Source organism: Triticum urartu, chromosome 7A (genome assembly GCF_056163025.1).
Source record: "Triticum urartu cultivar PI428250 chromosome 7A, HENAU_Tu73, whole genome shotgun sequence".
NCBI lineage: Eukaryota > Viridiplantae > Streptophyta > Magnoliopsida > Poales > Poaceae > Triticum > Triticum urartu.
In genome coordinates, this window is record NC_141879.1 from 739,484,929 (window position 1) to 739,557,017 (window position 72,089).

The 72,089-nt window shown below is 45.2% G+C and overlaps 1 long non-coding RNA gene and 5 pseudogenes across 1 annotated transcript; 5 read left to right on the forward strand and 1 right to left on the reverse strand.

The window, feature by feature from the left end:
- Positions 1–20,685: 20,685 nt before the first annotated feature.
- On the reverse strand, positions 20,686–22,228 carry LOC147962550 (UDP-glycosyltransferase 89B2 pseudogene; annotated as a pseudogene).
- Positions 22,229–24,141: 1,913 nt separating this feature from the next.
- Positions 24,142–27,969, forward strand: LOC147962551 (uncharacterized; annotated as a pseudogene).
- A 3,498-nt stretch (positions 27,970–31,467) lies between these two features.
- On the forward strand, positions 31,468–32,748 carry LOC147962552 (cytosolic sulfotransferase 8 pseudogene; annotated as a pseudogene).
- Positions 32,749–33,658: 910 nt separating this feature from the next.
- On the forward strand, positions 33,659–39,699 carry LOC147962553 (uncharacterized). The gene is made up of 7 exons (XR_015612170.1): positions 33,659–33,880; positions 33,968–34,093; positions 34,195–34,443; positions 35,404–35,507; positions 36,159–36,272; positions 38,422–38,540; positions 39,456–39,699. It is a non-coding gene; the product is annotated as an uncharacterized LOC147962553 (long non-coding RNA).
- Positions 39,700–49,975: 10,276 nt separating this feature from the next.
- On the forward strand, positions 49,976–51,896 carry LOC147962554 (cytosolic sulfotransferase 8 pseudogene; annotated as a pseudogene).
- Positions 51,897–66,438: 14,542 nt separating this feature from the next.
- Positions 66,439–69,957, forward strand: LOC147962555 (cytosolic sulfotransferase 9-like; annotated as a pseudogene).
- Positions 69,958–72,089: the final 2,132 nt, after the last annotated feature.

The window sequence follows — 72,089 nt, forward strand, 5'->3', positions numbered from 1 at the left end:
CGTACATGGTTTTCGGCAGTTCATGGCCCTCAGGCAGGCTGTTAGCCCATACTCCCAGAAATGCTTCGAAGCAACCTCGGCTACAGCCGTACTCAGCCTTGACTGCCATCAGTTGCGAGATGGCATCCAGAACAGACAGCTTGGCACCCTCATAGAGAGGTTTCTTTGACGAGGCCAAGATTTCCAGGAAGGCCTTTGCGATTTCCTCTGGCTCCTCCGGTTCATTCGCTGAATGTGACGGAGGTGTCGGCTGTGCAGCAAAGACATCATCTAGCATGTCTCTAACCCCATAGTCCTCATAACCAGCGACGCGTTGTCGTATCACATCCTCTATACCACGGTCCCGCTGGGCAAAGTTTATCGGCATATTAAAGTTGGGCATAAATCCATGCGTGCGAAGGTGCTTAGTCATCTCACTCTTATCTCTGCGGATACGCCTCTTACATCTGGCACACGGGCATTCTGGCACCATCCTCATTGGACTACGGAATATCTCTTTCAAAAACACATCAGTTTTCTCGACCCACTCTGTTGTTACTTGATTCCGACGGAAAAACCCACTATACATCCACTGATTATCTGCCATCTCTGCTTTATTGGAAGCCACACAACAAAATTAAGGATTCATTTAAATTACTCACATCAATATTTTATTTTTTACAAGGTTGACGAGAAACGACATATAATCCACCTACATCTCTAATAGGTAAAGATGGGTCCTAATCCCACCCGAGAATGTGTAGATTGAGTACGTTGTCCATGCTCTACCCCATTCCGAGACAAAATTTCGGCAGCACCTCCCCGCTGTTCTCCAAATACACGTCTCGGCAAAATGCCGAGAGAATGTGCATCCGGAGAACAACAGGGAGGCGCCGCCGAAATCCTGTCTCAGAACGGGGTAGAGCATGAACAACGTACCCAATCTACGCATCCTCGGGCTGTCCGTGGAAAGCGCTGGACAATCCGAAAGAGCTGCGGTGATAAATATGCAATTGAATGCATATTTATCGATGCAACCCTTTCGGACGGGAGACCTAGGTTACGCGAGTTGATGTGAAAATTTAATCTAGTGACATGGAAAAAAAAGTGGACGAGGTCATGGAATTGTTGCTCACCCTCCGATGTAGTCGATCAAAGGAGACGGACGATCGTGGACCAACACCTCCAACGTCGACAATCACTCCACGAAGATGGAACACCATAAATCCTGTTAATTACACCGAGTGAAAAAAATTTAGGTCATCACCTCACATTAAGCATTGATACTTTTAACTATGAAAAAAATCATGTTTCGTCAAGTGTCAAATTTTGTCCTTCAATTTTTTTAGCAAGATCATCATGATTAAATAACCACTCATCATATCATAATTTTGCAGCACATCTCACATAGCTACTTAACATTAAGCACTGACACTTAAAACTATGAAAAAAATCTTATTTTGTCAAGTGTCAAATTTTGTCCGGTTCAATTTTTTTGACAAGATCATCATGATAAAAATAATCACTCATCTTATACCAATTTTAGAGCACATCTCAAATGACAAGATCATCATGATAAAAATAATGCAAACTAACAATCTAACATCCTAACATCCAACATTCAACTATATATCAACCTAACATCTAACATCTAACCTAACAATCTAACATCCAACATCCATCCATGCATTCATTCATCCATCCAACAGTAGAAAAAAATGCAAAAAAATGAAAAAAAAACGTAGCTCACCGAGAGGGGCGTGGCAGGGGGCGAGGCGGTGGAGGGGATGGTGAGGCAGGGGCGGTCGGGGACGGGAGGGACGGGGCCGGACGGAGCCGCGGCCTACGGGGTCGGGAGAGGCCGGGGCGCCGGCGGGGTCGGGGGAGGCCGGCGCAGTGGCGAGGTCGGGGGAGGCCGGTGCAGCGCGTGGTCGGGGGAGGCCGGGGCGACAGCGGGTGGAGACGGCGGTGAGGGCGGGTGTGGAGGCGGGGGCGGCGACGCGGGTGTGGAGGCGGGGAGGGCAGCGGGCGTGGTGGAGGCGGGGAGGGAGGCGGCGGCAGGGGGAGGTGGGGGGTGCGGCGGCGGCAGGTTGGGGTGGGGGGTGCGGCGGCGGCGGCGGCAGGTCGGGGTGGGGGGTGCGGCGGCGGCGCAGGTCGGGGTCGGGGGGTGCGGCGCCGGCGCAGCTCGGGGTGTGGGGGAGAGAGTGAGTGGATGGGGGAGAGGGTGAGTGGATAAGGTGAACTATGCCGACGGCTAAGCCGTCGGCATAGTTTGGGGCGCCACGTGGCACCTATGCCGACGGCTTAGCCGTAGGCATACTTTTTTTTTCTTTTTTATTAGCCACGTCACCGATCCACATATAAGCTTTCGTATGGCCGCAGCTATGCCGACGGCTTTGCGGTCGGCATATTTTTATTTTTACTTTTCTTATTTTGTATAAATTTTGTAATGTTTTCTTATTTTATATAAATATTTTAATGTTTTCTTATACATATTTTTTACATGCATGAACATTATTTAAAATGTACCATACATTTTCTTTAATGGTTTGAAACATTATTTTTAATGACATGATCTTTTTTTATATTTTACAACAATTTTCTAAAATATCACGTGTATTTTTTTCTATGGTCTTGCGAAAGGTGATACATAGGAGAGCAACTGACTGAGGGGTACCGTTGCCGAGTGCCTGATCCGGTAACTATGCGAGTGCCTGATCCGTCTACTATCGTGTCATCGCCGTCCGTGAGGGGGGCCACGCCCCGGAGACGCGTGCCGCCTCTTCGGACATGCCACCACACCACCCCGCATGTATGAGGGCCCGGTGCGACGCTCCGATGGCATTGCTACCCCCCAGGGCCCCCGTCCCGCCTAACCCTGTAGTGTTTGACCACAGGATCTAGCCCTTTGACTTTGCACGGACGGGATTTGACCAGTGGACCTCTCCATCCGGTTGTGTTAGGTCATCCCATAGGAACACTTTGGAGCAACATCCGGGCCAGACCCACAGCAAGATCCCCTCCGTGTAGACCCGACGCGTCCGTTTCCCCCCTCCAGGTGCCGGCGGTGGCGCCGTCCGTGAGGGGGGCCAAACCCCGGAGACGCGTGCCGCCTCTTCGGACATGCCACCATACCACCCCACATGTATGAGGGCCCGGTGCGACGCTCCGGTGGCATTGCTACCCCCAGGGCCCCCGTCCCGCCTAGCCCTGTAGCGTTTGACCACGGGATCTAGCCCTTTGACTTTGCATGGACGGGCTTTGACCAGCGGACCTCCCCACCCGGTTGTGTTAGGTCAGCCCATAGGAACACTTTGGAGCAACATCCGGGCCAGACCCACAACAAGATCCCCTCCGTGTAGACTCGACGCGTCCGTTTCCCCCCTCCAAGTGCCGGCGGCGGCGCCGTCCGTGAGGGGGGGCACACCCCGGACACGCGTGTCGGGCGTTTGCTGTTGGAAATATGCCCTAGAGGCAATAATAAAAGCATTATTATTATATTTCTTTGTTCATGATAATTGTCTTTATTCATGCTATAATTGTATTATCCGAAAATCATAATACATGTGTGAATAATAGGCACCAACATGTCCCTAGTAAGCCTCTAGTTGACTAGCTCGTTGATCAACAGATAGTCATGGTTTCCTGACTATGGACATTGGATGTCATTGATAACGAGATCACATCATTAGGAGAATGATGTGATGGACAAGACCCAATCCTAAACATAGCAAAAAGATCGTGTAGTTCGTTTGCTAGAGTTTTTCCAATGTCAAGTATCCTTTCCTTAGACCATGAGATCGTGTAACTCCCGGATACCGTAAGAGCGCTTTGGGTGTACCAAACGTCACAACGTAACTGGGTGACTATAAAGGTGCACTGCAGGTATCTCCGAAAGTGTCTGTTGGGTTGACACGGATCGAGACTGGGATTTGTCACTCCGTATGACGGAGAGGTATCACTGGGCCCACTCGGTAATGCATCATCATAATGAGCTCAAAGTGACCAAGTGTCTGGTCACGGGATCATGCATTACGTTACGAGTAAAGTGACTTGCCGGTAACGAGATTGAACGAGGTATTGGGATACCGACGATCGAATCTCGGGCAAGTAACATACCGTTTGACAAAGGGAATTGCATACGGGGTTGCTTGAATCCTCGACATCGTGGTTCATCCGATGAGATCATCGTGGAGTATGTGGGAGCCAACATGGGTATCCAGATCCCGCTGTTGGTTATTGACCGGAGAGTCGTCTTGGTCATGTCTACATATCTCCCGAACCCGTAGGGTCTACACACTTAAGGTTCGGTGACGCTAGGGTTGTAGGGATATGTATATGCAGTAACCCGAATGTTGTTCGGAGTCTCGGATGAGATCCCGGACGTCACGAGGAGTTCCGGAATGATCCGGAGGTAAAGATTTATATATGGGAAGTCCTGTTTCGGCAATCGGGACAAGTTTTGGGGTCATCGGTATTGTACCGGGACCACCGGAAGGGTCCCGGGGGCCCACCGGGTGGGGCCACCTGTCCCGGGGGGCCACATGGGCTGTAGGGGGTGCGCCTTGGCCTACATGGGCCAAGGGCACCAGCCCCAAGAGGCCCATGCGCCTAGGGTTTCAAAGGGGAAGAGTCCTAGGAGGGGAAGGCACCTCCTAGGTGCCTTGGGGGGGAGGGAAACCTCTCTGGCCGCCGCCCCACCCTAGGAGATGGGATCTCCTAGGGCCGGCGCCCCCCCTTGGCCCTCCTATATATAGTGGGGGAAGAAGGGCTTTTCTCCTATGCCTTTGGTTGCCTCCTTCTCCTTCTCCAACACCTCCTCCACCTCCATAGTGCTTAGCGAAGCCCTGCCGGAGTTCTGCAGCTCCATCAACACCACGCCGTCGTGCTGCTGCTGGTGCCATCTCCCTCAACCTCTCCTTCCCCCTTGCTGGATCAAGAAGAAGGAGACGTGGCTGTTCCGTACGTGTGTTGAACGCGGAGGTACCGTCCGTTCGGTGCTAGGATCTTCGGTGATTCGAATCACGTCGAGTACGACTACCTCATCCCCGCTCTTTGAACGCTTCCGCTTGCGATCTACAAGGTACGTAGATGCATCTAATCACTCGTTGCTAGATGAACTCCTAGATGGATCTTGGTGAAACCGTAGGAAAATTTTTGTTTTCTGCTACGTTCCCCAACATTTGCAACCACCACAACACTTCCAAACTTGTGAGAGGCCGCCTACGCAAGATTTGGCGGCATGCTAGCCCCCGGAGGCCGCCGGCCACAGCCGTAGACGCGCGAAGGGCAATCCGCGTAGAGGGAAATTTTCGGATACTTCTCCATCACCAAAAATTATGAAAAAAATATTATCGTTCCTATAGCACATGTGCCCACGTCGTGCAAAAAAACTCATGATTTTATCGCGCTCCGAGTATTTAATAATATTCACGCCGCATCGTTACCGCAGAATGGCTACTACCGTGTCATCGCCGTCCGTTAGGGGGGGCCATGCCCCGGAGATGCGTGCCGCCTCTTCGGACATGCCACCACACCACCCCGCATGTATGAGGGCCTGGTGCGACACTCCGGTGGCATTGCTACCCCAGGGCCCCCGTCCCGCCTAACCCTTTAGCGTTTGACCAAGGGATCTAGCCCTTTGACTTTGCACAGACGGGATTTGACCAGTGGACCTCTCCACCCGGTTGTGTTAGTTCAGCCCATAGGAACACTTTGGAGCAACATCCGGGTCAGACCCACAGCAAGATCCCCTCCGTGTAGACCCGACGCGTCCGTTTCCCCCCTCCAAGTGCCGGCGGTGGCGCCGTCCGTGAGGGGGGCCAAACCCCGGAGACGCGTGCCGCCTCTTCGGACATGCCACCACACCACCCCGCATGTATGAGGGCCCGGTGCGACGCTCCGGTGGCATTGCTACCCCCCCCCCCCCCAGGGCCCCTGTCCTGCCTAACCCTAGAGCGGTTGACCACGAGATCTTGCCCTTTGACTTTCCACGGACAGGCTTTGAACAGTGGACCTCTCCACCCGGTTGTGTTAGGTCAGCTCAGAGGGACACCTGGGAGCAACATCCAGGCCAAACCGACAGCTACATCCCCTCCGTGTAGACCCGATGCGTCCGTTTTCCCCCTCCAGGTGCCGGCGGCGGCGCCGTTCGTTAGGGGGGCCACGCCCCTGAGATGCGTGTCGCCTCTTTGAACATGCCACAACACCACCTCGCATGTATGAGGGTCCGGTACGATGCTCCGGTGGCATTGCTACCCCCCCCCCAGGGCCCCCGTCCCGCCTAACCGTGGAGCGGTTGACCACGAGATCTAGCCTTTTGACTTCCCACGGACGGGCTTTGACCAGTGGACCTCTGCAGCTGGTTGTGTCAGGTCGCCCGTAGGGACACCCGGGAGCAACATCCGGGTCAAACCCACAGCTACATCCACCGTGTAGACCCGACGTGTCCGTTTCCCCCCTCCAGGTGCCGGCGCCGTCCATGAGGGGGGCACACTGCAGACGTGAGGGGGGTCACACTCTAGAGACGGGTGTCGGGCGTTTGCAACCGCCACAAAACTTTTGTCGGCATAGCTGTTTTTGATTTTAATAAAATATAATGATCTATATTCAAAAGAACATGACCGCACATTATTAACGTGCTCGAAAAAATACAAACCATATATATATTCATAATATATGAAAAAAATACAAACTACATATATATTCATATGTATGTTTATATTTAACATGCTACATGTTAGTTTATATAATAAAACATAAAAAAGCTTAAAAAATATCTATGAAAAAAAAGTCTACCTATGCCGACGGCAGCCGTCGGCATAGAGACGGCCAGGTTTTAGGCGGCGGGCGGCGTGCCGCGGATCGCTGACGTGGCTGGTATGCCGACGGCAGCCGTCGGCTTAGCTCGTGGACGGTGCGCCGCGGGTCGGTGACGTGGCATGACGATATATGCCGACGGCCGCCCGTCCAGGCCGTCGGCATAGATTTGACGACGTTAGCCGCTGGTCACGGGCGGGGTCGCCGGGCCCACGGGTATGCCGACGGTTGCTGTCGCCATGTTCGCAGCTGGGCCGACGACATATGTATGCCGACGGGTGCCGTCGGCTTAGCTCGTGGTAGCCCGACGGCCAAGATACGCCGACGGCCAAGACATGGTTGTCGGCATAGCGCAAAGTAGGCCGACGGCAGCCGTCGGCATTGATTTGGCCGTCGGGGTAGGGCCAGTTTCCGGTAGTGTCTCTGTTTTGCTACACGGTTCACAAATAATTAAGCCTTTTCCAGCTCTGGTCGCCGTCGGCGAGCTAAGCATCGCCGTGAAGGCAAGATCCCGGCGTTCACAAGGATCCTACCCCAATGGCAAAGCAGCATCATCATATCATGGGCGATTTGATTATTTGCCACCGGTTACTTTGAACTTCGTCATTTTGCCACTCATTACATTGAAATTGATCTGGTGACACTTCTTAGTTTGCATATTGATTTTTTGCCACTTTTCAACACAAAAACAATCTATGTAAATGATAGACAACATAAGTGCACAAAACAGAGGACAAAACTACCCTTTTACCTGTTTGACTGCAGCCTCCTCCTAAATCGGGATGAACGGCGCCAGCAAGTGCACCGGAGCGACTAGGGAGCACCGGCGAGTGCTTCAGGCTGTCGCCGAGCCGTTCAACAACTTCCATCCGCCGCCCCCTGCTACTCAGTTCGCCGGTGACACCCGCTTGCCCCATGCTGCTCTTCTTCGCCTACGTACTAGTGCTACAGCAGCTGCTGCTGGTCGCCGCCGCCGGATGTAGTGCTGTTGGTGCTGCTCACGTCTCGTGCCTCCGCACTGGCCGGCCGCGTAGACTTTCGTGCTCTGAACCAAATGGCAGCTGATGGGCAGCAGCAACGTGCAGCAGCGGGGAGCAGCAAAAAGATGGCGTCGCTCAGGTTCACGCCAAGGCTGAACACGACGGCGCCCAGATGGAGCTGGGCAGCAGCCAGCGCCTCTACCGCGCCTTCCGTTGACCACAAGTAAGCAGCAGCAACACACAGGGCCACAAACAACAGCAACAGTACGGGGCACAGGTCGGCAAGAAGAAGTATCAGCGGCGTAACAGATAGACGACAGTGCACAAGCACGCGGGACCGGCGGCGGCAAACAACAGCACCTGCATCATGACAGGCGCCGGGCTAAGAGAGAGAGACAGAGAGAGATTCACCTAGCCGCCGTCGTCGAGGACCACCGGGAATCGCCGGAACGAACCGCCGCCGCCTTCCATCGAGCGCCAGACGAGAACCAGATGGGGAACGAGGGAGGAGACGAGCTCGTCTCCTTGGTGAATCGAACATGCAGGGGCAATCTGGTGATTTCCGCTCGGGTCCCACATGACAGGGGCAGGGGCAATCAAAAATCCACATCATAAGCCATCATTTTCTTTGTTTCCTAATAATTCCACATTCACCTGCCACCGAAGGCTGCCTGCTTGGAGTGTCCTAGATGGAATCTGGACTAGATTCATGGCTAGCAATGAAACTTGTTACTTAGCCTCACAAAAAAAACGTGTATGTGAAGTAAGAGCTTAATTTCTGAGAAGGTGAGCTAGTGTTCACGATCGGATCAGAATCAGAAGATGGTATCCGTCCTCATGGTTTCTAGTTTGCTCCAAATAATTGAGCATCGCCATACTGGCAAGGTCTCGACATTCACAAGGATCCAACCCATAGGGTAAAGCAGCAGCATCAGCGATCGTTTTCTTCCTTTTTTCCTAGGATTTCCGCATTCACGTGCCAATGATGTTGGTTTTTGAACTTGCAAAACCAAATCCACCGAAGCAACCTGTACGTGCAAGCTAGCAAGCAAGCTAGCTAGCAGGTTAATTGATGAACAGTGCTTTAGCACATGCACGTATCGCCGTATACTTCCGTACGTGCACCTGGCTTGGGAAGCTAGCTCTCCAGCGATCGGATCGATTCAATCTACGACGGCAACTCGTAACTCAGCGAACAGAAAAAACTGATCGGGATATTGCCAAAGGCTCGTATCGAGCCTTGCTCTTTTCTCTTTATTGCTTTGATCTTTTTCGATGTCAGACTCCGGACAATCCTTTGCAAAGTGACCCATCTCATTGCAGTTATAGCACTTGATCTCAGACATATCCAAGTTCTGTGGCTTCCGCTCTTTAGATCGGTCCGCCTTACCACGACCTTGTGGCTTGCCTTTTTCTTTGCCTTTTCCGGTTTGTCCGCCGCTCTTCGCGTTGCTTGAGCCTTCGCCAACGTTGCGCCTTCCTTTGCTACTTGGGGACTCCCAATCTGCGCGCGAGTACATGAGTTGGTCACCACCTCCTCCTTTGCCTTTCCGACAGCCACGAGCATTCTCTTCCCATGTCCGCAAGCGTCCGATCGCCTCCGTTATGGTCATGTCGTCGATGTCGTAAAGCTGCTCGAGCGTGCCGATGATGTACGTGAATTTATCAGTCACCGAACTGAAAAACTTCTCCACAATCTCGGTCTCCTCGAGCTTTGCACCAAGCGCGCGGATCTCTCCCACCAATGTAGTCAGACGCATGGCATAGTCGTTCACCGATTCAGTTTCCTCCATCTGCAACTTGTGAAATTGGCGCTTCAGCACTTGTGCCCGAGCCTTGGTGACGCGATCTTCTCCGATCCTCATCTCTTTGAGTGCATTCCACACCTCTCTTGCTGTCTAGAACTCCGCCAATGTCATCAGCACGGAATCCGGCACAGACTGGGCTATGGCGGCCATGGCACCTTCGTCGCACTCTTCATCGACGTCGTCGTCCGTGATGGCCTCCCACACTCGAAGGGTTCGGAGAATGATCTTCATCTTCACTGCCCACACGTCGTAGTTGGCGTCGGTGAGCATCGGGTACTGGATGGGGATGTTGCGATGCGCCTGTACGTTGGCGCCGCCCGTTCCGCCACCACTTGTTGCTGACTTGCCGCCCTTCTTCACATTGTCGCCTTTCTTGTTCGCCTTGGAACTGCCGTTGTCGGACTTGATCGACTCAGTGTCGCTGTGCGTCATCATAGATCGTAGATCGTTGAGGCTCTAGATACCAATTGTTGGTTTTTGATCGACGGATCAAATCACCAGGACCTCTGCACACTCACGTACAAAACAACCAAGCAAGCTGCCTAGCAGGTTGATTGATAAACAGTGTACGTGTGTGAATAGCCGCGTACTTCTGTACGTGAGGGTGGCTTGGGCTAGTAACGACGCGATCGATCGATCGATCTAGGCGGATTCTCTCGTAACTTGCGAACGGAAAACTGATCGATTTTGATATAAGGGCTGGGGGTACACGCATATATATATATATATGCATGAGATAGCTGTAGTACGTCAAGTCGGATAGCTACGTACTAGGCTATCTCATGCATATATATATGCGTGTACCCCAAATGATGGCTGCTTGCTTGGAGTGTTCTTGATGGAATCTGGACTAGCTTCATGGCTACCAACAAACTAAAGGTGGTTTACTTAGCCACAAAAATAATATCTTTGGTGGGCCCATGGGTGTATGGCCGTGCGACCGCACAAGGCCCCCAATTTTCAGGGGTCCCAAATTTCCGAGCGCTGCAACTCAAAAAAAAAAAAGAATTCCGAGCACTGCACCTACAGCCCAAGCTCATTAGTTAGGCTTGGCCTGCGCACATCAAGATGCCTCACATAGATCAAGCCCCTTCAAAAAAAGCGAACAAACCTGGTTGAATGGTCAGGAGGATAATGGTATCCCTAACCCACGAGGGTTGATGCTCGCATTTTTCTAAATTTGTTTCAGGCCTTCCAGGAATGTGCCTTTAGTGGGAGGAGATGTTCCCGTCGACTATGAAGGTGCCTGTGGCAATTTCATCAATCTCAAGATGTTGTGCGTCTTCATTTGTAACGTCTTACAAAAATGATGAATCCTACAGCACCCGAGAATCGTGGCGTCAGCTCGTCTTCCTCCAATATACCTCGCGCGACGCTGACCCGGATTGATCCCTAGCCCAACACGCGAGGCCTGAGATGGCACGATCAACCGCGCTAGTAGGGCCTGGAGGTGGAACTGTGGACGATGACTCAATGGACAAGTCCTCTAGACCTCATGCTCGGCTGACAGGTCGTCATCCGCGGGTCCACACAATCTACTATCAGTAGTAGAAGTTGCCAAGGACCTGCATTCCATCAGTGTCAGTTCCACAGTCCTAGTAGCACTATTGATTGTTTGTCGTTTGTTTTTCATCTTCTATCTAGAGTTTAATGTTCCATGATCAAGGCATATCTTCTACAAATTGATCTCGAAAATTAATATAGGTCTACTTTTCAGAGATATAGGCCCGTTTTAGAGTTTGGCACGAGGCCTCAGATTTTGTAGGCCTGGCTCTGCTTTCGTCCAGCCAGGCCGATTGCAATGGGCAGAAAGATAGTGTTGGCTCCTCTGGCTGAGAATTTATATAAAAAACAATAGTTCTATGGTGAAAACATCGCCTTTGTTAGTGAAGTCGATGGTCAGTCCTTTGGTAGTACAATAATTCTAAGACCTCACCATGGAGTTGTGTCACGTTCGTCTCTGGTCTCACTCACTGTCCACCTAATTAATCTCATGTTGGCCAACTTCCTTAGCCTCAATTACAATCACCTTCGTCCCGTTGGCGATTACAACCTTGTTAATATTCGTGTTCTTACTAGCGCTGGGATGGTAGCAGTTAGCCATGATCGTCATTGCATCCAAATTCCCAAAGTGACATACTTGTTGCCTACTCCCATGCCTAGCTGTTTCTCCATAGAACATGGACAATTGCATTATGTTTTACAGAAAGGAGATGCAACTTTTGACCAAGAAGGCCCTGAACGTGAACACATAGATGAAGAAGAACTAGCCACCGACGAATAGGGGGAGCAAGCCCAAGAGCAGCCACAATAAGAAGCCTACACCACCTATTCGGACCTCTACAGTCTCTTGGGCTCTATCAATGATATGGTTAACCTCGCCAAGTCTCTTGAGACACATCCTACATGAGTTCAAGCTTTTCCAACTAGAGCCAACGATGGGATCCTAACCAACCGCCAGAAATGATCCCGTCGATTTGGCCTTCAAAAGCTTAAGCTTGGGGGAGGTCATGAATGACCCAGAAGTATAGGGGATCAATCGTAGTCCTTTCAATAAGTAAGAGTGTCAAATCCAACGAGGAGCATAAGAAAATGATAAGCGATTTTTATTGGGAACATTGCATGGGAAACAAAAATTTCCTACACTCACCAAGATCAACCTAGGAGATGGATATCTATGAGAGCAGAGATTGGATCTACATACCCTTGTAGATCGCTAAGCGGAAACGTATAACACGCGGTTGATGTAGTCGTACCCTTCGCGATCCGATCATGATCCAATCCAATCTAGTGCCGAACGAACGGGACCTCCGCGTTTAGCACACGTACGGTCGATAACGTCTCCTCCTTTTTGATCCAGCAAGTGAGGGAAGAGAAGTACATGGGATCTCAACCAGCACGACGACGTGGTGGAGATATGGTGGAGCAATCCCAGCAGGGCTTCGCCAAGCGCCTCCGGAACTATGAAGAGGAAGAACGGGAGAGAGAGGAGGCCGCAGGTCATGGGAATTGTTGTGTCCAACCCTTGGGCCTCCTTCCCACTATATATATGGGTGTTGGAGGGCTGGGGGCGCAGCCCTAGCCCCTCCTCCAAGGAGTGGAGGCAGCCAAAGGGGGATGAGTGCCCTCCAAGCCAAGTGGAGGGCCCTCCCCCTTAGGGTTTTCCTTCCCCTAGGCGGATGGGCCTTAGGGGATTGGTGCGCCTGGCCCAATAAGGCTAGGACGCCCCCTACAGCCCATGCATGCCCTAGGTACTGGAGGGACCCTTCGGGACTCCTCCGGAACCTTCTAGAACATTCCCAAAGCTTCCCGGTACAATACCGGTAAACCCTGAAACTTTTCCGGTAGCCAAAATATGACTTGCCATGTATAAAAATTTACCTCCGGACCATTTTGGAGCTCCTCGTGACATCTTGGATCTCATCCAGGACTCCGAAGAACATTCAGTCACCAACGTGAACATCCCAGTACTACTCTAGCCAGTACTACTCTAGCGTCACCGAATGTTAAGCGTGCGGACTCTACGGGTTCGAGAATAATGTAGACGTGAACGAGACACCTCTACGGTCATTAACCAATAGCGGGATCTGGATGTCCCTATTGGTTCCCACATATTCTACGAAGATCTTTATCGGTCGAACCTCGATGCCAAGGATTCATCTAATCCCGTATGTAGTTCTCTTTGTCCATCGGTATGTTACTTGCCCGAGATTCGATCGTCAGTATCTCCATACCTAGTTCAATCTCGTTACTGGCAAGTATCTTTACTCGTTCCGTAATACAAGATCTCGTGGCTAACTCCTTAGTCACATTGCTTGCAATCTTATTGTGATGTTGTATTACCGAGTGGGCCCTGAGATACCTCTCTGTCATACGGAGTGACAAATCCCAGTCTTGGTCCATGCCAACTCAAGAGACACCCTCGGAGATAGCTGTAGAGCACCTTTATAGTTACGTTGCGATGTTTGATACACACAAGGTACTCCTCTCAGCGATTTGCATGATCTCATGGTCATAGGAACAGATGCTTGACATGCAGAAAACGATAGCAATAAACTTGATACAATCATATGCTACCTTCATAGTTTGGGTCTTGTCCGTCACATCATTCTCCTAATGATGTGATCCCGTTATCAAATGACAAATCATGTCTATGGCTAGGAAACCATAGCCATTTTTGAACAACGAGCTAGTCCGGTAGAGGCTCACTAGGGACATGTTGTCTATGAACCCACACATGTATTTGAGTTTCCAGTCAATACAATTATAGCATGGATAATACATGATTATCATGAACAAGGAAATATAATTATAACCACTTTATTATTGCCTCTAGGGCATATTTCCAACATTCTCCCACTTGCACTAGAGTTAATAATCTAGTATTACATGGTAATGAATCTAACACCCACAGAGTTCTGGTGTTAATTAGGTTTCCCCCGTGGAAGGGGTTTATTCAATGGATCTGCAACAGTAAGATCCATATGTACTTTGCAAATGTTTATGTCCTCCTCCTTGGTGAGGAGCCAGCTGATCGTTGACCCGAAACTTCTTTGGTGGCGGTCGCGTGGGCCACTGACGGTGTGGAGGCTTTCGTCCCCCGCGGAAGTGGTACGTCACCGTGTCAGCGAGGAGGACGAGCACGTCCATCGCTACATGGTTGTGTTGGAGGGCAGGTTCAAAAATACCTAGCAGGTTCTTCAGGGATCTCAATGGAGCTATGATTCTGTGATGGTTCCTTCTCTTTTGGTGTCCACCGCCCGTGCTCGATACCCGTCGTTCGCTAGGGTTGTAGCTGTATTAGTGATGTTATATGTATGATACTATTCTAGATGTATTAGTGATAATATTAGACGATGTACGGACTCAAGAGATGATTTAGTTTTGCTTATCGAATGCATGCTAATTTGAATACTAATTTATTTCATGATTTAGTTTTGCTTATTGAATGCTCAAATTAGAGAACTACTCCTATTTTGAATGCTCAAATTGGAGAGGACTATGCAAGGCGTATGCATTTGATTAGTTGATAGCTTATAGGGTTACACTAAGTCCTAAGATGAGGATAATAATGTTTTTGTTTATACTTTGTTTTTGCAGAAATCAAGGAGCCCCGGCATCATCCCCGCCGTCGTCCCCGTCACCGACCCCCTCCGACCCCGAGAGGTGAGACCAGCCAAATCTCCAGGTCAATATGAGCCCTATAAGATATTTTGAAATGTTTTTGTTCATATTTTCAACCATTTAATTGCAATGACCCTCAAGTTTGAATGCTCATATGATGTAGATATAAACATGTATATCTTGTGTTGCTCAAATAGGATATGTGCTTGCCCAAGTGGCCGGCCATGTTTGAAGGTAACACCTCTGAGTGGCCTATGTTTTGCCTGAGTGTCGATTAATTTCCGTTTCGGCAAATTTCAGGCGCTCGATATGTCCATTTTTAGCAAAGGTCATGCCGGATTTTTCCGTGAGTTTTGGCATGACTTGTGCTAGAATATGTAGAAAATATCGAGTGGCCTAGATTTTCTAGAAAGATAATTAAATGACATTTAGGGTTCACTTTAAGTCTGTCGAGGCTCCATACATGACAATCAAAAAATGAGTGAGGGAGAAAGTCTGCACCATATATGAGAGAGGAAGAATCCCGACTGTTGTCATGGGGGTTGTTTCTCCTTCTTCTCCTTGTGCTAGACCTTTTTTATGCACTAGGGGAAGGAGAAGTAACGACCATCACCGATGGTCAAAAAATCAGTGAGGGAGTGTGTCCACCATATATGAGAGAGGACGAAGAATCCCGACTGTTGTCGTGGGGCTAGCTTCTCCTTCGTTCCTGTGTGCTAGACAATTTGGTGTAATACACTCGGAAATGAAGGGAGGAGCTACCATCACCGACGGTTCAATATATACACCACGTGAGCTGAGAGTTTTCAATAAAATACTTGATAAAGCGATATTCAAACCGTGATGAATAATAATGATCTAATTTAGTTTTTGTGGTACATATATTAAATTTTAGAAGTTCAATCTTCGAATAGTGAACATAGAAAATGTCGTCGGATGACAAAAGTCTCGCGGAGTACGACTGGCGCGGCGGCGACCGGGGTCTGTGCGACAGGCCTCACCTGGTAGAAGGTCGGCGCTTCAGCATTACGCTCCATGAGACCTTCATTGTTGAAACGGTACGCAACAACGACAAGTTATTTTTTGTAATTAAGCACGACTTCTGCTTCTTCAACGTGTAAGTTTCATCTTTTACAATTCGACTATAGCTTATCCCATGCCATGCAAGACGCTATGTCTCGGAGAGGATGGATTTTGAAGATCATGAAAGTATGGAAACAAAGATAGTTCAGCTAAGGACCCATCATGGATATGATTTTGCTGTAAATCTATAAAATTCTGAGAGCGTATCCATTTTGATTGCTCGAATTGGGAAGCACTTTGCAAGACATATGATTTTCATGAGGGTATGCTTGTCACCATAGATCTTGGTGATCCTGACATCGACAAAGATAATATGGATATTTGGGTCCTTGATGATACGCTTCCAATTCTTCCCCTATGTGAGTTTCTCAAACATAGTTATTAAGTAATTTATATTGTTTATTTCAAAATAGTTGACATCTTATTTCCATTGATAGCTTATTTTAATTCTTCAAAGAATGTGCGAAAAATGGTAGACAGAACCTACTACACCGATGGCGCAGAATTAACTTATCAGGAGAAAAATCATCTGATCTCATTTATTAATGATCTTGAGGATTACAATATCTATTATCAAACTACTGCACATTATGGTCAATACGTGCCACTATTGCACGTGTTGAACTACGGTAACATCCACGGAGATGGCATGGTAAGATTTTTTACTATTACAACATCCGTGCATATTTTGCATATTCTTCTAAAATAAACTACATTGCTAACTACGAAATTATTACTATGTTTTTCAACAGAAAATCCCAAAGGATTGTGTGCCTCATCTAATGTTTCCGAAAGGCCGCCTTGATGTTATGAGCTTACGGCCAGGTCTTCTTATGTATCACTGCTGTTCATACCGGATTTCTAAAACCGATGAAGACATGACAATCAAAGATTGGAAAAAATGTATGGTCAGTCGTAGGGAGCTACTTGGAAGCAACATTGTGCGAAGCGCAAGAATTGGAGATAGGATAATCTCCATTCTCCATAATGGAGAGTCAGGGCCTATCTTATTTTATGCTATTTTACCTAAGAGAGGGTAGTAGGTCCTATTAGAGAGGAGTAGGTCCTATGTACAATGTGTTATTATGTGCCACAGTGTGTTAGAGTTGATGATGATGAGGAGAAGGAGTTGTGATTATGACTAGTGACCAACTTGCTATATGATGTCTCATTGACAAAAATGATGATTATGAGGAGTTGTTATATGACAATGATTTATTATGATGATAAGTTGTTAATGATATGATGATGATGATGATTTATTATATCATTGGGTGAAAGATCCGCGGATTAGTTTCAAGTGAATGGATCCATCCACTTGAAATTAATCCACGTTTTTTCACCTAGTGATGTAATAACTCATTATGATGTAAAAACAATCTCTAAATTTTTACTGTATGAAAACTTGTATAATGGTGTATGAATACGATATAAAATGAAAAAAAGAATACGCAATAATAGTAGTAGCACGGGCACAGAGGCACGCTGCTAGTATTTACCAGGAGTAGTGCCTACGAAACGCGCTACTCCTAAGTGCGTATAGCAGTAGCGTGTCTGGACCAACGCTACTGCTAACCTTTAGCTGTAGCGCCGTAGCAGTAGCACGTCACCCCGCACTACTGATAGGCCAAAAATCAGCGTTACTGCTAGGCTTTTCCCTAATAGTGTGGTTTCAATATGACAAATGATCGGGGGGATTTGTAGAATAATGCGAACATTTTAGTTTTATCGTTTAAAGAAATAATAATTTGACTTGTAATTTATTGACTTGATTTTTATCTTGGCAATTAAGCTTAGAAAAACATGATGACATGACATCATTAGGGTGACATCACTTTAGCATGATTATCGGGGCGTTACATTTCTCTAACCTTCTTATCAGCTTGGGTTCAACTTAACGCGATGTTTGTGCGTGAGTTATCACGTATACAATGCGTAGAGTATCAAACTATTTACACAAAGGTTATCCGGTGTATGTTTTTAAACAACCTCCTCGCCAAAGTTATCGGGACAGAGGCACATAAGTTATTAGGTCTGTGATGTCTGAGTTACCATGCAATTCACACAAAAGTAACCGAGGGGATATTTCGTCACCCCCCCCCCCCCCCCCCCCGCCAAAGTTATCAGGACCGAGCTACATAAGTTATCTGGTCTGCGATGTCTGAGTTACCATGTTAGTCACATTAAAGTTACCAGGGGATATTTCATCAACCACCCTACTCCCTTGGCGCCAAAGTTATCAGGACCGGGGTACATAAGTTATTAGGTCTGTAATGTGTGAGTTACCGTGCTATTTACATTAAAGTTGCCATGGGTATACTTTATCACCCCCCACCGAAGTTATCAGCATCGAGGCACATACGTTATCAGGTATGCGATATGTGAGTTATCATGCTATTCACAGAAAAGTTACAGGAAGAACATTTCATCACACCCCTCGCCAAAGTTATCAGGACGGAGGTATATAAGTTATTAGGTCTGCGATGTGTGAGTTATCATGCTATTCACATAAAAGGGATATTTAATCAATCCTCCCCCATGCCAAAGTTATCAGGACCGAGTTACACAAGTTATCAGGTCTGCGATGTGTGAGTTACCATGCTACTCAGACAAAACTTACCGGGGGATATTTCATCAATGCCTCCCCCATGCCAACGTTATCCGGACCAAGGTACATAGATTATCAGATCTGTGATGTGTGAGTTACTAAGCATAGGATATGTAAGTTATCGGGTATGCGTTGCATAAAGTACTCTGCTATTTTTTTTATCAAAGTTATTGTAGTGTCTATACATAAAAAAATCAGAATTAAATATCATTTAAAAAGGTGTATAAAAAATTGCGTCCCTACGTCTAATCACAAGAGAAAGCAAGTTAACATGTTCGGTAGGGCCTCTTGACCTAGCCAGCCGCCGGCTCCAAAAAGCTTGGGGATTCTGCCTCCCGCCGGCGCCGGGGCCGGTTCGTCCTGTCTCCCGTGGCCTTAGGGCCATGGAGGCGGAGTGGATCTCGCCCCTTGCTGGTGGGAGGACTCTGTTTTTAGATCCCTTTCCGAGTTTTCTTAGGGTTTGTGTCCTCCTCACGAAGGCGAGACGGCGGCGGCTCCCTGAAGATGGAATAAAAGGTCTCCCCGCCTAGCCCCCGTTCCGTTGATGCGTCTAGCACTATCGGTGGGCATGTGGAGGTGTTTCTCCGGCGGATCTGTCTTTGGTGGATTTGCTCGGATCTGTCCGTCGTTTGTCTTTTGTTCGTGTGTCTTCATGTTGGATCTTTTTGATCTACACTCTTCATCCGCGACAGTTGCTGTTCTAGTGCGTTGGGGTCTATGGGGCCTTAGCACGACGACTTCCCGACTGTCTACTACAACAATGTTTGCCCGGCTCCGGCGAGGGAGGAGCGATGATAGCGGCGCGCCTTCGGCTCGCTTCAGTGTTTATAGTCGTTGCTAAGTGGTCTATGGATCTGGATGTAATTTTTATTATTTCTAATGTTCGTTGTACTACCGTGATTGAAGATGAATAGATTGGAAGTTTTTCCAAAAAAAAACATGGTCGGTAGGTTAAAACCTCGAAGCAGGAGGTCTCACGATTAAATGTGCCTACTTTCCTTTTCTTCACTTGCATTTTGTGTAGTATAAAAAATAAAGTACGCAGTTCTAGTTGTGTTAGACAAATAGCTTAGTTGGTTGGCAGCCTGCAGCTGTGGTAGTCAGGTCTCAAGCTCGAATATCACGTTTAAGATTTAAGAAAAAAGCAGGGTCCACATGTTATGCTTTAAATGGCTAGGAGACCACATTTAACATGTCCTGCATTTTTTCGCACAATGAAAAGTACCCAGGATGAAATCTTGAAGAAGGATCTCCAACAGACGGCGCCTGAGGTGTTCAGATCTATTGTGATGTAACTTAGCATTCATGCATAATTCACTCCGTAGCCTAGTTGGTAGGTAATTGCACAAAAACCAGCCATGTGTTGCGATTGAAGCAAACAAAAATCAAGAAAAAAAGCGGAAGCATGGGAGCACTAGATGCGAATCGTTCGTTCTGGAGTTGTTTGGAGGGTCCCTAAAATTAAGACATTTGCCCGTAATTTGGTTCAATTTCTTAGTGTGCCAAAACCAATGTTTTTTTTTCCGTAGCAACTGTGTTGTTGTTTAATCGTAGATGAAATTTCTTCAATTGGACACATACACAACCTAGCTGTATTGGATAATGGGATTGGCTTAAGCTGGCCACGACTAACAGCAACTTGGGATCGAATCCTGGCATTCACCGTGTGGTTTTTATCTCGTTGGAATCAAGAATGGAAAAAAAGGAACACATGATGCGCCAGAGAAAGATTGGATCGGCGACAGAAAAAAAAACGCAGCACTCTATTCTTAACGATCGATAGGTAGTTAGATTTTTCGTTTTTTTATTAGTAAGTAAATCTAAACAACTGTAAACTGAGTAAAAAGGAAATCATCTCACAAAGAGAACAATATATGGTTGCCCAAGATTTAAAAACAATACTCCTTCCATCTCAAAAATGTTAAGTGGTATTTGAATTGTTGTAAGCCGCACGTTCTTAAGTTTGATCAAGTTCATAAAAAACATTAGCATATATAATAGCACAACAATACTACTCTCTCCGTCTCACAATGTAAGACGGTTTTTCACACTACACTAGTGTCAAAAAGTGTCTTACATTATGGAACGGAGGGAGTACTAGATATGTCATATACTCCCTCCGTTCCTAAATATAAGTCTTTGTAGAGATTTCACTATGGACTACATACGGAGCAAAATGAGTGAATCTACTCTAAAATGCATATATATACATCCGTATGTAATCCATAATGAAATCTCTACAAAGACTTATATTTAAAAACGGAGGGAGTAGTTGCTATTGTAGAGGTTGATATTTTTTCCCTACAAATTTGTGCTTACATCCACCCAATAAGTTGACCAAGTGAGTCTGTGATCTGATCGTGAGAAATTTAATTAATTAACTAGCCTGTCCATCGACGTTACCGAGCGCACGCACCAACTCTTGCAGGTCGCCGCACGACGTTCCGCCCGCCGTCACCGCGGCGGCCACATTCCGGCCGAGCTCCACCGCACGCCTCCTGGTGGACTCCCCCTCTTCTGACGCGACAGCCTTGGAGATGGCGCTCGCCATCTTCTCGGCATCGGGCACGGCGTCCGCACCCTCCGCCACCGGCACGGCCGCGCCAGCCTCAGCGAGCAGCCACGCGTTCGTGAACTGGTCAGCGGCCATCGGCCACGTGAGCAACGCCACGCCGGCGGCGACGGACTCCATCACCGAGTTCGAGCCGCAGTGCGTGAGGGTCCACCCCACGGCGCGGTGGCGCAGGATGTCCAGCTGCGGCGCCCAGCCCTGGACCACCCTCCCGCGCGATGCCGTGGCCGCCTCGAACCCCTCCGGCACGACGGTGCCGCCCCTCGCCACCCAGACGAACGCGGCGGTCGGGCTCAGCCTCAGAGCTTCGGCCACGCACGCCGCCTGCACCGGTGACAGCGCCTCCTGCGACCCGAAGCAGATGTATACGACGGAGCCGTCGTCGAACCCATCCAGCCACGCGCACACCTCCGCGGGTTTGCTGCCGCCGCCGCGCACACCGGCGGCTTCCGACAGCGGGCCCACCATGAACACCCGCTTCGCCGCCAGCGCATCCCTGAAGCAGCCGGCCTCGAGTGCGGCGAACGAGTTGACCACAAAGCAGGAGCTTTCTACGCTCCACAGAAGGATCTGCCGGATCGTCTCGGAGACCTCGTCGCCAGCCTCATGCATCCGGAACAGCCCCGACAGGCGGCGCCACGGGATGCTAGGCGAGCCGGGCAGCTCCGGGAAGGTGACCACCCTCTCGCCGCCCTCGCCGTCGCCGTCGTGCCCCGTCGGCATGTGGCGCCAAAGGAAGCGAGTGAATGCGAGGTAGTGGACGCTGGTGGGCGAGAAGGCCACATGCGGCACGCCGAGCTCGTCGGCGAGCGGAAGCGTCCAGCCCATGAACAGATCGGAGAGAATGGACGTGACGGGACGGGGCTGTGCCTTGCACCAGGCGAGCAGCGGCGCCGAGAGGCCCACCACGGACGCCATGAACGGCCGGAAGAGGTCCGCCGGGAGGTCTTTGGTGTTCTCGCCGCATCCGGCCGGGAGCAAAGGCGCGGGCGGGAACGGCAGCACAACGGTGGTCACGGACGGCGGCAATGCGGCGAGGAACCGGACGTTGCCTGGCGTGACGACGACGGTGAGCGCGAGCCCCCGTCCGGCCAGCAGCACCACCAGGTCAAGGAGCGGTAGAAGGTGGCCTTGCGCCGGGTAAGGCACGACGAGCACATGTGGCTTTGGCTTGCCGGTGCCATCGCCGTTGCTTGCCGCGCCTGTCTGTGGTAGCGTGTCCATGGCACGGCAGGCAGGTGCATGCAAGCAACCAATTTTCACGGCTGGCGCATTCTATAAACTAGTGTCCGCATGATACACGGGCAGAATTTTAAACAGATTTTTACAGTATCTTTCAGATACGTGCTATCTCAAGATAATGTGTTTAGGAGGCAAGTTGCATGATGGCTATATTCTTTTTCGGCAAGTGATAGGTTGGTCGACCGGCAGAAATTTCGGCTGGTCGCATAGAGCACAGACGATTCACTCTATTATAGCCGCATCTTACCTTTCCTTCCCAACTGCTTGGCTAAAAAAAAACATGTCGCCTCTCCAGATGCCAGCCAGCTCGCCGGCTGTCCTCGTCGCCGCCGGTTGCTGCCCTCGTCGCCAGTGGTCGGCATCGCAGCACCCATCCTCGCCAGTTCCAGTAGGACAACGTCGACCTCGTAGCAAAATACCGCCGCCTAGAAGCACACCCGATTCCTCTGTTGTTGCAACACCTATCCGCCTTCGGTGTAGCACGTCCGCCGTAGCTCCGCCGTGCCGCAGCTCTCAATGTCACCGCTCGCACCGTCGACACCCCGGTTGAGCTTTTTCTCACATCGGTTGAATCTTTTTCCACAAGCTCAAGCCTTTTTTTTAACTACAATCGTAGCTTGTTCTGTGAACAGTTGCAAAAAATTTCTTCGAGCAGTGCTGGGTTGGAACTCTGTATATCTTTCGGTTGGAGCTTTTTCTATCCAAGATTGAAGATTTTTTCGCAACGGTTGCAACTTTTGTATTTTGACAGTGGCTGGTTGAAGCTTTTTTTTTTTAATCTAGGCTTGAAGGTTTTTTGTCAATGGTTACAACACTTGTATGTGGTGGTTCTATCATCTCCTCGTTAGTCGTGTGCTAACGCTCGCCGGTGGTTGCTTCACAAAGGAGCCTGCAGTCCCCAGCATGTCGAGTCTTCATTTCCAGCATAGGGCCATCGCAGCTGCAGTGTTGAAAACTCACTGCTGATGTAGCTCGTGTGCTTCATAGGCGAGGGTTGCCTGAAAAAAGGAGCAGCAACCTGGATAGGCAAGCAGCACTGAGCCGGAGCAATGAGGTGGGCACGTCATGGAATAGATCTTAGAGTGAATTCCAGATTTTACCCCTAAGTTTAACATTTTTTACGCTAATTACCCCATTTAAGAGAATTTCATCCGACATACCCCATTTAACAAAAGTGTTGCCACAAATTACCCTTTTCTATTTTTGTGAGTGTTCTGATCTATGGGCCCCGATTACCAGGTCCACGTGGCGTGCCACGTCGTCGGTTTTTTCCTTGGCGACTTTTCTACAAACTGAACCGATTCGCCAGCTTCTGCCGACCGGACCGGGCCGATGGCAAGCACACGCAGAGGCGGGTCCTCACCGATTTACAGGTCGCTTGAGTCTGATGCACCAGGATCCCATCCAATCCCGCCACACATATCTCGCTTGAGTCTGTTGCGCCACGATTGCCTCCAATCGCGGCACGCATCGCTCACCTTCCTATCGCATGCACGATCGCCCAAGTCTAGCCCAGTCCGCTCGTCCTTCGTTCAGAGAGGGCAGGCCGAACGTAGGCAAGGAGCGGCAGGCGACACTTGTAGTTGATATTGGTGATCGTCGGAGCAGGAAGCTACAACTGGTACGGTGATCTCCTCCCCTCTCATGCATGCTTGAATTCTCTGTTTTTCACACCCCGGTGGTTAGGCTTTTAGTTCTCTTGTAGTCCGTGATGCATCTTAGATGGGTTCGGGTCAGCTGTTTCTTGTTTTGAAGATCTGCGATGAGATGGCTGCACTTGACCACTGTGGCATATTATCACTGTGGAGAAGGTTTTCTGGATAAAATCCTGAAACCTGTATGTTTTTTCTTCAGTACTATCATAAAGCGACCTTAACTTTTTTCTTTAGTATTATCATAAACCGACAGTAAATTATGTATGCCTAGATGGATCGGATTAAAACATATGTATATATACGACTATGTGCTGAACTTGCAAACTCTGCATATGAGCATCTTCTTGTTGTGTGGCTTGTAAGACTGGATGCTATGATGGCTACTTTATAATACAATGCAGGGTTGCTATGCTGTAGTTAAGCTGAACATGCTGAACTGCTATGTTCTCTTCTGTGACAATGAGTCTTTTGTAAATTCTGAATTTGAATGTATATATAGTCTATACTGAACATAATGAGCTTCATGTTACACATTCTTAGAGTATGTTGATGCATCGCTAATTCATGCTTTCATTTTCTTGCGCAAATCAGATGGCAACTGAGATGTGGAGTGTTAGGTACATTTGTCATGTCTGTGGATACAGCAATCCAGAGCCAGAGATGATTGACAGGGATTTCATCAGTTATTTTGATATAAAGGAGAGGACAAAGGAGTTGGGTTTCAACAATTGGGACAACATTTATTATCAGAAGAAAGGGCCCAATGGAAACTCCATGGTTGAGTTAACAGACGATACAAGTGTTCTGAAGATGCTTGAGGAGGTTGAAGCTTATAAGGAGATTGATTTGCATGTTTTCAGGACCAAAACTCCATCTACACTTCTAGTTTCCAATAATGGTGCAGATTCTTACAAGCCAATAGTTGTGGTGCCCATTGAAGAGAATACTGAAGAGGAGGGTCAAAATGTGGAGTTACTTTCAGATGTGGAGTACAATGATCCAACGGAATATTGGAAGGAGTTGAATGGGCAAGATTATGGAACTGACTCCAGTGATGAAGATTTTGATGTTGTTGCTGAAACAAACAAGTTGAGAGCCATGTATGCTAAGAAGAAGGAGAAGGAATTGGCAGAAAAAGGTGTATATTCAGAGGACGAATTTGAAGATTTATTTGATGTCACAGAAGGCTTAGATGGCATTGATCTTGATGAAATTTCTCTTCCTCAAACACAAATGGAGAAAGAGATGATTTTTGCAAAGGAAGAGGAAGCAAGACAGAAAAAGGAAAAGGCAGATAAGAAGATGGCATTGGCAAAGAGAAGGGAGCGGAAGAAGAAATTAGTTGATGATGACTTTGAGCTTTCAGATCCTCCGAGTTCAGATGGTGGAAATGATCCTTTAGGAGAAGATACTGATGAAAATGAAGATTCACGTTCAATGGTTTTATTACAAGGGAGAAAAAGGAGAAGGCCCAAGAGGTTGTTAGACCCGAGAATGCAATTTGATGATACTTACCTTAATGATGCTGATAAGATGCCGGAACAACTTGTCAAAGGGATGTGTTTCAAAGATGTCAAAGAGTTTAGGGCAGAACTTAAGTCATTTCATATATTGCAAGGAAGAAGCTTTGCTTTTCTGAAGAACAAGATGGAAAAGGTGAAGGTGCGTTGCACAGAGCCAAATTGCACCTTTTATCTTTTTGCATCAAGGATAGCTGGTGAGCCCACTTTTATGATCAGAGAGGATGTCGAGCCACACTCATGTGGAATTAATAGAGAGGACACTAGGCTGAATTCCAGATGGATAGCTTCTCATTATGAGGCTCAGTTCAGAGTTAATCCCAATTGGAAGCTTGATTCTTTCATGGGAGCTGTTAAGAGAGATTTTAATTTTGAAATAACAAAGAGGATGGCATATAGGGCTAAATCTTATGCCCAAAAGAAGGTTCTTGGGGATGTGAAGACAAGCAGTATCTTAGAATTAGAGACTACTTGCAGACATTGTTGAACAAAAATCCTGGAAGCGTCGCTATAGTTACCACTGAGCCAAATCTCGAGCCACATATCAATCCTAATCCTATGTTCAGTGGGCTGTTTGTGAGCTTTCATGCACAGATTCAAGGGTTTCTCTCCGGTTGTAGGCCATTTATTGGATTAGATGGTTGTTTTGTCAAGCTAGCTAATGGTGCGCAAGTTTTAGCTGCTTCTACAAGAGATGGCAACAACAACATGTTTCCTCTAGCTTTTGGAGTGGTTAACATAGAGGACACTGACAATTGGACATGGTTTTTGCAAACACTGGAGTCAGCAATTGGACAGGGCGAGCAACATGGTGGATGGACAATCATGTCAGATAGGCAGAAGGTAATAACATATTTCTTATCTTTGTCATTTATATGTTAAATTTAGTTTGCGTGTTGTAACTGACAACTCAGCCATTTATTTGTCATAGGGATTACTTTCAGCAGTCACAAAGATTTTTCCACATTGCGAACATAGATTTTGCAAAAGACATGTCCTTGCAAACTTCTCCAGAGCTGGATTCAGAGGTGAAATCTACAAGGAATACTTTGATAAGGTTGTTTATGCATGCACTTTGAGCGAGTACAATATTTCCATGGACAACTTGAAGGCTTATGATGTAGAAGCTTGGAAGTGGGTTAGAGCAATACCCAAGGAGCACATTAGTAGGCATGCATTCAGAACAAGATCCAAGACTGATCTTGTTGTGAACAACCTCAGTGAGGTTTTCAACAAATACATCCTTGACTATAGAGACAAGCCAATTCGTACCATGATGGAGCTCATCAGGACTAGAGTTATGACTAGATTTTGTTTGAAAAGAAAAGGATGTGAGTCAGTGGGCTGGGATATCACACCTGTCATGAGTGAGAAATTAGAATCAGCTAAGAGCAAAGCAAGGTATTGCACAGCTCATCAATTTGGTGTTGGGCTTTGGCAAGTAAACTACACCGACAAGACCTATGAAATAAACCTGCTTAACAAGACTTGTGGTTGTTTCAGATTTCAGTTGTGTGGTGTTCCTTGTGAACATGCTTGTGCAGCTATATTTAGGGCTAAGGAAAGGCCTGAGAATTATGTTGATGATTTCTTCAAGTTGGAAACTTACAAGAAAGCATATGAACACATGATATACCCTGTTCCACATGAATCTGAGTGGATTAAGACATCAAGTCCAGACATTGAACCACCAGGTTACACTGTTCAACCAGGAAGGCCAAAGAAAAATAGAATAAAAGGGCCCGAGGAGAGTGGTCCTGCTTATGCAAGAGCAAGAAAAGGAACAGTGCAGTGCGGAAATTGCAAGGAACTTGGTCACAATGTCAAGGGCTGCGACAAGCCACTAAGAGCATATCTTGCTCTTAGGGTTAGAAAACATGTGGTAAGCGCTCTCCTTTCCTTTGGAAGCAATTACGCCGCCGGTACTAGATGCAATTATGTTACTAAATTGATGCAATATGTTACCAAATAACCGCCTTTTTTACTGTCTACAATGCAAGCCTTTGGCAACAAGAACACAGGGGAGCAATGCCAATCCACCACCTGCACCTAATCCAGAACCTAGAGGTACTCCAACAGCGGGTGCAACAACAACTAGTAGCGTGAGAGGAAAAGTAGCTGCAAAGAAGCCTAGAAGTTCAGCACCGGTAGCACGTACGACTACTCCCACTGCTGCTCCAACAGAATCTAGTAGGGGGAGAGGAAGAGGAGCATCCAAAGCATCTAAAGGTACTCCTAAAACATCAACTGGTAAGGGGAGAGGAAGAGGAGCACCTAAAGCATCTGCAGCTAAATTCCAGGTAAAATAATCACTTCTGGAATAAATGTAGCTAGCAGTAATTTTATTGTTATTTACATCACCTCATAATTTTCAGGTCCAAGAATCACAGGCATCATCATCAAGTGCTGCTGCAGTTGGGAGAGGAAGAGGGTTGGCTGGAAGTGGAAGGGCGGCTGCAGTTCAACCTGGTTATGTACAAAACAGAGCTTACGGAAGAAGTTCAAGTGGCAGAATGCACTCCTGGTTCACCATTGGTGCTAGTGCAGCTGCTAGAGATGATGGTGCTAGAGAGGAATAGCAATTATCTCATTTTCTAGCTTATATAGTTGAAAACTCATGTCTCATGTTTTGCTTTTGAACTCCCGCCATGTTTTGCTTTTTATCTCTGTGTCGTGTTGAACTCATGTGTCATGTTATCATGTTCCAAGAACTCATGTGTCATGGTGAACTCATATGCAGAGTTGAAATTGATGATGTTTACCTTTGTGTAATGGATCAGGAAAATGAATGTGGACAAAAGGCGTGGGTTCTGACAAAAATATTCTTCCTATTTATGCACAAGATCATGCTTTCAAAACTGATTATTTTATATGGTAGCTTACATCAGACTTATGCACATCGTTATGTCAAAACTGATTGCTATACATTGCTGTTAAAACTGTCATTACAATGTACAGAAATACTAGTGAGGAAGCTCTCACTTCCTGCAGCTCTTACATACATGGTTTGACGAACAGAGGAATACATAAGCAACAGTACTAGTTTGAATTTCTTTCATCACATTGATATTTGTTCAATTTTTTTACATACTAGCATCACTAGGTCAATACAAACATCATTGGTTCCCTACTTTACATGTAACCACACTCCAGACTCCGCCATCACCAACAGACTCGAAAGGCACATAAAGTGGATGTAGCTACATTCAGTCATGCACTTGTTGTCGAAGTACGTCGCATCAGCAGCAACAGTTGCAAAACAGAAGCACGGCAACTAAAATGGCAAGCTCATTTTCCTTCTGCACCAAGCTGAGCAACTTCAGAGTGCGCACCTCCTGCTCTGCTTGCAGCTCATCATTCTTTACGGCACTGGCTTCTATGTGATACATCAAACCAACCATCACAGAATCACTAGAGGAGTTAACTGCACCCTGCATCAAGCGAGAACTATTCACACATACAGTAGGCCAACCATGTATGTACAGGGAGTCTAGTTCCATGGAGAAACAATTCAGAGGAAGGAAGAAATACCTGAACTTGCTGACAGTGACGGCCGGAGCAGGATAGCGCGCCAGCATGGGACTACATGCTCGAGGCACGGCAGCCACAAGCCGTTGTCGTCGCTGCCCTTCAACACCCTCCGCCACCGTCGCGGCCCTTTAGCACCGTCGTCACCGTCGCGGCCCTTAGGCACCCGTTGTCTCCGTCGCCGCCATTCAGCACCCCCAGTTGCCGTCGATGTCATTCAGCACCTGCAGCTGCCGTCGTTTCCCTTCAGCACCCGCTGCCGCCGTCGCCGCCGCCGTAATCGAATCCCTAACCCTAGGCGCGAGCGAGAGCGGTGCGTGCGGTAAGAAGCAGGCCGACCGGTGCGTGCGCTAGGCTAGACGTGAACGCGGTGCGGCCCTGGTCGAGGCGTCGAGCATCGGTCGCGACGGTGCGTGCGGTTCAGCAATCCGGTCGAGCTCAGCAGCGCGGACTGGTTTCATATGAGGAAAAGACCCAGAAAACCGACGACGTGGCATGCCACGTGGACCTGGTAATCGGGACCCATGAATCAAAATGCTCACAAAAAATAGAAGAGGGTAAACCCTGGCAACACTTTTGTTAAATGGGGTATGCCGGATGAAATTCTTTTAAATGGGGTAATTAGCGTCAAAAATGTTAAACTTAGAGGTAAAAACTGGAATTCACTCTAGATCTTACGGCGGATGCATGCTGGACAACCCAGGAGATGAAGGGAGTGGAGAGCCGAACAGGTGCATCCCGCCGCCACCGTTAGCACTCACGACCTTCTTTGGCGGCGGCGAAGGAGATGGTCGGCTGGGGTGACGTGTCGTGTGGCAGCCGGGGAGGCCTCCAGAGTCGCCTGTAGGAGCGACCCGGGCGGCAGATGCGTTTCTTCGGTATGAGCTAGCTAGCTCGAGAAAGAAGTTCTAATTCGTCAAAAATTAGGAGAGAATTTGACTTCCTCGCCTCCGCCTCAACTAGGGATGCACATAAATCCCCTAAAAAAAGCTAGGGATGCACACAACCTTTTTAGTATGAGTACCAAAATAAGCATGGTCTTCTATATTTTCTTAAATGAATACCAAGAACCTTTGTTGATGAGTGGTTCCATCCTATACCGAGTTTAATTCTCAATAAATAGGAGAAAATTATGTGCATCTTCTGTCAATTTTAAAAATCAAATTAGGATGGTTAGACTGCATAACCGCATGCCTAACCATTTAGCTAAGGTTTCCCTTTGCCTCGACCACCTACCTACCTAGTACCATCCTATATGACATTGTCACTAATTTACTATCGATCGTTATGTCTTAGCAGTGCTCCATCACCTCGATCGCACTTGCCCATGGTAATAAAAAATTGGAAAGGCCAACGCCCACACATGTGGGCGTCTGGCAACTCGCCCACACGCATGGATCCTCGTCCAACCATTTCTGCATCAATCCTGGCGCGTTCTAGCAGATTTTTTATGCTACATAGGACTGGGCTGGTGTATGGGCATTCATCCGGTCGCCCACACGCCCGTTTCATCACGCGGAGTGGCTGGGGTGTGGGCGTTAAGCATTTCGCCCACACGCCAGTTTGCACGCACGCAGAAGAGCTGGTGTGTGGGTGTTTATCTGTTCGCCCACACGCCCGTCTCTTCTCCCACACTCAAAGCTGTCAGTTGCCATGTGTGTTGCAGCGTACATAGTAACTGCCCTAGCGTGCTTGTAAGCAGATGTCAACTCTCTCTTTTTACCTCGAGTTGCCATGTTTTCTGCAGGGTACATGGCAACTGCCCTAGTTGCTTGTAAGCAGATGACAACTCCCTCTTTACCCGAACATGTTTTTTTAGATGGCAACTCCCTTTTTTGTAGTGCTGCATGACAACTGCCTATTGTTAGTAGGTGGCAATCCTTAAAGTTTTTCAAATCAAGGCAATTGTAGTAGACCAGACCATACATGGCAACAGCTGCAGTTGTCCAATAATGACATCTGGCACATGACCTGACCTGAGGTGGCAACTGCAGTTGAGCAATCATGGCAACTATAGTTGTCAAACATGGCAACTATAGTTCATCAACATGACAACTGTAGTTAAACAAACATGGAAGAGGGTCCGAATCATGGCAACTGCGGGAACGCGTGATAACTGCCACGCGGAGCGTGCGGGAGCGTGCGTTATTGATTTTGCCCACACGTAGGCGCGTGGGAAGGACCGCAAGGCAAAAAAAAGACATGTGGGCATTACTTGTTTTCGCCCACACGTAGGCGTGTGGCTGGTTCTTAGACACCACACAAAACATGTGGCCAGACCTTTTAAAACTCACACGCCGCGTCCTAAAAAATTGCAAGTATTGTGTATTATAACTGTGTGTCGGCATAGCTAGTGCTCGTGACTCCGCGTGATACACGGGCACATTTTTTTGACAATTTTTGGCAAGTTGTATGCAAGACATATAACGTGGCGAGTATATATATTTTGTTGTCCACGTCTCGTCCACGGCGCAACCACTTACTTCTACCTACTACTTACAGTACTATCAGCTCGATCATCGGCATTATTAGTTATCACTATCGGTCGTCGCCGTCGTTCCACTGCCCACATCTCGCACTTGCCGTTCAGACTTGAGAGCGCTATGGCCACGGAGGAGACGTCGGCGCTGTTGGCAGCGGACGGCGAGCATGACCATCCCACGCTGCACACGTACAACGTGGCCGAGGTGATCCCAACTCTGCCGCTGGAGACACGGTGGCCGCCCTTCGCGCACCGCCGGTACCGTGGGTTCTGGGTGCCCGAGAGGTTCCTGCCGGCGCTAGCGGCCTTCTACGACCACTTCGAGCCGGCGTCAGGCGACGTGCTCGTGGTCACCTGCCCCAAGTCCGGCACCACGTGGCTCAAGGCCCTCGCCTTTGCCATCGTGCACCGCGGCGCGCACCCGCCGTGGTCCGCCGACCACCCGCTCCTGGTCCGCAACCCGCACGGCTGCGTCAGATTCCTGGAAGGCGTCTTCTTCGGCCGCTCCGTTGAGGAGGTGCGCGACGCCCTCGCCGCGGCGTGTCCATCCCCGCCGCGCCTCTTCGCCACACACTGGGCCTACTCTCAGCTGCCGGAGCGCGTCACCCGCGTTAGCCGGATCGTGTACATCTGCCGGGACCCCAAGGACGTGCTGGTGTCGTGGTACTGGTTCCTCAAGAAGCTAGTCGCCCACAACGGCGCCGGCGACGACCAGCCCAAGGATCTGGACTTCGCCGAGCTGTTCGAAGTGTTCTGCGAGGGCCGCAACGGGTCCGGGCCGATGTGGCGGCAGGCGGCCGAGTACTGGGAGGCGAGCAGGGATCGCCCGGACAAGGTGCTCTTCCTGAGGTACGAGGAGATGCTGCGCGATCCGTCGGGCAACGTCCGGAAGCTGGCGCGGTTTCTAGGGTGCCCGTTCACGGCGGAGGAGGAAGACGCCGGCGTGGTGGGCGCCATCATGGAGCTGTGCAGCCTGGAGAAGCTGAGGAACCTGGAGGTCAACAGGAACGCGCGCCGGCACTGGCCGTGTCAAACGACGCCTTCTTCAGGAAGGGCGTGGTCGGCGACTGGCGCAGCCACATGACGCCGGCCATGGCGGCGAGGCTGGACGGGATCGTCGACGACGCCCTGCGTGGCACGGGCTTCTCGTTTACTGACGACTATGGCCACGCCCACGCGGAAGAAGGTGCTGTGCCGTAGATTGATCGACGGGCGACGACACGTTCTCCAGCGCGCGGGGGGAGATCGAGCGCCGTCCAAAAGACGGATCAACCGACGCGCGCGTTAACCGCTTTGATCGCTCGTTTATTTATACAAACGAAGGCGCTCGTCGAACCCAATCAATTAAAGGGCGCCGCGTAGATTGTTTTTTTTTTTGCGTGCTAAGTTTATTTATGTCTCAAAAAAATTGATCTTCTATTATTGGACGGACGGAGAGAGTACTAACTAGCTATCCACTCCCTCGGTTCCACAACATAAGAGCGTTTTTGACACAACACTAAGTGCACAACTTCTACATCACAAACAACTCAGAGAAAAAGAAAAAAAAAACTTCTATCTCAAAAACTAAGGGCATCTCCAACATGTAATTTGCCATCTAACATGGTACCCGCCCGAATCACCGCAAAACAGGCACAAACCAGCAAGGAGGCCCAAAAATATTCTAACTTGGGCTTGACACTAATAACGACTAAAGCTCGTACAAATTAGCCTTCGAACCGTAGCATTCAATCCTTTGCTTCCACCGTCTTGTTATGTCAAACACGCCTAGACAGTACCCCACCCATGTGTTACCCGATTTGCCGTAGAAACGGTAAGCCTGTGTCACATAGACATCGGCGACCTATTCACCGGGCCGCCGGGTGCCGTTGCTTCAAGAGGGAGACGACCGGACGCGCCGAAGGAGGCCGATCGACGGAGAGGTCACGCGGCGTCCGCCGGCTGAGAGCTCCGGTAGGTCCACCAGAGTCGAAGGATACTTGGCCTCGAGGAGCTCACCGCCGGATCAACGGACACGAATTCGAGAGCACACACAATACACGATAGATGGATTGGCGGGATGACCTTGTGGGCAAGGCCGCCGTCGTCGTGGCATTCCCGATGGAGGGGGAGGAAAATGGTACTAACACGTTGACGAGCGGGTCCCACACGACCAAAGAGAATCTCATCTCTTTCAAATTCAAATTCAAATCAAATCAAAGAAAACAAAAAAGTGTTTTGAGTCCAAACCCCCACCCGGCCCAACCAACAGAAGCAGAGCCTCCTCCTCTCATTCGTTCGATTCCCCACGCGCCGCCGCCGCCGCCCACCACCACCGTCCTCTCCACCAACCCCGGCGACCCCTCCCCTTCTCTCCATGGCCGCGGATCCACTCCAGCAGCTCAGGCGCCGGCCAGATCCGCCCTCGCTCCGAGCGCTGGAAACCCTAGCCGCCCGGCCATGGCGGCCGACGGCTACCTAACCTCAGCGACGGCGACATGGTATGTAATCCCTCCTTCCCTTCCCTTCCCTGCACGCCCCTCCCCTTCTCTTTCCCTGACCTACATCTCGTCTCATCGTCTCTGTAGGTAGGTGGTGAGGTAGGAGATGCAGCGGCCGGCGTGGGTCGTCCATCACCAGCCACAAGATTCCTCCTCGCGCCGGCACAGGACCAGGCTCGTCAGGAGACGAACGCCATGGACCTGCTCGTCAAGGTCCGACCCCCTTCCTTTCCCCTCATCTTCCTCGCGCACATCAAGGCTGTGATTTGATTTCCTCCCTTCCCTTTTCCTCTTCCCCTTCCTCGCGCATGCAGGCAGCAACGCGTCGGTCTTCCATGGCCAATGGCCAGGCAGCAGCAGAGGCCATCAAGGTCAACCTATTCTTCTTCCCTTCCCTTGCCTGATGTGCTTGCTTTCCTCTTTCACTTGTGCAGCATCACCAACTCGTGTCGATGCAGCGGGAGGACTAGTATGATTTGGAGGTGCAGATCCTCACGCGCACGGCTGCAGGGCACAGCCTCCTCAACTCCATGGTGCGGACCCCCTGACTAGGATAACTGATGGTAAGCCCCTCCCATCCTCTGCTTGATTGCTTGCCCACGGCCACCGGATCGGGCTAAGCTTTCTGCTGGCCATCGCGCTGTCTGTGGCAGGCTTCTAGGCAGGGGTTTATGGTCACGTTTGTGCTTGTATCGGACCGGCCAGAGCCTACCACCGTTAGATTTCTACTAGTTGAGATGGTTGCAGGTCTTGCAATCTTGCATCTATATCGGGTTTACATGCAGCACGGACGATAGATTTCTCACATGGTTATTGCTTGAGCACATTTATCTACTTGGAGCGCTACACGCAATCATTTTTTTAGCTAAATTCTTCCATGTGATTGTGACATGACACCTTGAAGAAACTTGTATGGTTTTCTATGATGCACTCAAACATATGATGTGCATCCTTCCACTGTTATGTTAATCATATTAGTTGGGCTCCATGTGTCAAATCCTCCCCTCCAGATTGGACATCTTCTCTTTCTGCTACACGGACATCTTTTTTCAAAACAAAAAAAAAACAGTGCAGTTTTTATTAATTTGATACAAAGTCAACTATTTTTTATATATTAAAATCCATGCCGTAGGATCTGAACACAGACTACAAATGTTTGTCGCAAAACTGAAAATGTTTCAACCAATAAAGGTTTGTCTCAAAACTGAAAATGTTTTACTCATAACATAACTTGTGGAGCAGTTTTTTAGGAATCCTAGTTTAGCCATCTCTTATTGTGTGTGTGTGTGTGTGTGTGTGTGTGTGTGTGTGTTAATAATAGTCTGAAGTTTTGACAAGTGAAGCAGTAGGAGCACATGTTGATAGATGTGTCTATTGTGATCGGCACTGTTAATTACCTCACCTGGACTATTTGCTTTTGTTTCCTGCTATGCAATGACGATTGCTTCAAGTTAATTTGCAAGTTGCCTACATCCAACCATTCTTGGTGCGCTAAACTAATTTGGTTCTTTGATTTGGAGCAGCAACAGACACCCTCCATTGATGACCGGGACCCCATGCCCAAGCTGACGAGGGGGACACCGTCGAGTCTGACCTCCACCTCGACCATGACGACGCCCCACACAAGGTCGATCCTCTGTCATTGGCTTGCTTCCCTGCTCTAAATTAGTGTCTCGTACTAGAATTTTTTTATTGTCACTATAAGGGATGATACATCGATGGCATTCCCGGATTTTACACAAAATGACATCCATTTTATTCAGTTCTGGAGTCTGGACTATTATCACTTTGATGTGAAATGGCAAATGGTTATAGGAATTGATGTTGGTTCTGTAGTGGTTTCCATGTTTGGATTCTGTTTTCTTCTTATATCTGTTGTGCTGTGGTTAAAAGCATGAAGCAAAATATAGGAATGATGCTCCTGTAGCAAGCAGTACATGTATACATGTTCATTTGTTCCTCTTTTAGGTGCTGTGGTAACAGTGCATGTTCTTCTCTCTTAGGAGCAGTTTTCTCAGGAACAAACAAACCTTAGCTTGCTTAATTTGTTATTTGTCAATGGCGATTTCTTCATACGTGTGTTAGTAGCATTCTCATGTTTTGATAACTAAAGAAGTAGGACCACATATGAGTGATGTGTTTATCGTGATTTGCACTGCTAATTCCCTCATCTAGATTATTTGCATTTTTTCCGGCGACAACGGTTGCTTCAAGTTTACTATCAAATATACTGTAACACCCAAGTTAGCTACAGTCAACCATTTTTTTCCTGTACCAGATGGACGAGTATACTAGTGCTGGCTATTGGTCTTACTATTTGTGTGAAGATGGTCGGCCAAGTAGGATCTGCTGCTGTGGGGGTTCAAGGTCAACATCACCACCATCAACCAAGGTGACTTGTCTCTCTCCACCTTTGTTGGTTTCGGTTCGCTCATTTCCATGTCGTATAACTAGCTATGGACGTGAGGGTCATGGCCTTGCTGCCATGGCTGCACATATTTTTTTGCAACCTTCAAGTCTTTTTTGCAGCTTTCAGACTCAAAAAGTCAGCCATGATTTGGCTTGAAAATTGCTTCCAGTACTGGAGGAGCAAGATTTAAATGTCATTATATTTGATAATTCATTTGAGCTATCCTTCCTGTTGGATTGCAAGGTCACATAATTGGCTATATATACGATAGGATTGAACTGTTTCTTGATAGCTCAAACATGTACTAGTTGTACTTGTTAAAGCGCAAGAGGCTTAATATTTGTGGGTGTTTTAGAACAGGTGCAGAATAATACTTGCATGCTCTATTTGGCGTTCATGTGAGATGTGGACCTGGATTGATGTCTTCTCTTGGTGACGAACCCAACCACTCTATCTTGGGTTGGTTTCTAGTTGGCGTCGTTTTTGCCTTTCCAGTTGTACATACTGTATATGTATCAAACAATTGCCCTTTTTGACGACTTCAATGTTTTTAGCTATTGGCATTTCTATTCATGTGGTTCACAAAAAGCTCTTGTCTTGTCCTGCCAGATGCTTCTTCAAAGATGAAGCTTCCATCGATTATGCCTGCGTTTATTTATAAGCTGAAGCTCAAATTACCTTTGTACTCCCTCTGTAAACTAATATAAGAGCGTTTAGATCACTACTTTAGTATTCTATAAATGCTCTTATATTAGTTTACGGAGGGAGTATTTGTTTTGGTCAGAGCAGACCATTTTTTGTTATGGTTTTTATGCCATTTAGTTGATTGGTAATAAGTCTATTTTTTATTCCCTCCGTCCCACAATATAAGACGTTATTACAAGCTAAAATAGCTTGCAAAAACGTCTTGTATTATGGGGCGGATGGAGTAGCTGCTATTGTCAACATTTACTTGAGTGTCAAGTAAATTTAGGCTCTTATATTTTGTCTAATCTTGACTGAATGTCCCCATGGAGCTTTTGTATGTTGGCTGTTGGCCCTTTTCTCGTTATATATTTTCAAATTTATTCGTGTTCTTGCTTTGGTTTTGTTTTAATTTATTCAGTTTCATTGTGGAACAGTATTGCCACTTTCCAATGTCACATGTATGATTATTAGCATTACGACCCCATTTTTCATCATGGGGTAAACGTGCGAGCAGCATTTCCTGTGTTTGCAGTATTCACATCCCTTTCGCAAGCTTATGCTTTTCTTCTGTTTCAAAACGGAAAGTTTATGTTATCCTGTTTTTATTTGGCTTGCAGTGACTCCTTTTATCTGAAGTGAACAAATGTAAATTGCTTTTTTCATTGCGAGTAATACGGCCATCAGTCCAGTGTTCCAAATTAACTTCTGAGCACAGCATTGATGATTTCCTCCTCTTGGTTTTGGAGATGTTTCAGCATATCCTGAGATAGAGATGCTTTCACGTCTCCTAGGTTGGTTCCATTCAACTTTGCCCAGTTATACAGTTAGCTGTTAAACTAGGAGGCCTTGCTCTGCAGCAAGTTACCAGTTGCGGCTATTGGCATATCTATTCATGTGATTAATGAGAAGTTGTTGTCTTTCTTGTCTTGTCCCAGATGCTTCTTCAAAGATGAAGTTTTGATCCATTATGTCTGCGTTTATTTATAAGCTGAGGCTCAAATTATCTTCCTATTTGTTTTGGTCAGACTAGACCTTTTGTTATGGTTCTTATGCTGTTTGGTTCATTGGTAATCAGTCTATTTTTTAGCTGATGCTATCAATATTAGCTGCCTCATTTCTGATGCATTAGCTTGGTACAGACCCCTTGCAGGGATGCTAAATGAGTGTCAACTAAATTTATCAACTGCGAAAGTTTATTTGTTAAAAAGGCTCTTATATTTTGTCTAATCATGACTTAATGTCCTCCTCGAGCTTTTGCATGGGTCTTTCGAGATCTGCGAGTTGGCCGTTGGCCCCCTTCTCGTTGTATATTTTTAAATTTATTCATTGTTCTTGCTTTGGTTTTGTTTTAATTTTGTTGGAGGCTGGACTGGCAGTTTTAATATAATCTGATTCATGTGTATCAGTATCAGATGCCACAATTTATTCGTTTGATTCCCTCCAGTTCCATGGATGGCATTGACTAGGATAATATGATGACCTGAACATGAGGGACCCCATGCTTGATGACCTCGGCCTCGATGGCGATGTCGTCCAGCCCGACTACGACGACCAGCGCACAAGGTCGGCCACTGCATCAAGTGTTTTTGGCCTTGTTTGGTTACGTCTTAATCCTCTTGGATTGACTGGTAGTGTTCCTTGTAGCCTTTGGTCAGAGATGCTGCTGACAAATGTGGGATAGAGTATCCTAGGTCTGCTGCTGATAGTTCTTCATTAGCTTTTTATTCGAAACTGAAGCATGCATGTATAGGGTATCCTACTCCTATCAACGACACTGATTCATCTGTTCAAATTCAAGCAGAAATGTACCACACGTTTGTACTTTTATTGTTAAAACTTATCACAAATATTGCTCTGTTCAGAATTTTCTACCAGGAAAAGAAAAAGAGAACTTAGCATTTGATTGACTGGAAAAGGTGTTTTAGTTGCCTGCTTCAAGAGAGGGCCTGCTTCAAGTGAGGGCATGTTCGGATCCACTCCGCTCCACGACTCCGCTCCGGGAGCGGGCGGAGCAGCGCCGAACGTTGTAACTCCACGGAGTCAAAGGAGTGGAGCGGAGCCGATTGCAGTTGAATCTGGTTGAGTCGCTAAAGTCGGGCTCCACATGACTCCCTCGCATCTCCCCCTCCCCCAACTTACCGGTTCAATCAGTTTTTCTGCCTCTCGCTCCCAGGCTCGATCCAATCTGCCCGTTTGATGTGTTGTGGGGAGCCAGCAACCTGGGTGTGGAGTGGAGTTAGTTGCCGAACTAGTTTTTTCTCCTCAGTTGCCCTGGGGAGCCAGCAACCTTGGAGCTGGGAGTGGAGCTAAGGATCTGATGGAGTGGAGTGGATACGAACAGGCCCTTAGTTCCATTGGTTATGGTAGATCATTGAATTTGGTTTTACAATTTTGGAAGCATGACTCTCAAGTTCCTATCTTTCTTTCAAAGTGTAGCGGTGTTTGCTGAAATTGACTGAACTGCCTTTTTTCTTGTAGGTACCTTCTTCGCAGGTCAAGTGCGCGAAGATGAATTGCCTCCATCCTGGGATCCAGTTGTAATGTCGGATCACCATCTAGCTAGAGATAAGCGGCAACGTTGAGACAATGTCGGATCACCAGTTGCTGTAAAAGTGGATACTTGTACTTGAAACAGAAGTAGTGTTTTTTCATCTGTTTTTCTTTTCTTTTATATCTTGTGTCATCAGCCAATGTGGAGGTTGGCATGTGACCTTGATGAGGATTAGGAGGATCTGTGCTTTTGGCTCATGTTGTCTATGAAAGATGTAGTCAAGGTGCCTCCTACTGTTGTAGATATCTTCTGATGTGTAGACTGCAAATGTTTCTTGTTCATCATCTTAAGGAGTTGTTGGTCACATGATGGATTTGTTTTTCTTTGAAGATCCATTTGCTATCACCAGCGCTTATGATGTCGACCATGCCGGTCAGCATGAGGTTTGGAATGGTGACCATCTTGTTTGCAATGTCAGGATGGTGGTGTCGAAATGCCATGGCCTGTTTTCATAGCCGCACACATCAGTTCATACTACACATCTGAGCATTTCCTTGAGTTTTGAAGAGTCGAGCGATGATAATTTGATGAGATGGACATGGTGGAGCACAGCGTTGAATCTGTGTGGTACCTTTTTGTTATATACTAGTAGTACAACTATACAAGCAGGGTGGTTTTCTCTTACCTTTGTGCTCTTGTCAGATATATCGATATATCTGGTGCATGACTAGATCATCCATTTCTCAATATCTATCTAAGTAATAGCGAGCATATCTATATATCTGGTGCATGGCTAGATCATCCATTTCTCAATATCTATCTAAGTAATAGCGAGCATATCTATATATCTGGTGCATGGCTAGATCATCCATTTCTCAATATCTATCTAAGTAATAGCGAGCATATCTATATATCTGGTGCATGGCTAGATCATCCATTTCTCAATATCTATCTAAGTAATAGCGAGCATATCTATATATCTAGTGCATGACAAGATCATCCATTTCTCAATATCTAAGTAATAGCGAGCATATCTATATATCTGGTGCATGGCTAGATCATCCATTTCTCAATATCTATCTAAGTAATAGCGAGCATATCTATATATCTGGTGCATGACTAGATCATCCATTTCTCAATATCTATCTAAGTAATAGCGAGCATATCTATATATCTGGTGCATGGCTAGATCATCCATTTCTCAATATCTATCTAAGTAATAGCGAGCATATCTATATATCTCGTGCATGACTAGATCATCCATTTCTCAATATCTATCTTAGTAATAGCGAGCACTGGAAAGCAGATATAAGTTTGCTGGACATGTGATGCGATTCACAATACATAGTACTCCCTCTGTTCCTAAATACTTGTCTTTCTAGAGATTTCAAATGGTCACCACATACGGATGTATATAGACATATTTTAGAGTGTAGATTCACTAATTTTGTTCCGTATGTAGTCACCATTTGAAACCTCTAGAAATAGATTGCTATAATCAGTGTAAAAAGAATCCCATGCATGGGAGGCACTACTAGTTATTAAGAAACTGAAAAATCATATCGAGAGAGAAATCAACTCCCCCCATGCATTCTTTCACACACAAAAAAGCAAGGTAAACTTGCCATGCAATCCGAGAGATAAGTGGCACTATGAATGGAAGTTGAATTAATCTGGGCCAGCCTCAAGATATATCCATCCATCCCCTGGGTAGGTGGACCTACGTCTTCTCATCTCATCTCTCTCCTCCAAATAAATCGCCCCCTGATCTCCTTCCTCTCGTCTTCCTCCTTGTAATCAGGTGATCTCTTCAATCCTCTCATCTTTCTCAAAGTCAGGCACCCCATCATTAACCCTTGCCAAAACCAACGCATCAATTAATTGCCATGCTTTGCCCCATGCACGCGCCGTCTCCTCCTCCATTACTCTCCTTCCCTCCTTTCACCCGTTCGTGTGCCGGCACGCTTCAATCCATTGGCTGCGGGCTCCTCTGGCGCCCCTCACGCAGATCGTTCTCAAATCCAACGCCTCCCCGCATTCCCCTCTCGCTTATTGCCCTCCAAGCCCTCACCAATCTCCTCTATAAATGGTGCCTCTCTGCTCTTGTTTCTCCATCTGCCTCTCCTCCTATGTTGACGAAGCGCCTCCCCCTCCTCCTTTATTCTTAAGCCAGCGCACAGTGAGTGCATCCAACAGCGCGCCACTCCCTGCCTTTCATGCCCCGCCATACTTGTGGCTGCCTCCTAGCACTAGTCCTGGTTTGGTCCGCCTCTCTGTAAGATCATGATTTTTCTTGATCTAGCCCTCTTGGCATGGTGCCACTCAACCTGAGAAGTTCATTTTGTGAACCTTGTGATGCAGATGGTGTTGCTGGACGTGGAGCCATAGTTGCAAGGCAAAAGTACCCTTCAGAAGATCCACACAAGTCAATTCAAGCAAAGGTTAGGAATAATTGTGTGTGCATCTGCATTTTTGTTGTTGTTGTGAAATTAGGCGTATGCATCTGCATCTCATTGCTGCCCCTTTTGTTGGTAAAGATGCTTTACTCTCAATCCTGATTTTAGAGTTGTAACATTGACCAATTTTTAACTAATATGCAGGGGTGGAGCCAGAAAATTTAGCCATTGCATGGTTTCATTTATTCACTTTGTTGTAAAGAATTGATATGAATTAATCTGGTAAAAACAGGCGTACGGCAGTGTCAAAAACACCCACACAAGCTATGGTCTAGGGAAAGGAATTTCTAACTAGACTTACCCTAGCATAATAATTCTTCAAGGAGGCTAGTTGGAACTCAGGATCTTCAGGCAACAAGTGGAGAGAGTCTACCACTGCGTTAAGTGTAAAGTCCAATTTCACACCATCTTACAACAAAGAGTATAGCACTAAAAAATAACTTAGCAACTAGGAATATGATATCGCTTATCATATATCGTGTTACATAAATATTGAAGAGTGCACGACTTGCCTGTTACATGCATTACCTAGTTTAGGACCAAAAAGCATTCATAGCTTCAGATAATGCTTCTCATCTTCCCATAAGCATTGAAGAAAATGACTAGTTAGAAAATTTCAAAATAACCACTGTTAATTTGTAACACATTACTCTCAGTTTGGTCCTTATTGTTATTATCCCTAAAAACATAGCAACAATAACAAAAGGTCTTATGTACCTTGTCACTATAGTAAATCAACCACCATATTCTTAAAATCATTCTGGATTAAATCATGGTGAAGCATCTCCAATGACCCTGTATGAATACAAAAATTAGGTGGTATCCTGTAAGGTCCTATGGTTACGCATGTTCGCCTAATCTCATATTGCTTCTTCGAAATTTTTTATGTACTCTGAAATTCTCTTTTGATCCGCCAGATTACTTGCAGCATTGATATTCAATGCAATTTACCTAGGTCTAAGCGTTGGAAATTGATTTTTCGTTGTGAAATATCACATTCCAGATCAATAAAAGTAGGGGATACACAATTACCCCGGATTTGAGATTGCAATTCATTACCGCGAATTTGTATCAGTTGTTAGCCTGTCGCTCAATAGCTGGCGTCTGGCGACCAATCATCGGCGGAACGCCGAGCGGGGGAGACGAGATCGTTGAGTTATTTTATGAAGATGAGACGCGGCTGCCGAGTATTCGTACAGAGAATTGAGGAACAAACATACCTAGGAACCCTACTTGGGCTTTCGATTGGCTAGTACATGGGGTCCTGTTTTTCTTTTCTTTCTTCTTGTGACACGGGATCCTGATTTGATGGGTTCGGCGACCATTTTCTGTTGGGTTCATACCAAAGAAATACTCGTATGCATGTAGTGTCACGCAAAAGGAGATGCCATTTTTTCATTCATTTTTGTTAACCGTTGAATTGTTCTTGATCTCTCAACTTTTTAGATGGAAACTTGGCATGCTACCACTCAAATATATGAGTTTTCTTGTTACTCGTGTGGTATTGCCTAATGGTGTTGGCTGATGGTGAAGTAGTTTGTTGAGATGAATTTTGACAAAATGAGGACTGAAGACAGGTTTCATTTAATTAATTCTTAGTCAAAACTAGAACATAACTTGTGTGCCTGTATATTTTGTAGCCTCTTATAATCATTTTCATCTGTTTTTTTTATTGTATCCAACAAATTAATGGATGATCTTGCAAACCTCGCCAAGTATATTTGTAGATAAACCGTGAATTTGAAAAGTAAACACGTTATATATTTGTTGATGTTAAATTTATCAGTCCGTTTGTTTTCATAATCACCTCCTACATATGTGTTCCTAGGCAATAGTTGATGGCAGAGAATATATTATGGGCAAAGGCTCGCAGTGTTACAAGTACTTTTCCTATCCCTCCTTAGTTTCATGGATGCTTATTAGTTTCTGCCTGCCCCTATGTTTTTAGGGGAAGTTTTCTTACTGCCACAGCTTGGTTGTTCTAGTAGGATAATGTATCTGTTATGGAACAAACGGATGCTGTATTTAAGGGAGTATTTGATATTTGACTTACATTTAGTATTTTTTATAATTTCTTTTTTCCTAACAATGTATTGAGATTTGGCCAACTTTTGACTGATTAGGTAGTACATTTTGTGATTTGGCTGACTTTTGACTGAATTCTATAGTTAATAGAGATGTTCATGTTATAGAGAACTAGAGTTACAACTGCACTATATTTGATTTACATTAAAACTTTCTCGTAATATATTTTCCATGGCACAGTAAGTTTGACTATTTCAGTGGTCAATCTTGCGATTTGACTCACTTTTGACTGAAATTTTACAAGGGTGGTGATGTTTTCTTTTGGAAATTAAAGATGATACATAGGATTTCAATTTATAAATGGAAGAGGGGATTTGTGACATGCGTATAATCTCCGATGTCCTTCCAGGTAACTCTCCAGAATGTTGCTTGGTGTTTCTGATCTCCTACTCTTCCATTCTTTTTTTGCTCTCAACCCTTGATCTGGTAGCTTCTTATTCGTCTTTCTTCCTGCCAATATGTTTCATTTGTAATGATGTCTGTTCTTTGAACTATGGATAGCAGAGTCCTTCATTCTACATCCACCAAAACAAGAGTGCGTAAACAATGTATTATAGTGTGTACGTTATAAATAATCATTTACAAGAAAACTAGGACGTCATATCATATATGGAAATAATTTGCATGGTATTATAATGACGTGCATTCTTATGGCAGGTATGGTATGCAACATTATCTGTTAATGGATGAATCACATGAGGCTTAGCTGCATGCTGCTTAGGTGCCTGAGCAAATAGGTGCCCCAAACAATTACAAAGAACTAAAGGTTTTCGATGGTGTAAAAGTTCACAAAAATACTGAAAAGAAAATACCGAAACAACATATCTACAGCATGCTCCATTGGAGCAATTGAAAAGACATGACTCCATATATGTATGATAAACATTTTTTTACGCATGATCAACATTACTTCAATTTATGTTTTGATGTTTAATTTTCAAATAAATGTTCTACATTTTTCATATATATCAGGAACATTATTTTACACATGTTTAACATTTCTGAAAATAGATGATTAACATTTTATTCTTTCACACACATTGTTGTACATTTTTAATATATATTAGGGAAAATTTATTATATTTTTTAATATATGATTAACATTTTTTAGATTCATTGCCAACAATATTTATAGAACTAGCAAAAAAGTAAAATATTTAACAGCACACATTACTAAACAGAAGAAGTCAAACAGATAAGCGCTTGCGTTAGCAGGATTCGATGGCTCACCACATTGCTCGTGGGGAAGAGCTCCAACCACTGCGACATGTGTGTATTTGTTGATGAAATCGAGAACTGCATCTTTTATACACTTATTGCGGGCCGCATGGCCCATGGCATGGCGCCGCGTGGGCGAGCATTCCCTCCACCTCACGTTAAGCGATATACATTCGCGCTTGAGTGTGCAGCCCACCCACTACATCCACCATGGGAGCTATTCCTCAATTATAGCATACTAGTCGACAACCCGTGCATCCGCACGGTCTAGGCAATGATTTTTTTCTTATATTAAATTATGATACAATGTATTTTTCACAAATTTTAAATCTCCATGTAAGTCAAGCTCCTCATTTATTTTGTCGAAGTGCTCAAAAAAATTGATTTGATAAAATCTCATCTTGTCACATTATTCATGCAAATACCACAAGTGGAAAATTTATTGCATTTTTATCTATCTAGTTATCACATTATTCATGCAAATTCCTCAACAGTATCGTAGACATTTGCGATGGCTCTCAAAATGTGACTTTTATTTAAATTTTAAAGGACACAAAATTAAGTATAATACATGGCCACTCCTTAGAAGTTAATGCTTGAAATTAGTTCTGCAACTTATTTCTACAGATGTTGAATTAATTAGAAGATATCCTACTACTATACAATTAACGATGGGAGTACTGTTTATGTGTAGCGGCTATATGGCGCCCTTCTCTAGAAACTGGAAGAGTGGCATTGGGACGCAGCTTCAACCTGGAAGGGCTGAGCCAAACATGCTTGCTGCGATTCACATGTTTGTGCACACCAAACAGGAGGAGGACAACAGTGTACGTGTAGTCGAATACATCAATAGTTCTGTAAGTTCTGTTTAGTTTAAAAAATATGTAAATTTCATAACTTGGTCATAATACTTAACTATATTTTAATTCCCATGTGAATCTAGGTTCTAAGTTCTAACACAACCATGTTGGCCAGGCATAAACATGAACTGCTACCTTTTATGGACCGAGGAAAGAGCAAAAATCATGCCGATGATATATAATTTCCTTCTCTTATGGGCAGGGCGGTCATGTATTTCCTCAATGATGGTCGTCGATTGATAATAAATAATCCAAGGGATCTTTAAATTATACTGTTGTTTCTTCATTAACAGAATCAAGTTATTCGTTGCTTCTTACTATCCATCCGTCATCATGATTAGCAACACTTCATTTCGTAATTCTTGTAGTCCTACATGCCTTGTCATGCAATACATTTACACCAACTACTGCTTGTCCGTTCCTCAGCTATTCTGAACGCTGTCATACCCATGGCCTGCCCTATTTATGCAATCTAGCTTGCATATGGTAGTCAATTCCAAGCAACTAATGAGAAGCGAGTCTTTTCGAGCATTTTTGATACGCTGCTCGGTGTGATTATACTACATATTTTTATATTTGTAATTGACTCGTCGGACTCGACATTATGTGACACATGCATGGTGCTCTTCATCATGGACGACCTAAGAGAACGGATGATCAGTGCTTCATATCTTTTAGATAATCCAGTAGTTTTTAGTGCATTGCTCTTCTTTTTTCCTCCTCACTTTAGCTTCTTTCCTATGATAGCACAGGCTTGTGAGATGCCTCCATCAAGACCCTCCGTTCCCAGGATATGGCATGCCAGGTTGGGTAGATCGTGCAAGCATGGCTAGCATATGGAAGCATTGCACTTGATGAAATCTCAAGAGCGGGAGAAGAACCTTGAGAATATATTGAAGGCGCAGACGTGGGGAAGCCGCTGGTTGCCTACTCCGCACCCCTGGTACCCTATTCGATCCCATTGGTGCTCGCTATTGGTGCTTCCTTCCTCACGTCCAAAACTAAAATCGAAAGTAGCTAAGCCCCTCACCTCAACCAAGGCAGTAAAGGAAGCTCATTGTTTCAGATATATAAGATAAGATATAAGATGTCTCGACGGTAATGCCCATGCATTTAGGCCGGCCCACTGGCGGGTTTTTCGGTCGTTCCTTTGATCAGTCAGTTTGATCAACGGAAGAGAGAGAGAGAGAGGACAACCCCGGATGGGAACGGCAGCACGACAGTGGCGACGGACGGCGGCAATGCGGCGAGGAGCCGTACGTTGCCTGGCGTGACGGCGACGGTGAGCGCGAGCCCCCGTCCGGCGAGCAGCCCCACCAGGTCGAGAAGCGGTAGCAGGTGGCCCTGCGCTGGGTACGGCACGACGAGCACATGTGGCTTCTGCTTGCCAGTGCCATCGCCGTAGCTTGCTGCTCTTGTCCGTGGTAGCGTGTCCATGGCACGGCAGGCAGGTGCATGCAGGCAACCAATTTTCACGGCTGGTGCATTCTATAAACTAGTGTCCGCGTGATACACGGGCAGAATTTTAAACAGATTTTTACAGTACCTTTCAGATACGTACAATCTAAAGATAATGTGTTTACGAGGCAAGTTGCATGATGGCTATATTCTTTTTCGGCACACACAATTCACTCTATTATAGCCGCATCTTACCTTTCCTTCCCAACTGCTTGGCTAAAAAAAAACATGTCGCCTCTCCAGATGCCAGCCAGCTCGCCGGCTGTCCTCGCCGCCGCCGGTTGCCGCCCTCGTTGCCGGTGGTCGCCGTCGCAGCACCCATCATCGCCAGTTCCAGCAGGACAAGGTCGACCTCGTAGCAAAACACCGCCGCCTAGAAGCACACCCGATTCCTCTGTTGTTGCAACACCTATCCGCCTTCGTTGTAGCACGTCCGCCGCAGCTCCGCCGTGCCGCAGCTCTCAATGTCACCGCTCGCACCGTCGACACCCCGGTTGAGCTTTTTCTCACATCGGTTGAATCTTTTTCCACAAGTTGAAGCCTTTTTTTCAACTACAATCATAGCTTGTTCTGTGAACAGTTGCAAAAAATTTCTTCGAGCAGTGCTGGGTTGAAACTCTGTATATCTTTCGGTTGGAGCTTTTTCTATCCAAGATTGAAGATTTTTTCGCAACGGTTGCAACTTTTGTATTTTGACAGTGGCTGGTTGAAGCTTTTTTTTTTTATCTAGGCTTGAAGCTTTTTTGTCAATGGTTGCAACACTTGTATGTGGTGGTTCTAGCATCTCCTCGTTAGTCATGTGCCAACGCTTGCCGGTGGTTGCTTCACAAAGGAGCCTGTAGTCCCCAGCATGTCGAGTCTCCATTTCCAGCATAAGGCCATCGCAGCTGCAGTGTTGAAAGCTAACTGCCGATGTAGCTCGTGTGCTTCGTAGGTGAGGGTTGCCTGAAAAAAGGAGAGTGCAAGAAGGAGGCTCTCGTTGTGGCCATTTACCCGCCCCCCATGCGGTGGCTCATCCCACAACAGACGCCCGTGGTTGGCCTGCAGCGGTAGTGTAAGCCACTTCATCCCCTAGGCGGTTCAAGGAGAACGGGAAAAACGCGGGCGATGATGAGCAGTATGGATAAGAAACGAAAGGGCGGAGGAAGAAGATAAGGTAGAGGGGAAATGAAAGCAAAAGGGGACGCTTCGGCCGTTCGGCCGGATACAAACATTACCCTTCTTTTTTATACGAACGACTCTACTAGTAGTATATTTCTGTTTAGGAGTAATGTCGGATCAGCTCAACCACCTACCTTTTTTTGATACAAGGTGAATTTTATTAACTCGAAATAAAGCATTAAGGTGATACAAACAAAAAGAGCGAACACCCGGCCTATGCATATATAGGTAGGATGCACACAACCAACACCAATGCACACACACAATGAATCACACCGGCAAGTAGCAAAGTCATCCAAGACCCAAGTAATGCATTAGTGGAGTAAAAAAAACTCTGAAGTGATCAAAACAATGATCAACAAGTTACGAGAGCAACCATACCCGCACCAATTATTCTAGACATCACAACTACAATGGAAAAGGTTCTTCAACAGTAACGCCTTTAGAAGGGAACGTCACTCAAGTGCCACCATTGCCAGGTACAACCACCGAAAATGAGATCATGAGTGTTCACCCTGGAGCTGAAGTCCGAGCAAATCTGAGCAATGCCTCCAACAAAGTAACGACAAAAAAACTATCGCCATTGCCAGATAAAACCAATTAGGCTCAGACCTTAAGTTTTCACCCTGAAGCACGAAACTGGTACTTGAGTAGCACCACCAAATCAAAGTCGTCATGATTTGTCACCACCATGTTCCGCAATCCCAGCAGCTACATTCATAGCATGGTCTTGACGTGAATGCCACGCAAGTCAAGACCATGTTCAAAAAATCAGGCAATCGAGCGTGACAAGAGCCGGTCCCACCAAAGCCATTGGACAGCGATGGTCGTTGTCGCACATTGTGACAGAGATTGAGGGAGGAAGGCCAGGCACCGCTAAAATCCTAGCTCGCGACACTTCGGCAATCCCACACCATCCTCATGTTCCACCGTCATCGTTTGTTGCGGCAAAAATCGGTTGGCAAAATAAACCTGTCATTACCACTGGATCAGAAGATCCATGATCCCCGGTCTGTCGTGGTAGCCACTAACGTCTCACCACTAGACATTGTCGGCCCGGTCAAAAAGTCACCACGCAGTTGCACAGCCATGCCCTCTGCCTCAAGCTGCCATCCATAATCACACCATCGGAGACCTCCAAGATCAACACTACCAAAAGCCGGATCGAGTTTGTTCGGCGCTGCCTCTAGGCGCAGCTGCAATGGCACATATCGGACCATCCACTAGATAGAACAACATAGCATCCGTGAACAGGATCCTCGAGAAGCCATGGAACTACTCCGGAGCAGCAACCTGGATAGGCAAGAAGCACTGAGCCGGAGCGATGTGGTGGGCACGTCATGGATCAGATCTTACGGCAGATGCATGTTGGCCAACCCAGGAGATGAAGGGAGTGGAGAGCCGAACATGTGCATCCCGCCGCCACCGTCGGCACTGACGACCTTCTTTGGCGGCGGCGAAGGAGATGGTCGGCTGGGGTGACCTGTGGTGTGGCAGCTGGGGAGGCCTCCGGAGTCGCGTGTAGGAGCGACCCTGGCGGCAGATGCGTTTCTTCGGTGTGAGCTAGCTAGCTCGAGAAATAAGTTTTAATTCGTAAAAAATTGGGAGAGAATTTGACTTCCCAGCCTCTGCCTCAACTAGGGATGCACATAAATCCCTAAAAAAGCTAGAGATGCACACAACCTTTTTAGTATTCTTTTTAGTATGAGTATCAAAATAAGCATGGTCTTCAATATTTTCTTAAATGAGTACCAAGAACTTTTGTTGATGAGTGGTTCCATCCTGTACCGAGTTTAATTCTCAATAAATAGGAGAAAATCATGTGCATCTTCTATCAATTTTAAGAATCAAACAAGGATGGTTAGACTGCACAACCGCATACCTAATCACTTAGCTAAGGTTTCCCTTTGCCTCGACCACCTACCTCCCTAGTACCATTCTATACGACATTGTCACTAATTTACTATCGATCGTTCTGTCTTAGCAGTGCTCCATCACCTCGATTGCACTTGCTCATGGTTAAAAAATCGGAAAGGCTAACGCCCACACGTGTGAGCGTCTAGCACCTCGTCCACACGCATGTTGGCAGCACTTTGAGCCGGCGCCAGGATTCATGCAGAAGTGGTTGGACGAGGATTCATACGCTGTTGGCGGCGGACGGCGAGCATGACCATCCCACACTGCACACGTACAACGTGGCCAAGGTGATCCCGACTCTGCCGCTGGAGACACGGTGGCCGCCCTTCGCGCACCGCCGGTACCGTGGGTTCTGGGTGCCCGAGAGGTTCCTGCCGGCTCTCGCGGCCTTCTACGACCAATTCGAGCCGGCTCCCGGCGACGTGCTCCTGGTCACCTGCCCCAAGTCCGGCACCACGTGGCTCAAGGCCCTCGCCTTTGCCACCGTGCACCGCGGCGCGCACCCGCCGTGGTCCGCCGACCACCCGCTCCTGGTCCGCAACCCGCACGGCTGCATCAGATTCCTGGAAGGCGTCTTCTTCGGCCGCTCCGTTGAGGAGGTGCGCGACGTCCTCGCCGCGGCGTGCCCATCCCCGCCGCGCGTCCTCACCACACACTGGGCCTACTCTCAGCTGCCGGAGCGCGTCACCCGCGTTAGCCGGATCGTGTACATCTGCCGGGACCCCAAGGACGTGCTGGTGTCGTGGTACTGGTTCCTCAAGAAGCTAGTCGCCCACAACGGCGCCGGTGACGACCAGCCCAAGGATCTGGACTTCGCCGAGCTGTTCGAAGTGTTCTGCGAGGGCCGCAACGGGTCCGGGCCGATGTGGGGGCAGGCGGCCGAGTACTGGGAGGCGAGCAGGGATCGCCCGGACAAGGTGCTCTTCCTGAGGTACGAGGAGATGCTGCGCGATCCGTCGGGCAACGTCCGGAAGCTGGCGCGGTTTCTAGGATGCCCGTTCACGGCGGAGGAGGAAGACGCCGGCGTGGTGGGCGCCATCCTGGAGCTGTGCAGCCTGGAGAAGCTGAGGAACCTGGAGGTCAACAGGAACGCGCGCCGGCACTGGCCGTGTCAAACGACGCCTTCTTCAGGAAGGGCGTGGTCGGCGACTGGCGCAGCCATATGACGCCGGCCATGGCGGCCAGGCTGGATGGCATCGTCGAGGAGGCCCTGCGAGGCACGGGCATGTCGTTCGTCAACTCTGGTCACGGGGAAGAAGGCGATGCGCCGTAGACACTTTGCAGGCATGCATGGTGCGACGCGGTTCACATCTGTTGTGCTTGTACCTGCCCCTCAAAGAAAAGAAAATAAAATCTCTTGTACTTGCGGATTGACCGACTGAATCAAGCACGAGTAATAATGTACTGTACGTGCGAAAAAAATTGGTAATATTCAAGCATATATTCCTTAATCATCAATCTTTCGGTTTGAAAACATGTGGATGGATTTTTCCCGCAAAGAAAAAAACATGGATGGAGTATGATCATTTGTGATTGGGTGTGGCTAGGCGACTGAGACTTAGTGAAGTCTCAGCCAATTGATATACTGAAATCTAAAAAAACTAATTATACAAATTTCCACGCAAGATAAAAAATATAGCATCGACTGAGACTTGGCAAAACTGCTTGTGATTCATGGTGTGCGCGTGTGGTCATGAGCCGGTGAGCTAGCTAGCTCGGGCTGGATGCGCGCGTAAGCTCCGGCGTGCTAAGCTAGTCTGCTGTGTGGATGCATCCGTGGGCTTGCTCCGAGCCTCCGACGAGTCGCAGCCTAGCAGAGTCGCAGTGCGTGGATAGCTCAGGGTACACGAGGAATTAAGAAAGAAACTAGTCGCCAACCCGTGCGAATGCACGGGCTAGTTATTTTGAATGATAGACATTTTAAATTTTGCACTCTGTAGATTTTGTATATTATTTAGCGTCCAACACATATGGAACCATTTATAATTTGACATTTTAAAATTTGGTATTAATATAATTTAAACAAACATATAAATTTATTTCAATTCAGTGTGATTTCATACACTATTAGTCCGTATTTTATCCTACTTATGTGGCGATTCCATCCCTATACGTTATCTAGATAATTATAATTGGAAAATCCAAATTTGGGTATAAAAATATATTGTTTAAATAAACATATACATTTATTTAATTTTTTATAATTTCATACTGTTGTAGTCACTATTTTATCCTAGTTATGTAGGGATTGCATGCCTATACATTACATAGACAATTTCTTTGTTATCTTTGTTTTCGGTGTTGGCTTAAAATGCCAAGTTTGTAAGCTGGGATTACCTTGCCCCCTTAAGCTTGTCGCTAGATATGTGAGCACTTCCATTCTATATTTGGGTTTTCATGTAGGTATCATTCATGAAATGAAATTAACTGCAAGAGAATCCCTATCAAGAAAGTATGGGGTTAAATGATATGAAAATCGTAAGAATATTAAATTGCAGACCACAGTATGAACTGTAGCTACTTCAATCTTGATAGATTCCCCATGACTACATACATTGTGAAATTAAATTAATGAAAGATTAGTGAGAAAGGAACAAACATGCTGATGGCAAAATGCCATAAGTTATTTGAGTGCATATGGTGATATATCATTCTAATAAATGAGGATGTCAAGAATTATTACGATTTCTTTGTTAGGAAACTCCACATGATTTTGTTATGGATGCAAGTGATTATCCAATAGACGATGATTCTCACACAAATTTATCATATAAAGACATAGCTAATTCTTACTTATCAATTTTATATAAATTAGGTATACATCATGTTTGTGCGAGCATGCATTTCGCATGTCCACTTGTGATATATTTATTAAGATAAATCTGTGAAATATAGTGCACAAAATAAGTAATTTTGCTTTCTTGCATTTGAAATGTCAAACTAAAATTAATTTCTGCTATTATGTCATGTTCAGATCAACATAAAGAAAACTACAAATAAAATGCATTTACGACTTATTTTGTTTGAGCATACCGATTCTCGTAATGCAAAACTATGTGACTTCATTTCCTAATCAAATTATGAAAAGGTGTCGTACATATATCCTACATGAAATATTTGTATGTGTTACTTGGAGGAAGTGGGTAACAATCCCTCCGTGCCTCCACTCATGTTCGTGGATTGGGTGGATTTCGGTGTCAACCTGAAAGTGAGGGAGAAGCTTTTGTTAGAACTGCAAGTGAAATCAGGAATACCACTTCTAAGTTCCAACGAAATCCATAACGCATCTATTCCAGATTTGTAATGTATGAAGCCATCTTCTCTATATGTCACATCTACTCCTCGTTCACTACTGCAGCTTCTTGCGCTACAAACTGCATGAAACAAAGAAATGCAAAACTCTGATCTCCAGGAAACAAGACGATGCAGATGGCTCTATTCTAATCACATGAAGCCACAGATCCAACACCTTTCAGTATCTGGACATGCAAGTGAAATCAGGAAGGTCACTTCCATGTTCCAATGAAATCAAGAGCACATCCACTCTTTATTTCTAATAGATGAAGCCATCATCTCAATATGTGGCACCTGCTCCTCATTTTTTTTTGAACCGAAAACCGTAGAACAATCGTTCTACGGTAAATTTCAATTAAAGTATAACAAAGTTATTTACAAACAAGTAAAGAAAATACAACAGGAGCCATCTAACCAATACCAGCTCTAGGAAAGTCCATGATCAATTAATTTAGATTATCTGTAATCCATCCACTAAAAGCTTCCCTGTGTTTCTCTTTGGTTCTCAGAATCAGCAACTTTAGATCATCTTTGAGTAGCTTTCTCCATCCTTGAACCGATGGGTTTTGTGCTCTGAAAATTTTGGAGTTTCTCTGCATCCAAATGTCCCAGCAACCCATGGTGATGATGCTCATTGCAAACTGCTTGGGCAGATGGATTGACAGCAGGTTGATCTCATCGAAAACATTTATACCTCTGACTTTAGAAGGAACAATTGAATCCCAGCATTGCAGAGCAAAAGGACAGTCCCAGATGAGATGGAGGCTGGTTTCTTCACAAGAACAGTTACAGAGTTCACAGTTGTAGTTTGGCAGATGAAAGTGTTTTCTGGCAAGAAGATTTCTGACATTTACTCTATCATGCAGCAGTAACCAAAGAAATATCTTATATCTTAACATGGCAGCACTTTTCCAGATCTTCTTAAAGAGTGGAGATGCTACTTCTTGGCCTTGCATGTGGCAATACATTTTGATAGCTGAAAAATCATTCTGATTCTTGTTTCATGGAAGGCACCAGGTGTCCAGAGTATTATTCAATTGGGTAGACTGCAAGAGGGCAGATAGTTCTTGGAATTGTTGATGAGCCTGGGTTGATAATGGATTAAAGAAATGTTTAGATGCATCTTCCAAATTTTTGATTTTCTGGACAGAAATCTGCTCTTGCCTACTGAAAGAGAACAACTATGGGAATCTGTCTTTCAGGATGCCCTGATTCCAGTTGTCAAACCAGAATCTTATAGTGTTACCAGAGCCCAGCTTGGGGACAGCAGCTTGCCTAAACTCAGGCACTAGCTTGAGAATACTTTTCCACCAAAAAGATCCTTGTGGGTTTGTGTGAAGCAGTTTGTCAGGATAATAAGCCTCCCAAATCAATTTGACCCAAGGAATATTCTGTTGATTTAAGAACTTGTGGACATGCTTCATAAGTAAACATTTGTTGTGACTGGCAATATCCAACACCCCAAGTCCTCCTTTTTCTTTTGGTTGGCAAACTTTGTCCCAAGCAATCAAGGCAGTGCCCCTGTCTTCCATTCCATATTTCCTCCAAAAGAAATGTTTGAGATATTTCTTAATTTGCTCCATTACACCAACTGGAAGTGCAAGTGTACACATGAAGAAAATGGGCAGGCTGTAGAACACAGACTTTACCAGAACCAATTTATCTCCATAAGATAACGGGGAGGAACAACCAGCTAGGCTTCTTTCAATTCTTTGCATGCTGGGCTTAAAATCCTCAATCTTTGGCTTGGACAGACAGAGAGGTAAACCCAAGTATGTGAAGGGAAGGGAAGGGATCCAACTTTGCAACCCATAATACTAGCCAATTCCAGCATCTTATCATTTGCAGTGTTAATAGGAACAATCACTGATTTTTCATAATTGACTCTCAATCCAGTGAATGTACTGAAAGACATGAGCAAGTTTTTGAGCTGATGCAGCTGAGCAGCATTGGCTTGCATGACAAGGACTGTATCATCTGCATACTGGATTACAGGAAAATCCTGATCAGAATTAGTCTGTATAGGAGCAGAGATCAGACCATTCCTCATAGCTTCATTTAAGATTGTCTGAAGCAGATCAGCAGCTATGACAAACAGTAAGGGTGAGAGAGGATCCCCTTGCCTAACTCCTCTTTTACAAAGAAACTGTCCAGGCACTCCATTCAGTAGTACAGAAGAAAATCCAGAAGAGAAAATCATATCCATCCACATAATCCACTTAGGCCCAAAGCCTCTAGCAATGAGAATTTTCCTGATAGCTTCATGCTCAATCATATCAAAAGCTTTCTCAAAATCTAATTTTAGAATAATTAATTCTTGCCTAGATTGATGACATTGGTGAATGAACTCATATGACCAGGCCAGACAATCTTGTATTGATCTCTTCTTAAGGAACCCATATTGATTTTGATGAACCAACTTTAAGATGACAGCCTGCAGTCTGTTGGCAAGAAGTTTTGTGATGATTTTTATGGAACAGTTGAGCAATGAGATTGGTCTGAAATCATTAGCATTGACAGGAGCATCCTTTTTTGGCAGCAGAGTAATAAAAGAAGAGTTGATACTCTGCAAGTTTAATTTTCCATTGTAGAAGTCTTCAATCAGCTTATAGAAATCTGGAGCAATGATGTCCCAACAGTGCTTGATAAAATCAGTATTGAAGCCATCTGGCCCTAGAGCTTTATCAGAAGGAAGATCTTTAACCACTGCATCAATCTCCTCCTTTGTGAAAGGCCTGTCAAGCTCAATTAGCTCTGGTATCCTTGGGACAAGGAATTCAAGGTTCAGAAGATCAAAAGTGGGCACAGAAGCATTGAGTCTCTGCTTGAAAGCTTTCCACAGAATTGCAGCTTTAGTCTGATGATCATCTTGCATGTTACCAGCTTCATCCTGCAAACTAGCAATGTAGTTTCTTTTGTAGTTAATGGTAGCTTTTACTTTCAGGTATTTAGTATTAGCCTCCCCTTGCAAGACCCATCCTCCTCACTAACTGCCAGGTCTTGGGCTACAAATCCATGACACTGAAGCAATGCTTTGAAATTCTGATCTCCAGGAAACAACAAGATGCAGATGGTTCCACCAATTGACTTGAAGCCGTAAATCCAAGGAAAAGGCAACCTTTCAATTTCGGATACACGGTCCATCCACTCTCCAGGAAACAACAAGATGCAGATGCAGATGGTTCCATATGTTGTTGCATGCAGATGGTTCCATATGTTGTTGCATGCTGCCTGGTGGTGTACGTACATAGTGATACGACGAAGCAGTGCCGGCAATTGAAAGAGAACACTATCATTAATTGATCTCCGTGGACATACCTGCTATACCTTCTTTTTTTTTGCAAATTGGCATTACATACTATACTAAAAATGCCATCATTCAGGAACATAAAAATTAGATTGGAAAAACAAATTTGCATGTAAGTTACTGGTACCTGCACTGAGAGGCCTTCTTGCAGGCTCACGGCATACATATACCATGATGAGAAGCAGAAGAGGAATCGATGGAAGGACTCGCCAGTGCCGTTAGTGGATCATGGTGCGCCAAGTAAGTAGACGATCCAGCCTGTTGGTTGATAAATTTTTCCGTGTGACAAAAGCTAGATCGATATATAACTGTTAATGATTTGTTGCGGATTCCTTCATGGACGCTTTATGTATGAGATTGATGGCATAAATATTGTCTGATGTAAACTTGCTTCTGCTAAATCAACAAACAAAGTCAACACTTCTGATAAGAGAGACTAACCAATCCATTGGGTCCAGATCAAACTCTCTCAACTCTACAGTTAAAAAACAGCCCCATATGAAAACAATAGACACCACACATAAAGAAAATGAACAAAATATGAATGTATACATCCTTGGTGCTGATCAGCATTAACTCCAAGTCTAACCTCAGCATGGCACATAGTCTATTTCTAATTAGTCTGATGAAACTTTCAATCAATTATTTACAACAAAAATGTATTAGTGCGTACCGGTGATTTGCAAGGAAAGGCATGAAGGATAGAACACGGTGCAGCTCTGCGTTCATGGTGAAAACTACACAGCCAACCACACCTACCATTCCAACGGGGGCGCCCTTGCTGCCACCTTTCCCAACAACACTTTCTCCTCCCTGCAGCACTTCACGACCTGCACTGCCGACCAGTCCCTTGAGGAATTGCACTCAACTCAAATTAGATTATGTTTTTCCAGTAAGAGCAGCCTAGCTTTTTGGAAAGTCGGTTCATTACTTTTGGCACCTGCACCTATAGGGTACACACACGTTTACTAAACAGGAAGAGACCTTGGAGTAGAAGAATAGATAGAGATTGGTTTTTCTTCGAAAGAGATAGAGATCCTTTCTTCTTCTGAAGAGATAGAGATTGCCTTGATTAGAGGTGAAGAAACGGTGTGGGCCTTCAAGCAATATTTTTTTTTACAATCAACCGTGATTTGTTTTGGAGGCATGCAGGGTACGTGATGTGTTGGGCCTACAACATGCGTGAGTTGTATTGAATCTGAACGTATGCAAACACAACTCCTTGATCTATTGCTATTTTATCTTCGATTTCTTGGGAAAAAAGATTGCGTGGGTTAATCTACACAGTAATAATTCGGTCCCACCAGATAAACGGCTCCTATTTTCTAATTAACGTGGTAATTTCTTGAAAGTGCCTAATTAGTTTATACTAGTCGCCAACCCGTGCATTCGCACAGTCTAGCATGCAAAACAATTTTCTATGGTAGGAGAATCAACAATAGTTTTTGTGCTATGGCTTGCCTCCTATAAAATAAAAGAACTAAAACACATAACAAACTAAAGGTTGACCTCTACACATATTTAGTACTTATATACACTAACAATTTGAAAAATTCACATGGATATATGCGATATAAACATTACATAAAGTTCGGTTTTCTTCCTAAATATTGCAAATTTGATTTTGCGCGAATCACTGATTCTAAATTATTTAGTTCGAAGAGGAAGTTACACAACATTCTCTAACTTCATAAGTTTATCCACAAAAAATGCTACGTATTCTCCCTAAATATGTAATATACAATCTACAACTAAAAATAGGGCCATTTTATAAATTTGCATGATCTAAAAAGAGCAAGGCCAGCCAGAAAAGAGCATAAGTAGGAAAGGCGTAGTGTTCAGTATTATATGGTTGGCAACAATGGATCGGAGATGGTACCAACATTTACCTTGAGGGTTGCCCAACATTAAATTCATAAATTTTAATTTGGCATCACTTGTCATCATGATATAGCTTCTCGCAAATCGCCGCGTACGTACCTGTTGGCCCTTGATACCCTCTTCTTGCCCTTTACCTCGCTGCATTTTCTTGCCCACAGTCTCTCGCTACATCTAGAACTCTTTCATCACGACCTCTGCCTTCTCACCTTTTCCTCCTTGCTCTCACTCGAAGCCTTTGCCGTCGCCAGAATTCATGATTGTCCTAGGTGTCGAGCCTCCATCTTCCCTTAGCTAGCCATGCAGGTGTCAAAAGATTGGTTGGATAGGAAAATAGAAGCACGTACATGTGCTGTCCCTGGAAGCCATGACTTTGGTCAAGATTCGTTAGAAGTGAACCCTCCTGTAGCAACTCTTTGGTCCAGATCACATATAACTCAAACAAAGTAGAGAGCAGATTGGTTAGGCCAAGAACTGGAAACTTAATGCAAAACACACATTTAATTAATTCTGGATCTGTCATGATATAGCGTCCATCATCATCTGCGTCCATCTGTGTGTTTATACAATCTATTGGGCTGCTGCCTTACAGAAATTTCTTCTGCAATTTTCCTTCAGCTACCTGAATTGAGTGTCTAATATTAACTCTTTTTTCAATCTCCTATTACTGGTAGCTGCATGTGTGCACGTTATTTTACAAATATATCTCCAAGCAACTACATCACACCGTATCATATGCCTTGTGATGTTGACCTGTTGTTATCTTCTAAATCCACCTCTTGCTGAAACCAAACCTGCTTTCACATTAACCATGGGAAATCAATGACGTTTTACTTCCCGGCTTTCCCCTTTCATGGGAATCATCTTATCCATGTCTTGCGTCAAGATGCTTTTTTCTGTGCTTTCTTCAGCACCATGTACACCATATCCTAGTCCTCGACCGCAACACTCCTGTATGTGAATTTTAATTCTGGAAACACAACAAATTAACATTAGCATCAACCCAGCAGTCAACCAACATGTGCGTTCTAAATCAGGTTCTTTAGTTAGATGTTTGGCGTCTCTAAGGTGGTCCCCATGGTGTCGTTGTCATCTTTCTTCAGCACCATATACACCATATCCTCGTCCTCGATCGCAACGGAAACTTCCGATGCTGGTTATTTTAAAACAATCCTGTACGGGGAATTTTAGTTCTGGACACATCAAATTATCTTTGGCATCAAGCTAGCAATAAACCATCATGGAAGTTCAGAATCACCTTCTTTCATATAGAAGTCTGGATCTCTTAGGTGGCCTCCATGCGGTCGCTTTCATCTAATGAGCAGCTCCAGCTCTTCGTGCTCCAGAAGCCACCGGTGCTCGCATGTCCCACATGGACATGCGCCCAAGATCTGCACACCAGCAACAAAGATAATAAGATGGAAGTCTCAGACCACCGCTGCTGCTCTTTCTCATCTTGGATACCAAGGAGTACCTGACAATTCGAGTCAGGAATAACCTGAAAATTTGCAGGAGAAGCCGGAAAGTTAATTAGCAGGAGATAGACGCACAGGGAAATCCTACATGACTGGAAACCACCTAGGGATGCAAAAGAAGAGGATACTTATTCGTCTTAGGTCGAAGGAGAGGGCCATGAATGAGATAAGTGCTTGACCGAGGGGGCAATGAATTGGCTAAGCGCTTGACTGCTCGAGGAAGGAGAGATCGGGGCCTGGTGTTACGTTGGGAAGAAAGAAGAAAGGAACAGAGAGAAAGTTTTTTTTTTTGAGAAAGATAACTTGACCAGAGGCATAAAAAAGTCTTCTTTTTTTAAGAAGCCATGTTTCTCACGGCAGGGATTGCACCGGCCTCCAAGAAAAAGAAGCGTGCACTTCCTTATATTGTGTTAGCCAGCGATCTTTTCTTTGAAGTTTTTTTTTCTAATAAACATGTATTTGTTTTTTTTTTGAGGGGGAAACATGTATTTGTTTGAAGCGTAGATATTACTCTGAGAGGTAAAAAAAAGATGCCTCTCAATAACGTGATGGCATAGATGGCTATTTTTTTCACCTATAATTTCAAAGATATAATCTGTTAAGCTGGAAAATACATGGGTTAATCTAAACCGTTATAATTCGGTCCCACCGGATTAACGGCTTATAATTTCTAATTAACGTGGTAATTTCTAGGGAGTTTGTAATTAGTATAGGCATATATATATATATATATATATATATATATATATATATATATATATATAAGGTATATAGCAAATCAGACATTGCACGCAACCAAGTCAGTCTTTATATTTTGGGAGCTGCTACGCGTCGGCCGGTGGATCTTTTTACCATTGCAACACATGCCGTGTTTCAGAATATTTTGCGGCATAGGTTATGTTGCAATTTTTTTTTGCAACATATGTCAAGATGAGGATTATTTTTGCAACAATTGTCTTGGTGCATTTTAAAATTTTGCAACGGAGGTCTCGTTGGAATTTTTTTTATCAGAGGTTTTGTTACGGTTATTTTTGCAACGAAGACCTTGTTGCAAAAACTCGTTGTAGCGTGAGCAGCAAGCAGCGACCACGTCGCCCGAAAGAAAGGCCGATGCTCCCCTGGGACGTCAGATGCAGCTTAAGTTCGGGCGCAACATAACGGCCGACGTTCATGGTGGAGGCGGGCGGCAGCGGCCATGAAGGCGGCGGATGCACGCATCATTATCCGTTTGGTGATCCCATTGATTTCCCTTATATTTTTCCAGAGATCGCCTCCATATTGATCGTGGCGACTATGTTAGAGTTGTTCTTAGTACGAAACTTAAAGCATAAACCAAGCCAAAGAGGCACCACAGAAGTAAAAGGGACCGGCTAATAGACAATCACCTGAATTTCTAATTTGGTTGAGTCTGTGGAAGATTGTATTGAAGCGGCTCAACCTCCAAACAGGAGGCCCGCGGGTATATATTGATTGGTTGGGTCGCACCTCCCAATAGCGCATACATATCGTAACAGAGAGGAGATACAATCGGGAGATTACAGAAGAAAAGATAGAAAGATAAATGAATACATGGTTAAGATAAATCTATCTCTACCTATGCGTGCTACACAAGACAATGTTTAACACTCCCCCTTAATCACAACTACGCAAGTTGAGATTACGCTTAAACTCCTCAAAGCTTCTTGTAGAAAGTGCCTTTGTGAACCCATCTGCAATCTGATCTTTAGAAGGTATGAATCTGATTTCCGATTCTTTGTTTGCAACTCTTTCTCTGACAAAGTGAAAATCTATCTCGATGTGTTTAGTTCTGGCATGGAAAACAGGATTAGCAGAAAGATAGGTTGCACCAAGGTTGTCACACCAGAGTATAGGTGTCTGAATATGTGATACTCCAAGTTCTCTTAACAAAGCTTGCGCCCAAATAATTTCAGCTGTAGCATTAGCTAATGCTTAATACTCTACCTCAATACTAGACCTGGAAACAGTAGCTTGTTTCTTTGCACACCATGAAATTAAAGTAGGTCCATAAAAGATAGCAAATCCCCCTGTTGAGTGTCTATCATCGACACAACCAGCCCAATCCGCATTAGAAAAGGCACTGATTCGAAGAGAGGAGGATTTTTTATAGCTAGACCAATGTGTGATGTACTCTTTACATACCTCAAGATGCGCTTGGCAGCTGTCCAATGGGTTGTAGTAGGTGCATGCAAAAACTGACACACTTTATTGACTACAAAGGAAATGTCAGGTCGAGTAAGAGTCAAGTACTGTAATGCTCCAACTATGCTCCTGTAACTGGTGCCATCTTCTTGATTCAAAAGTGCTCCTTCTGTCAAGGATAGCTGCTCTGAGCTGGACAAGGGAGTTGGAGAAGGCTTACAATTTTGCATACCAACTCTGCCTAACAGATCAGTCACATACTTTCCTTGTGATAAGTGAATGCCATGTTCAGTTTTCTTGACTTCTATGCCTAAGAAATAATGCAAGTCTCCCAGATCTTTTAAAGAAAAATCTGCCCTAAGATCTTTTAACAGTGCTGTTATTGCTTCATTAGATGAGCTAGTCACAATAATATCATCAACGTAAATGAGAACAAAAATGATGGTCTGAAACTTGTTGTAAATAAACAGAGAAGTGTCAGATTTGGATGGAAGAAACCCAAGCTTTTGCAGTTTCATACTCAGCCGAGCGTACCATGCTCGAGGTGCTTGCTTGAGCCCATACAAAGCTTTGTCAAGTTTGCAGACATGAAACGGCGCATTTTTGTCCTCAAACCCAGGAGGTTGTTTCATGTAGACCTCCTCTTCCAGAACACCATGAAGAAACACGTTCTGTACGTCTAGCTGTCTGAGACTCCACCCCCTGGAAACAGCAACCGAGAGCACAAGACGAATAGATGTAGCTTTGGCAACAGGACTAAAAGTATCTTCATAGTCAATACCATAGCGCTGTTTAAATCCTTTTGCTACCAAACGTGCTTTGAACCGATCAATTGTACCATCTGACTTTCTCTTAATTCCATAGACCCATTTGCAATCAATTAAATTGATACCTTCACGCCGAGGAACTAGGTGCCACGTCTTATTGCGTTGCAAGGCAGAAAACTCCTCCTCCATTCCTTGTTTCCAGCGTGAATCACCAAGAGCTACATGCAAAGTTTTGGGTTCACTAGATTCACCTGTCAAGCAAGTCAGACCATATTTTGCAATATTTTTGTAATTAATTCTGGAGGTAACCCCCTGTTGAAGGCGTGTGCGTGGCGGTGTAGGAGCGACCACAGGGGATTCAGTCGCAGGAGATCCAGGCGAGTGCTGCAGCAGATCCTCTGCAACACGGGATCCCGAGGCGGATTCTGGAGCAGCGGCGCGCGATCCAATCGCGCTGGGGGAATCAGGCGCCGGTCGGGCCTCGGGAGCAGCCCGATCGGTTCGGGCCTCGGGAGCAGCCCGGTCGGTTGGTGGAGGCGCGGCTGGTCCAGGAGCGCCTGTGGCGGGCCCAGCGGCGCGTGTCGAAGGATACGTGGTGTCCTCGGATCGGCTAGCCCAGCGCGCGCGTGAGAAACCGGGTGGGGAGCCCGATAGGTGCGGAGAGGTGGGCCCTGGCGGCTATCCCGCGGCCGATCCGACAGTGACTGATTCGCCTGTCCCATCTGGTGCAGGCACCTGGGGAGATCCCAAAGCAGATTCACCAGGGGAATGCGTGCACATGAAATATTGCCCTGAAGATCAATATTGTACACCATTTTCAGCACTGTTTGCACCATTATGATCTATAGTAGCTTCTAAAATATAATACTCAGGTAAACCATTAGGAGAGTTAGGCAAATCTTGATCATCACAATTATTTATTTCCCCACTACCACTATTTGTGAGATGAGGGCCTAAAAGAAGGATCTCTTTACGAAGGAGAGCGCCGGCATTTGGATGAAGTTTAGCAAAAGGAAACTGTGATTCGTCAAAGACAACATCACGAGAAATATAGACACGACCAGTTGAGACATCTAGGCACTTGACTCCCTTGTGTTGAGCACTGTAACCCAGAAAAACGCACTGTTTGGAGCGAAACATGAGTTTTCTGTTGTTATATGGGCGGAGATTGGGCCAACATGCACCACCAAAAATACAAAGAGGTGCATAATCTTGTTTAGTGTGGAAAAGACGCTCAGTGGGCGTTTCATTCTTAATAACTCAGCTGGGTAGGATGTTAATAAGATGAACATCAGTGAGATAGGCTTCGTCCTAAAACTTGAGGGGCATGGAAGCAGCCGCAAGTAGGGAGAGTCCTACTTCGACGATGTGTCTGTGTTTCCGCTCTGCAGAGCCATTTTGCTGGTGTGCGTGGGGGCATGATACATGGTGAGAAATGCCTAACTTCTGAAATAAAGAATTTAGCTTTTCGTATTCGCCGCCCTAGTCTGTCTGGACAGCGATGATCTTCCTATCAAACTTCCTTTCTACAAGAGCTTGGAAATTGAGGAAGACTTGAAATACATCAGACCTTTTCTTAAGAAGATAGATCCATGTATACTTGCTATAATCATCAATAAAGCTAACATAGTAGGCATGTTTCCCAATATAGAGAGGAGCAGGACCCCATACATCTGAAAATATGAGTTGTAATGGCTCAACAGAAATGCTAGTGGAAACAGGATAAGGCAATGGATGGCTTTTTGCTCTTTGGCAAGAGTCACAAATAGTTTTAGAATTATGCTCCCCAACAACCGGGAGTTTATTTTTACTAAGAATTTGTTTGACAATGGAAAAGGAAGGGTGGCCTAAACGGGCATGCCATCTCTCCAACGACAGCTTGATGGCACTACACACTTGTTTATTGAATCTGCTAACTTGAGGAATCAACGGGTACAGTCCATCCACGCATCTACCTCGATAGAGGATTTGCTTCATGACCTGATCCTTGATCAAAAAGAAGAATGGGTGAAATTCTAAAAATACATGGTTGTCAAGGGCAATGCGATGAACGGATAGGAGATTTTTTGATGAAGTGGGACAATGCAAAATATTATTCAGGTGGATATCTCTATGTGGGGAACGAATAATCGAATGACCAATATTGCTTATCTCCATACCTGTACCATCAGCGTTGTGAACTTGCTCATGACCATGATATTTCTCGTGCATGGTGACCTTCTCGAGCTCATGGGTGATGTGGTCAGAAGCACCAGTACCAGTTGGTATCTACTCCATATGACTTGTTGGCTACTGCGGCAACTTTCTTTTTTTGTGAATTACCGTCTGCATAGCGCCACTTGCATTGCTTTGCAATATGATTAGTTTTCTTGCGAATTTGACATTTTCCTTCATATTCATCATACCCTCTGAAGTTGTTGTTGTAGTTGTGTTCTCTGCTGCCTCCTGAGTTGGAGTAGTGGCCACCATAGCCACCACCATGGTTGTTGGGGTAGTGACCGCCGCCACTGCCGCCGTAGTGGCCGCCACCACCGCGAGAACCACCGCCACCGCCACGGTAGCCTTTGGAAGGGCCACCCCGTCCGCGGGAAGCGGCGTTGGCCGATGATTTGAAGGCTTGGCCACCGGTGCCCTGGAACATCTCAACCCTCTGATCAAAGGTAGATACCATGCCGAAGAGTTCGTCGATGGTGGTTGGCTCAGGACGCACGTCCAGGGCGCTGATGTGAGACACGAGTTCGTCCTCATCTATGGGTTTCCCAACCGCTGCAATCTCATCAGCAAGACCTCGCATATAGCCGAAATATGCAGCAGTAGACTGGGTTCCCTTCTGGGCAATGGTGAGGGAGATGCGGATGTGGTTGCAGCGGGAGCGGGATTGAGCAGAGAACATGTTGGCGAGGGCAGACCAGATGGCATGGGAAGTTTCAAGGGATGCTACTTGAACTAGAACTTCTTCGAGAGATTGCGGAGGAGATAGGCGACATTCTGTTGATCTTGGATGAGCCAAGGCGCATAAGCAGGGTTCACAGCCACCTGATCTTTGCCCTCGGCGTTCTTGCTGGTGATGGTTTTGGGTGGTGCTTCTAGGGTTTTGTTGACGTACCCGAAGAGGCCCGCCCCCATGATCTGGGAACGAGCTTGGGCACCCCAGAGAACATAAATGGAACGAGTGAGGGGTTCGGAGACGTTGTTGTTGAGGCCGGTGGAGACAATTGAGGTGGACGTCGACATTGTCGAGTTTGGAGGTCGAAGAAGGGATGGCTAGACGAAGGGGAAGAGGGTAGCTCTGTATACCATGTGGAAGATTGTATTGAAGCGTCGCAACCTCCAAACAGGAGGCCCGCGGGTATATATTGATTGGTGGGGGCGCACCTCCCAATAGCGCATACATATCGTATAAGAGAGGAGATACAATCGGGAGATTACAGAAGAAGAGATAGAAAGATAAATGAATACATGGTTAAGATAAATCTATCTCTACCTATGCGTGCTACACAAGACAATGTTTAACAGAGTCTTTTTTTTCCTACCGTGTTCATTAGAGTTAGGTCAGCTGTATAGTGAGAAGCCAGCTTGTACGTGCAGGTGTGGCTCATCAGATGCCCACATGACAATCAATTGTTTCCCGTAACCAGTTTGTACGTGGTGCATGTGTATGTGTCTATGGGCCAACCTTTCTTCACATCAATGGAGCTAGCATATGGCAACTTAAATAATGGACAAACAAAGGTAAACAAATTTATTTTTAAGGGAGAATGGATGACCGGAATGGATTAACCCTAAAACAAACAAACATAAATTTAGAAAGAAAAATAATACTCCCTCTAATCCTTTTTACTCTGTTTATTAGATTTTTGTCAAGTCAAACTTTACAAAGTTTGACAAAATTTATAATAAAAACTAGCAACATCTACAATACAAAATATATATACTATGAAACTACATTTTACAATGAATATAACAATATTGATTTGGATTGTGAATGTTGATACATTTTTCTATAAGTTTGGTCAAAGTAGAGATACTTTGACTTCGGACAAAACTTATATGCAGACTAGAAAGGACCGGAGGGAGTATTATGGAACTATGTGTAACATAACATAACATCAGAGCTTATACTTTTTCTCACTTTCTCATTACCCCCAATACTAAAAAACAAAAATTAAACTAAAGTTCTCTTATCAAGAATGAATTCTTGACATTTGTATTCTCCAAAAGGAAGAAAGAAAAATGAAAATATTTGCATTGAATTTACACATAAATTACATTATTTTCTTCTAATATGTGAGAATCTGGATATATGATATACTAATAGTGAACTTTTTGCAACAAAAAAGTTTTCTAATAGGGAATCAATTAGTGTCATTAGTATTACAAACAAAAATAAATAAGAACAAAATAAATATAAATAATTAACTTTTCAAATAAACAATGAATTCATGGAATTGGTATTACCCTTAGAGAATAAATAAAATAAGATAAAAACAAAAAGAATCTACAAATAAAGTTCTTTAAGAACTAATGAATTAGTGACATTGGTATTACCCTTTAGGAAAATAAATGAAATCAATTAAAATAACAATGAAAGACATTTGCACATAATTTACACAAAAATGTGTTTCTTATAATATGAAAGAATAAACAGATCATAGTCAATTTTCGTCAACGCATATTTTCCTAAAAAGGAAAAAATTAGTGGCATTTAATAGTGGATTTTTCGCAAAAAGAGGAAGGTTCCTAAGAAGGGGTGAGTTAGTTGCATTGTTATTTTCATCAAACAAGAAAGAAATGAAATAAAAAACAAAATAATTGAATTAACAAAATTTTCTAACAATTCATGAGTTAGTGTCTTTCTTATTCCCTTTATGAAGAAACAAAAAGTAAAACAAATCAAAACAATATTTTTTAAGAATAATTAACTAGTGCAACTGGTATTACCCTTTAAGAAGAAACAAAACTAAAGTAATATGACAAACAATGACAAAATTTGCACAAAATTTACAAATAAATTGCATTTTTAAAATGCAAGAATAAGCATATTATTATAGATTCCAATAAGGGACACCATATGGATGTATATAGACATACCTTAGAGTGTCGATTCACTCATTTTGCTTCTTATGTAGTCTCTTATTGAAATCTCTAAAAAGAGTTATATTTAGGAATGGAGGGAGTAGGGAAATTCCCATAGAAAAGGAAGTCTCCTAAAAAGGAATGAATTAGTGGCATTGGTAATACCATTAAAGAAGTATGAAAAAAAGCTAAAAAATGAAAATAATGAGGTTTTATAAGAAAGAATGAATTAGTAGCTTTGGTATTACGATTTAAAAAAACTAAAACCGACTATAACTAAAACAAATCAAAATAATGAGTTTTTTTGAAGGAAGAATGAATTCCTCGCATTGGTGTTAATCTTTAAGAAGAAAGAAAATGAAAACAGATCTAAAACAAATAATAAAAAAAGTTTCACACAACATTAAAAAATTGTTTGTTTATCTAAATTGGAAAGAATAAGCATATAATATTAGATCTTTTGCAAAAAAGTTCCATAAGAAGGAATAAATTTTGGAATTTGAATTACCTTTAAAGAATAAATTAAATGAAATAATAATTCAAAAAATCAAAATAACAAAGTTTTATTACGAACAATGAATTAGTGGCATACCCTTTAAGAAGAAAGGAATAAAAACTCTTTAACAAGTTCGCACTTTTAAATAGTATGCGAAGAATAACTATATAATAATCCAATTTCCGCATGTACATTATAGTATTTGTGTGATTCACACTCACCCAACATCCCAAATATACCCATAGATCAAAATACTATCCCAACTTACAAGCAATGAAAAAGAAAAAGTAAAAAACACATAAAACACGAAAAAAACAAGGCATCCGCCGGGAGTCCGAGGACGTGCTAGTGTCATGGTACTGGTTCCTCAAGAAGGTAGTCGCCCACGGCGACCACCAGCCGCACCCTAACCTCGACTTCGCCGAGCTCTTCGAGGTGTTCTGCGAGGGCCGCAACAGAAGCGGGCCCATGTGGCGGCAGGCAGCTAAGTACTGGGAGGCGAGCAGGGAGCGCCCGGACAAGGTGCTCTTCCTTGGGTACAAGGAGATGCTGCGCGACCGATCGGGCAACGTCCGGAGGCTGGCGCGGTTCCTGGAGTGCCCGTTCACGACGGAGGAGGAGGCTGCCCGCGTGGTGGGTGCCATCTTGGAGCTGTGCAGCCTGGAGAAGCTACGGAACCTGGAGTTGAACAGGAACGGCGCACTGGGGATGAGCACCGACTCCAACATCACCTTCTTCAGGAAGGGCATGGTCGGCAACTGGAGCAACCACATGACGCCATGGCAGCGAGGCTGGATGCCATCGTCGAGGACGTGCTGCGAGGCAGCATGGGCTTCTCGTTTACTATCTCTGGCCACGCGGAAGAAGGTGCTCCGCCATAGATCGGTTGATGGGCGAATGTTTTCATTATGTTGATGATTACCAAATATGCAAATTGATATACTATAAGGGTCGGCCAACTGATTCTTTTAAAAAGATCCGTCGCCTGGCAAGCTATCCCATTGTGTGATACATCGTGGTGACGTGGCTGCTACTATGGTGATACGTCTCAACCTATCTATAATTTTTGATTGTTCGATGCAATTATATTATATGTTTTGGATGTTTTATATGCATTAATATGCTATTTTATATTATTTTTGGACTAACTTATTAACCTAGATTCCAGTGCCAGTTTCTGTTTTTTTCCTTATTTTTGAGTTTTACAGAAAAGGTATATCAAATGAAGTCCAAACGAAATAAAACTTTATGATAATTTTTATTAGACCAGAAGACATCCACAGAGCTTGGAGAGGGGATTAGATGATGGCCAAGGAGGCCACAAGCCTGCCAGGCGTGCCCCAGGGGGTGCCCTGAGGGCATGTGGGCCCCTCGGGTGTCCTCCAACCCTAATTCTTGCACTATAAATTCCCAAATATTCCCAAACCATCAGAGGCATCCACCAAAATACTATTCCGCCACCGCAAGCATTTGTTCCCGTGAGATTCCATCTTGGGGCCTTCTCTGGCACCCTCTCGGAGGGGGATTTGATCATGGAGATCATCGACATCAACCTTGCTGCCCTTCCGATGAAGCGTGAGTAGTTTACCACGGACCTCAGGGTCCATAGCTAGTAGCTAGATGGCTTCTTCTCTCTCAATGATCCTCAATACTATATTCTTCTCGATGTTCTTGGAGTTCTATCAGATGTAATATCCTTTTGTGGTGTGTTTGTCAAGATCCGATGAATTGTAGATTTATGATCAAATTATCTATGAATATTATTTGAGTCTTTTCTGAACTCTTTTATGCATGATCCAATATCTTTGTATTTCTCTTTGAATTATCGGTTTAGTTTGGCCAACTAGATTGGTTCTTGCAATACTCTAGATGCATGCTGGATAGCGGTCGATGTGTGGAGTAATAGTAGTAGATGCAGGCAGGAGTCGGTATACTTGACCCGGACGTGATGCCTATATTCATGATCATTTCCTTGGATATCTTGATAACTTTGCGCTTTTCTATGAATTGCTCGACAATAATTTGTTTACCCACCGTATGTTTTCTTTCAAGAGAGAAGCCTCTAGTGAAACCTATACCCCCGGGTCTATTTTCCTTCATATATTTTCCGATCTATAAACCAAGAAACCAAAAAATAACTTGCTGCAATTTATTTAGATTATCTTTAGTTTCTCTTTTATTTATCTTTTATATCTATCTCTATTAGATCTCACTCTTGTTCGAGACCGTGAAGGGATTGACAACCCCTTTTGCGAGTTGAGTGCAAGTATTTGTTAGTTTGTGAAGGTGCATAGATTCAAGACTTGCTTGTGCGTCCTACTTTATTGATACCTTGGTTCTTAACTGAGGGAAATACTTATCTCTACTTTGTTGTACACCCTTTCCTCTTCAACAAGGGAAATACTTATCTCTACTTTGCTGTACACCCTTTCCTCTTCAACAAAAAAATCAACGCAAGCTCAAGAAGTAGAATGAAGAATTTTTAGCGCCGTTGTCCGGGAGGTTCTACATCAAGCCTACCAAGTAGGCATCATAAACTCTCATCTCTTGCATTACATTATTTGCCATTTGCCTCTCTTTTTTCTCTCCCCCACTTCTAAAACGTTTTCAGAAAAATTCAAAAATATTTTCCTTTTTATTCGCCCCTCTTCCGCTTGATCTTTTGTTTGATTGATACAAAAATACAAAAATACAAAAATGTTTTCCTCTAGATCTCTAACCAAATTTGCAAAATACGCCAGCTCCTCAATAGTTGGTTCATATTCTTCGTCACAGTGCATCACTTGTTTGATTTGAGACCTGTTATCCTTGTTGGGTGTTGAGTATAATGTATATTAGGAAGTATAAGATAGACTAGGATTTGTTCCTATCTTGTCTTGTACTCCAAGTTGGTCATTGTATTCCTATATATATATGTCCACGAGGCTCAAGCAATATAAAAAATGAACTATTCCACCAAACCACTCTCTCCTTTCTAACATGGTATCTATCGCATGTCGATCCTAAACCCTAG